Source organism: Schistosoma haematobium, chromosome 1 (genome assembly GCF_000699445.3).
Source record: "Schistosoma haematobium chromosome 1, whole genome shotgun sequence".
NCBI lineage: Eukaryota > Metazoa > Platyhelminthes > Trematoda > Strigeidida > Schistosomatidae > Schistosoma > Schistosoma haematobium.
The window spans coordinates 3536380-3597327 of NC_067196.1; the positions used below are offsets into that span (position 1 = coordinate 3536380).

The 60948-nt window shown below is 36.4% G+C and overlaps 2 protein-coding genes across 2 annotated transcripts; both read right to left on the reverse strand.

Moving 5' to 3' along the window:
- Nucleotides 1–14585: 14585 nt before the first annotated feature.
- MS3_00000483 (uncharacterized protein) lies at nt 14586–30235 on the reverse strand. The gene is made up of 11 exons (XM_051208229.1): nt 30146–30235; nt 29282–29338; nt 28028–28069; nt 26560–26613; nt 24807–24875; nt 23927–23983; nt 22771–22836; nt 21612–21674; nt 17647–17715; nt 16542–16598; nt 14586–16496 (listed from the first exon to the last, which is right to left on the reverse strand). Exons 2-11 carry the CDS (start codon nt 29331–29333, stop codon nt 16426–16428), a joined length of 600 nt encoding a protein of 199 aa, XP_051072932.1. The 5' UTR covers nt 29334–29338; nt 30146–30235; the 3' UTR covers nt 14586–16425.
- An 8309-nt stretch (nt 30236–38544) lies between these two features.
- On the reverse strand, nt 38545–60334 carry GLIPR2_7 (Golgi-associated plant pathoproteinsis- protein 1; the record flags this gene model as incomplete). Its single annotated transcript, XM_035730466.2, has 6 exons — nt 38545–38602; nt 41488–41575; nt 46172–46327; nt 48272–48346; nt 53974–54146; nt 60234–60334. The coding sequence occupies 6 exons, from the start codon at nt 60332–60334 to the stop codon at nt 38545–38547; spliced, it is 651 nt and encodes a 216-aa protein (XP_035589413.2).
- Nucleotides 60335–60948: the final 614 nt, after the last annotated feature.

Sequence of the window (60948 nt, forward strand, 5' to 3'; positions counted from 1 at the left end):
ACACTTTGATTGTGACTTCGCGCGAATTCGGTTACGTTCTGTAACCAAGCTTGTATACTGACAAGATCTCGGTATCCTTTCGATACCACGAGATCACCAGCAAATATATCTCGACTTGGTTCATTAACTGCCTTCTGATATTTGGCGTCCGCGGGATTTTATGGAGTCATTTGGCACGAGTTTTTGGTAGCGGTATTCATAGTCCATCTTGACTCCACACCACGCTACACGATCAATAAAATGTGTTAGGATAATCTGATTAGTGATGGGTTTGTTTCCTTGCCACCATAAGAAGTTATAAAATGATGCTATTTAAGGTAACATTTATACTGTTAAAATGTTTTTATTATTTTCAAAGCCTTAGAATAAAACCAGAGAGAGTCGGACCCTAATTTCACTGAAGTACAAGTGATCTATGAAACTAGTAGCATTAAATAAATCCATTAAATCAATAGCTCTATCAGTCTTCGATGTTTATAGATGACCTTATCAGTTATAAAAGACTCACCTAGCTGAAGGTACTTGGTCATGTATCCACACCAGATCAAGTGTGGGAACGTTGTGCTCAACTTCTTGCACAACCTCCAACCAGTTGAGATCAGTCACTTCTCGGTATATTAATAACCTATCAAATGTATCTTCTAATCTCCTAGCTTTTGATTTTTGATTTCACTGGTTGGGCACGATTTAATTATAGGTGTTACTCGTTAAAATGGTGTCAAACTAGATATGCCTCTTGCATTTTCAAACTTCTAATCAAAAGATGAATGTTTTATAATATCAGCATATCATTTTCCGAGGGAAAAAACCTACTTTGTTAGTTATTTATGATGACTTTCCTAATTATCACATGAACAAGTTACAGTCCAGACTTAAATCTTGTGAGCAGTTATCGCGCAATCCCGACATCGGGCGTCGCACAGCAAACATGATCACTGTCATAGATTTGCGAACTATTCAACATACCAATTTAATTAATTCTGAACAAAAATTAAAATTCGAAAAAGGGAGTGGATTAAATTCAGTGGTTAAATAATTTGCATATTCTTCAAGTTAAAATAAACACTGAAGTCCCTCCGGGGCTACTGCCGGTCCCAAGCCAGGATAAAGGAGGAGGATTGGGCATGGGGTTAGCGACCCCATCCCGTAGAAAACTAACTCGCTAAAAAATCGCTAACCAGAAAAAATTATTCAAACCTTTTAAACTCTGCCCCGGGAGTCAGAAGTTCTTCATTTAGAAGAACTATGACGCCTCATGATGAAAGTCGAATTCCTCCGGAAGTTACGAGGCCGATGCCCCTTCTGACAACCAGAGCGACCATTTGTTTAGGTACATAGAATGTTCGTACAATGTGGGACACCGGGAGAGCCCTCCAAATTGCTGCAGAAATGAGGAGATACAATCTAGAGGTGCTTGGGATCAGTGAAACACATGAGACGCAAGTTGGACTACAATGACTAACTTCAGGAGAGCTTCTGTTGTACTCCGGCCATGAAGAAGAAAATGCCCCACATACACAAGGAGTTGCATTGATGCTGTCCAAACGAGCATAAAATGCACTTATAAGATGGGAATCTCATGCACCAAGGATCATCAAAGCCTCCTTCAAAACAAAGAAAGAGGGCATTTCAATGAACATCATCCAATGCTATGCGCCTACCAACGATTACAATGAAGACGCTAAAGATCAATTCTACAATAGGCTGCAGTCAATCGCCGAGAAGTGCCCAACAAAGGACCTGACCATTCTGATGGGAGATTTCAATGCCAAGGTTGGAACGGACAACACTGGATATGAAAACATCATGGGACGACACGGACTGGGAGAAAGAAACGAAAATGGTGAGAGATTTGCAAACATATGTGCCTTCAATAAACTGATCTTAGACGAAACTGTATTCCCACATAAACGAATTCACAAGGCCACATGAACTTCACCGGATCACACTACGCAGAACCAAGTCGACCATATCTGCATCAACAAAATGTTCAGGAGGACGATGGAGGACGTGCAAACCAAGAGAGAAGCTGATATAGCCTCAGAGCAGCACTCGCTGGTCGCCAAGATGAAATTGAAAGTCAAGAAGCACTGGACAATGGGGCGGACAATATCACAAAAGTACAATACGGCCTTTCTTCAGAATACTGACAAACTCAACAAATTCAAGATAGTCCTCAGCAATAATTTTCAGGCCTTTCATGATCTACTCAATGGAGAAGGAACTACTATGGAGAGCAACTGGAAGGGGACCATAGAGGCAATCACTTCAACATGTCATGAGGTCCTGGGCCTCAAGAAGCACCACCACAAGGAATGGATCACTGTTGATACACTGGATAAGATTCAAGAAAGGAGGAACAAGAAGGCAGCAATCAATACCAGTCGAACAAGAGCAGAAAAAGCCAAGACACAAGCTGAATACACAGAAGTAAATAAACAAGTGAAGAAGAGCATCAGAACCGACAAACGTAAATATGTGGAAGATCTAGCAGAGACGGCAGAAAATGCTGGAAGAGAAGGAAACATGAGACAAGTGTATGACATAACAAAGAAACTCTTTGGAAATCGCCGCAAACCAGAACGACCAGAGAAAAGCAAGAGAGGCAAGGTAATCACCAACATTGAGGAACAAAAAAACAGATGGATAGAACACTTCAAAGAACTCTTGAATCGACCAGCCCCACCGAACCCACGCAATATCGAAGCAGCACCCACGGACTTAAAAATCAATGTTGGCTCACAAACGATTGAAGAAATCAGCATGGCCATCATCCAAATAAAGAATGGCAAAGAAGCAGGACAAGACAACATACCAGCAGAGACAGACAAAGCAGACATAGCGGCAACTGCAAGGATATTCCAAATTCAATTTAATAAGATTTGGGAAAAAGTACAAAAGACAGGAAAGAAGGACGTCACATCAAAATACCGAAGAAAGGCGATATCAGAAATCGTGTTAAATACAGGGGCAGCATTCATCTCTCAAAAATGATTGATCACTGGGTGGTAATCAATGTCATGTTTGTCTAGTCCTTATTAGTGCAGATCGAATGCTATGTTGCAATGAGGCCACCAGTCTAGGTGACTCGACACTGCGGGCACTATGTATTGAGATTTTAGATGGTGGTTGGAGGTAGTCAACAGGAAACCCTGGACCCGGGTTTCGTGCTACTTGGCACTCGTCAGCAAGGTGTACCTGTAATCTTGAAGGAACTGGTGCTCGCTGGCGGATTCGATCTCGTGTCACTCAGCTTCACAGTCAGAGACGTTACCACTGAGCTATCCGAGCCGTGACTGCTCTTGTTTAGATTCTTATGTACCTCTTAAAACGTACAGTTTTATTAAAACTTACGAATTTTATATGCCAGGTAAATGTCGTAATAAACTAAAACGCCTACGGAATTTTTATTTTAAGTCAAACGACTTCACAGCAGTTGCACAAATAACACTAATTTTTATTCAAATTAGGGAGGAGCATAGGTTAAACGCCATTAGTGAGGAGCTATTAGCATTTAATACTAACTCGAAAGTACAAAACTTAACTCTCCTTCTCAATAAACGCGCTAAAGCAACTCGAAATGTTGATATACCGTGCATCCAACATAATAGCATTTTTGTATACGACTCTAAAACCATGACCGAGCTTTACAGTAGTATTTTTGCGAATAATGTAGAAATCATAAATGGCTCAGCTTCAAGAGTTATGTGCGTGGCTAGCAACTCAGTAAAATCTATCTCCTTCACATGCATGAAAATTAATAAGGCTATAAATACCCTTAGGATTTCGAGAGGTTATGGAGTAGACGGGATTTCATCCTTTCTCTACAAATATGGTGGTCCAGATATTCCACTTCTTCTTCTAAAGCTGTTTACTCTCTCTATGGAAACCGGTTCTTACCTTTACTGTTGGAAAACCGCGAGCATCATACCACGTTACAAATCCGGAGATGAGACTGAAATGAATAATTACCGGACGACAAATATTACTTCAGTTATTTCTAGGATTATGGAAAAAATTAGAAGTGATGAACTGTCCAACTATATGCTCGCTGGAAAATTTATCAATGATACTCAACATGGATTTCTTAAAATTCGATCATACATGACATATGATTTTGACTTCTTTAATCTAATCTGTTCTCTACGTAGCCAAGGATATCTAGTCTTAGTGCTATATCTGGACATTTCTAAAGCCTTTGACATGGTTAGACACCAACGTCTTGTAGGTAAACTCGCATCCTATGGGGTTCAAAATCCTTTGCTTGCTTGGTTTGATTCCTTTATCTGAAATCGACATCAAATAGCTAAAATTAACTCTTCATTGTCTAACGCTGTTCCTGTTAGAAGTGGTGTAATACAAAGTAGTGTCTTAGGTCCTTTGCTCTTTTTAGTGTTTATCAATGATATTTGTGAAAGTTTTTGTGTCGGTGAGCCCCTTCTATATGCAGATGATCTTAAAGTAGTATATTCATTTTCTCCACATGAGCTGAAAAGTATGCAAAATTGCATCAGCATGGAGCTTAACAAGGTGGCACAGTGGTGCTTAAAATGGCAACTGGTGCTTAATACGGCTAAATGTGAATGGATATACTTCGGCGATACATCACTTAATCTAGAGCTTACCATAAATGAAGAAGTGTTATCTAAGTTACATACAGTAGTAGACTTAGGACTTAGATACTCCCAAGACTTATCGTTTACAGAACAGATATTAAAACAAACCTCTAAGTCTCAACGTCTGATAGGTTACATCACTTGAAACATTTACAACAATTAATCACGTATTCTGATGTACAGAGTTTGTGCTCGACTTCTTCTAAAATATTGCACGTTTATTCTTAGTAGTGCGCGCATAAAGGATAAATTAAAGCTGGAATCAGTACAGAGACGATTTACACTTCGTATTCTTGGAGCTGATTGTACCTTAACTTATAGTTCTAGATGTAATAAACTTGGGCTAGACCCTTTATGGAGGAGGAGAATGAAATTAAATTTTATCTTTTCTTCAAGCTACTTCATAAACTATCGTTTACATCCAATCACGCGATTCAATATGCAGAAACATCTCATGATGACATCCATAATTCCTTGGTACTAGTGAAACAAACTCATTCTAAATAATCTCTTTATATGAATTACTTCACCTGTTAATTTTGTAGACTCTGGAATAACCTACCACAATCTATCACTCCCATTATTTGTTCGCTGCATCGATGCATACTGCTCCTCTGAAAATGCATTGAATGGTCTAGCACCTGCAAGTGTATCTCATTCCACGGAATGCATACGCATACGCATATCCGTCTAGCACCCAGCACCAAATGGTTAAGTTGAGCGGTTTCACTGCCAAATTAAAAGTGCTCTACGAGCACATGAAAACGGCAACTGACACGAAACCTTACCGCTCGTTCTTTATGAGATGAGAACGAGCTTAAACGCAGATATCCAATGTTCCGCCGCTGAACTTGTATACGGCACGACATTGCGTCTGCTCGGAGAATTCTTCACACCACAGAGCAGACCTAATTTCGGTAAATCAGACTACGTCCATAGACTGTCTGCACTTATGCGAACGCTGTCTCCGGTGTCAACACCGTAGAACGGTTCTTCTAGAGGTATCCGAAAGAGAAATTGGGCTGACGTTTTGTGAGTAATTTTTGTGTTAGCACTGTACTTGTTGAAACCTTGCTGCCAGAGACAGAAATCCGTGCAATAAGGAAAGGTGTGCATTTTTAGGGTCGACATTTTCTAACCACACTCCTCCTTGTGTGAAGGCAGCATTGCTGTTATGCTGGTGGTCTGAAGGAAACACATTACTGCCATCATTTCCTGTATAATTAGCGGTAGTACTTCGCCTTCGGAAACTGGGTTCGCTGCTTTTAGTCATACCGTTCTTCAACCGACCTGTCTGGCAGTGTAGGACCTTGAGCAATGATTGTTCTAGCCAGGATAGCTGAACTGGTTCATCACGATAAGAAAACCCGATCACCATGTCAAGGAAACAGCAACGGTATAATTCATGCCTTTGAAAATCTGCGTCTAGACCATTGTAACGAATAAAAGTTCATTATACAAAGGTGGATATTAGATTAGTAAACATAGTGATAATAAGTTATTCGGTATTTCAGTAATCAGCTTTATGTAATTCCATGAATATTTCAGCAAATAATAATAATTTATTCTGAAAATAATAATTACAAATTTACGCCAGTTTACAGGCATGATCAATTTGATATAAGTAAAAACGTTAGATATGCAGAACAAACATGTAATAAAAGAAAGTTTTAAGTATACTAGTTCAGTAGTTGTTTAAGTAGTACATGTATTACAGTGATCCAATGCATCAGCCGGGAATTTTTAATATTTCATAAATGGACAGCCTGTTGATTTATTAACGGAGTAATTAAAGTCAATTCGTGTGCCAAATCGAATTAATGATAATTATCTACAACTAGAGAAATTAAAACGAAAACACAGAGCACGGAACAGCAAAGCAGTAATTAACAAAATATGTGAATCAGGTCTACCTCAATGCGTGTGTCATGTGACACAGTGATATACTGTTTATGTTATTCAAATTAGTTGAACTTGCTAGGGACGGTGTTAACATATTGACAGCAAATGGGTGGTTTTACTTAGGGGATTCACTAATAAAGATGGCTAAACATTTAAAGTTCCTAAAATATAACTTGTGGAATGAGATACACTTGCAGGTGCTAGACCATTCAATGCATTTTCAGAGGAGCAGTATGCATCGATGCAGCGAACAAATAATGGGAGTGATAGATTGTGGTAGGTTATTCCAGAGTCTACAAAATTAACAGGTGAAGTAATTCATATAAAGAGATTATTTAGAATGAGTTTGTTTCACTAGTACCAAGGAATTATGGATGTCATCATGAGATGTTTCTGCATATTGAATCGCGTGATTGGATGTAAACGATAGTTTATGAAGTAGCTTGAAGAAAAGATAAAATTTAATTTCATTCTCCTCCTCCATAAAGGGTCTAGCCCAAGTTTATTACATCTAGAACTATAAGTTAAGGTACAATCAGCTCCAAGAATACGAAGTGTAAATCGTCTCTGTACTGATTCCAGCTTTAATTTATCCTTTATGCGCGCACTACTAAGAATAAACGTGCAATATTTTAGAAGAAGTCGAGCACAAACTCTGTACATCAGAATACGTGATTAATTGTTGTAAATGTTTCAAGTGATGTAACCTATCAGACGTTGAGACTTAGAGGTTTGTTTTAATATCTGTTCTGTAAACGATAAGTCTTGGGAGTATCTAAGTCCTAAGTCTACTACTGTATGTAACTTAGATAACACTTCTTCATTTATGGTAAGCTCTAGATTAAGTGATGTATCGCCGAAGTATATCCATTCACATTTAGCCGTATTAAGCACCAGTTGCCATTTTAAGCACCACTGTGCCACCTTGTTAAGCTCCATGCTGATGCAATTTTGCATACTTTTCAGCTCATGTGGAGAAAATGAATATACTACTTTAAGATCATCTGCATATAGAAGGGGCTCACCGACACAAAAACTTTCACAAATATCATTGATAAACACTAAAAAGAGCAAAGGACCTAAGACACTACTTTGTATTACACCACTTCTAACAGGAACAGCGTTAGACAATGAAGAGTTAATTTTAGCTATTTGATGTCGATTTCAGATAAAGGAATCAAACCAAGCAAGCAAAGGATTTTGAACCCCATAGGATGCGAGTTTACCTACAAGACGTTGGTGTCTAACCATGTCAAAGGCTTTAGAAATGTCCAGATATAGCACTAAGACTAGATATCCTTGGCTACGTAGAGAACAGATTAGATTAAAGAAGTCAAAATCATATGTCATGTATGATCGAATTTTAAGAAATCCATGTTGAGTATCATTGATAAATTTTCCAGCGAGCATATAGTTGGACAGTTCATCACTTCTAATTTTTTCCATAATCCTAGAAATAACTGAAGTAATATTTGTCGTCCGGTAATTATTCATTTCAGTCTCATCTCCGGATTTGTAACGTGGTATGATGCTCGCGGTTTTCCAACAGTAAAGGTAAGAACCGGTTTCCATAGAGAGAGTAAACAGCTTTAGAAGAAGAAGTGGAATATCTGGACCACCATATTTGTAGAGAAAGGATGAAATCCCGTCTACTCCATAACCTCTCGAAATCCTAAGGGTATTTATAGCCTTATTAATTTTCATGCATGTGAAGGAGATAGATTTTACTGAGTTGCTAGCCACGCACATAACTCTTGAAGCTGAGCCATTTATGATTTCTACATTATTCGCAAAAATACTACTGTAAAGCTCGGTCATGGTTTTAGAGTCGTATACAAAAATGCTATTATGTTGGATGCACGGTATATCAACATTTCGAGTTGCTTTAGCGCGTTTATTGAGAAGGAGAGTTAAGTTTTGTACTTTCGAGTTAGTATTAAATGCTAATAGCTCCTCACTAATGGCGTTTAACCTATGCTCCTCCCTAATTTGAATAAAAATTAGTGTTATTTGTGCAACTGCTGTGAAGTCGTTTGACTTAAAATAAAAATTCCGTAGGCGTTTTAGTTTATTACGACATTTACCTGGCATATAAAATTCGTAAGTTTTAATAAAACTGTACGTTTTAAGAGGTACATAAGAATCTAAACAAGAGCAGTCACGGCTCGGATAGCTCAGTGGTAACGTCTCTGACTGTGAAGCTGAGTGACACGAGATCGAATCCGCCAGCGAGCACCAGTTCCTTCAAGATTACAGGTACACCTTGCTGACGAGTGCCAAGTAGCACGAAACCCGGGTCCAGGGTTTCCTGTTGACTACCTCCAACCACCATCTAAAATCTCAATACATAGTGCCCGCAGTGTCGAGTCACCTAGACTGGTGGCCTCATTGCAACATAGCATTCGATCTGCACTAATAAGGACTAGACAAACATGACATTGATTACCACCCAGTGATCAATCATTTTTGAGAGATGAATGCTGCCCCTGTATTTAACACGATTTCTGATATCGCCTTTCTTCGGTATTTTGATGTGACGTCCTTCTTTCCTGTCTTTTGTACTTTTTCCCAAATCTTATTAAATTGAATTTGGAATATCCTTGCAGTTGCCGCTATGTCTGCTTTGTCTGTCTCTGCTGGTATGTTGTCTTGTCCTGCTTCTTTGCCATTCTTTATTTGGATGATGGCCATGCTGATTTCTTCAATCGTTTGTGAGCCAACATTGATTTTTAAGTCCGTGGGTGCTGCTTCGATATTGCGTGGGTTCGGTGGGGCTGGTCGATTCAAGAGTTCTTTGAAGTGTTCTATCCATCTGTTTTTTTGTTCCTCAATGTTGGTGATTACCTTGCCTCTCTTGCTTTTCTCTGGTCGTTCTGGTTTGCGGCGATTTCCAAAGAGTTTCTTTGTTATGTCATACACTTGTCTCATGTTTCCTTCTCTTCCAGCATTTTCTGCCGTCTCTGCTAGATCTTCCACATATTTACGTTTGTCGGTTCTGATGCTCTTCTTCACTTGTTTATTTACTTCTGTGTATTCAGCTTGTGTCTTGGCTTTTTCTGCTCTTGTTCGACTGGTATTGATTGCTGCCTTCTTGTTCCTCCTTTCTTGAATCTTATCCAGTGTATCAACAGTGATCCATTCCTTGTGGTGGTGCTTCTTGAGGCCCAGGACCTCATGACATGTTGAAGTGATTGCCTCTATGGTCCCCTTCCAGTTGCTCTCCATAGTAGTTCCTTCTCCATTGAGTAGATCATGAAAGGCCTGAAAATTATTGCTGAGGACTATCTTGAATTTGTTGAGTTTGTCAGTATTCTGAAGAAAGGCCGTATTGTACTTTTGTGATATTGTCCGCCCCATTGTCCAGTGCTTCTTGACTTTCAATTTCATCTTGGCGACCAGCGAGTGCTGCTCTGAGGCTATATCAGCTTCTCTCTTGGTTTGCACGTCCTCCATCGTCCTCCTGAACATTTTGTTGATGCAGATATGGTCGACTTGGTTCTGCGTAGTGTGATCCGGTGAAGTTCATGTGGCCTTGTGAATTCGTTTATGTGGGAATACAGTTTCGTCTAAGATCAGTTTATTGAAGGCACATATGTTTGCAAATCTCTCACCATTTTCGTTTCTTTCTCCCAGTCCGTGTCGTCCCATGATGTTTTCATATCCAGTGTTGTCCGTTCCAACCTTGGCATTGAAATCTCCCATCAGAATGGTCAGGTCCTTTGTTGGGCACTTCTCGGCGATTGACTGCAGCCTATTGTAGAATTGATCTTTAGCGTCTTCATTGTAATCGTTGGTAGGCGCATAGCATTGGATGATGTTCATTGAAATGCCCTCTTTCTTTGTTTTGAAGGAGGCTTTGATGATCCTTGGTGCATGAGATTCCCATCTTATAAGTGCATTTTATGCTCGTTTGGACAGCATCAATGCAACTCCTTGTGTATGTGGGGCATTTTCTTCTTCATGGCCGGAGTACAACAGAAGCTCTCCTGAAGTTAGTCATTGTAGTCCAACTTGCGTCTCATGTGTTTCACTGATCCCAAGCACCTCTAGATTGTATCTCCTCATTTCTGCAGCAATTTGGAGGGCTCTCCCGGTGTCCCACATTGTACGAACATTCTATGTACCTAAACAAATGGTCGCTCTGGTTGTCAGAAGGGGCATCGGCCTCGTAACTTCCGGAGGAATTCGACTTTCATCATGAGGCGTCATAGTTCTTCTAAATGAAGAACTTCTGACTCCCGGGGCAGAGTTTAAAAGGTTTGAATAATTTTTTCTGGTTAGCGATTTTTAGCGAGTTAGTTTTCTACGGGATGGGGTCGCTAACCCCATGCCCAATCCTCCTCCTTTATCCTGGCTTGGGACCGGCAGTAGCCCCGGAGGGACTTCAGTGTTTATTTTAACTTGAAGAATATGCAAATTATTTAACCACTGAATTTAATCCACTCCCTTTTTTCGAATTTTAATTTTTTGTTCAGAATTAATTAAATTGGTATGTTGAATAGTTCGCAAATCTATGACAGTGATCATGTTTGCTGTGCGACGCCCGATGTCGGGATTGCGCGATAACTGCTCACAAGATTTAAGTCTGGACTGTAACTTGTTCATGTGATAATTAGGAAAGTCATCATAAATAACTAACAAAGTAGGTTTTTTCCCTCGGAAAATGATATGCTGATATTATAAAACATTCATCTTTTGATTAGAAGTTTGAAAATGCAAGAGGCATATCTAGTTTGACACCATTTTAACGAGTAACACCTATAATTAAATCGTGCCCAACCAGTGAAATCAAAAATCAAAAGCTAGGAGATTAGAAGATACATTTGATAGGTTATTAATATACCGAGAAGTGACTGATCTCAACTGGTTGGAGGTTGTGCAAGAAGTTGAGCACAACGTTCCCACACTTGATCTGGTGTGGATACATGACCAAGTACCTTCAGCTAGGTGAGTCTTTTATAACTGATAAGGTCATCTATAAACATCGAAGACTGATAGAGCTATTGATTTAATGGATTTATTTAATGCTACTAGTTTCATAGATCACTTGTACTTCAGTGAAATTAGGGTCCGACTCTCTCTGGTTTTATTCTAAGGCTTTGAAAATAATAAAAACATTTTAACAGTATAAATGTTACCTTAAATAGCATCATTTTATAACTTCTTATGGTGGCAAGGAAACAAACCCATCACTAATCAGATTATCCTAACACATTTTATTGATCGTGTAGCGTGGTGTGGAGTCAAGATGGACTATGAATACCGCTACCAAAAACTCGTGCCAAATGACTCCATAAAATCCCGCGGACGCCAAATATCAGAAGGCAGTTAATGAACCAAGTCGAGATATATTTGCTGGTGATCTCGTGGTATCGAAAGGATACCGAGATCTTGTCAGTATACAAGCTTGGTTACAGAACGTAACCGAATTCGCGCGAAGTCACAATCAAAGTGTGTGAATAATGGATGCTTTTAGCACAGTTAAACAAAAGCACATTAAAACAGTCACCGGTACAATTGGTTATAATAATAATTGTTTTCAATAAACCAATCGTGTTCTCGTGATAAAAGTGAGTCACTACAATCGATTGATTTCCTTATAGGGTTATGACTGTAATATAATCCGTATCTAATTAGTAGATGAGTCTTACGGTTTAAGTACTCAAAGGTCGACTATTCAATCAAGGTAAGACAAACCTTTGGCCACATTCAAATTAACCACTAAATTAGACTTCTGCAAAATGCTTATTATCCGAAAGGTGTTTTGTGGAGATATTAGTTATGTTGTAGTTGAATTCATGAATCAATTTTACCTAGGCCACTATGAAAAACCTAGAAGCATTGGATGGCTGTTTCGTCTAATTGTGAGTCTCTCCATTAGTGTGCATCCATATTTGAACCCGAGACCTACCAGCCTCGCCTAAAACGTGTAACCTCTAAGGAACGAAACAGACGTAGAGTAGTTCTAGGTTTACATGGGGATCTAGCTTCAAATGACTCATGAATTTAACTACAAAATGCTTATTTGTGATGAGTTTCAACAATATAAGACATACAAACTTCTCAGTACTTGATATTTATCCACTAGACATCAATGGGAGATAGGACAGTGGATTATCAATTTCCGAATGAATAATACCATAATACAGTTGGATTGAAATTATTATGTGTAAAATGATTAATCTTAGATCATTTGTTTGCTTGGATCATATATATATATATATATATATATATATATATATATATATATATATATATATATATATATATATATATAATTGTAAGGTACTACAGCTCAGTTTCATAGCTTAAACTACACACCGATCTTGATCTAAGGACCACTGTAAACTAGTGAGGTCTGCTCAGCTGTTTCTTCTTCGCAGTAAAGGACTCTTCGGCATACACAACTCCAGTAAAGAGGATACTACGTAGCAACTTCCACATCAAGCGTCAACGCCTAACCTACAGACAATTGATCCGGTATCCATCGATGTATGTGTCAAAATTCGGTCAACTTAAATTTTGCGTTCCTCAGTCACTAGTCCATACGTTTGTTCTGTAAGATTATTAAAGGTAAACACTTCATGAAGGGAGTATAAGCACATTCATTCAGGAGTTTTACTCATGTATGCTTGCATCAAAGCGTTACACAACCCATGGTGGTCACCAAGAATTTTCGATAGTAACATAACTTTATCGTATATTGAAATAAGACAGTGATAGCTGAAAATATATCCTGATTTTCCAATCATTACTCCAGTTAATGGTGTAATGGTAGACCACGAAAGTTCTCATAGTAAAGTACGTACTAAATTATTATCTAATAGTTGAATTCATGAGTCTATTAGATCTAGATAACCACGGAAAACCCTGAAGTACTGGGCAGCTGTCTCGTTCTAGCATGGGCCTCCTCAGCAGTGCGCATCCACGATCCCGCCTTGTGAGATTTGAACTCATGACCTTCGGTGTGGCGCGCGAGCGCTTAACCTACAAACCACTGAGCCGGTACACAACGGTGTTAATGTCTAACGTCGGTCAATTCACGTAATTGCGCCACCGTCCATCATTGTCTTCGGTGAGTTACCATCTCAAAACAGATCCGGCTAAATTAATTGTTTTGTTCGATAATTTATTATAATTAGGAAGTAATTTATTGATTATCGCTTTACACAACACAATTATAAGCGATTGTAATACTTCAGAATAAAACTGATGAATAGAAATCTATTGCACAAGCAAGTAGCCGTCAGAACTCAGCAGCTTAGTAGATAACGCGATGACGATTGAAGCGAACGATTCTGTGATCAAATCGCAGGGTAAAAATCAATCCTGAGATGCAGGTACATCAAACTGATGTGTCCCAAATAGTATGAAACGCTCTTTAAACAGGATTTCACAGCTAGCCATTGTCCATCTTTTCCAATAATTTGAACTGTCGCAAAATCTGTCAATGCAATGCACAACGTTATTTTAGCGAAAAGACACTGGAATAAAATGAACATTGATACTGTTTTTCGGTTTTTCAGTTAATGAAAAAGTTGACAGAATTTTTATTAAAACAGTTTGAGAACAATATTTTGTTTGGTTGAAGTTTCGTTCATTCTTCTGGTTTCCTATTAAAAAACAACAAACGTATCAACAACGCACATTACACTTGAATCCATGTGTAAACAGGTAACCTTTTATGTTATTCAGAACCATCTTCAACAAATAAATTCAAACAACGCAATCGACAATTATTTGTCTACAACAACGAGTATTATAGGCAAAGTAATTTAGTAGTTCATTCAAGGGAGAACAATTTAAGCTTCATTGAGAAACAGCTAATGATATAGATGTTTGTAAACACCTCTAACCAACTATAAATATATCAGTGACACCTACAATAAAAGTTAATCAGAAATCCAGTTTAGATCAAATGATTTTTGTGTGATCTACCGAGTTGATAGATACCAGAAACCTTATCGTGAGAGGTCCAGAGAGTGATAAAGAGTGACAGAGACTCCAGGTAATCTTGGAAGATGAATAAACTGTTACTAGCACTCGGACTGATGGACAAACTATCTGGAGGAGTGCAGAAAACTCGTCTCTATTAAACTTGGATATCTTTCACGGTAGTGATACAGTTTTAAAAGTAAGCTAATATAGCCACTGGTTGAAGTTTGATAGTCGGACGTCATCTTATCTGACTTGCTTTGATAGCTGACCGTAACACTTTACATGACGGATTTAACATCCTTTCATAATTAACACAGAAGAATCGGTTTAACCAGTATAGTAACGAAAATACAAGCCTCTGTGTCCGTATGATGACAAAATTTTGATGTTGATGAGGAATTCTTGGGAGCTTGGACGGGTTTTAGACTTGAATGTGAATGTATCAACTAAATGCACACTCTTCAGGTTTTTAAATACAAGCAAACTTAATGGCATACAACAAGAGTCCTATTTCTTGACTCCGAGAAATCATTCGTCCGTATTGATCAAAAGCTTTCGTGTTAATTTTTTTGTTAAAATGCAGACCATAGCAGCAAACAAATCTTGCGAGTAATCTTTTTATGGTGAATGTTTGCTTGTGTCGGAGATTGTAGTCAGGTTTACCAGAATTGTCATGTGATATCCATCAGAGATGGACAACATTCATCGTTTTTATTTATTTTATCTATAAATATTCCCTTATGAGTGACGATTCCATCACCTCACTTATCATGAGTTGATATTCGCACAAATGATGCACTGGTTGACCTAGTAAATGTCGACAAAGCCGAGTGAAGAAGCTGCACAGGAGACTGAGTAACGGAAGCTATAAGTTGTGATCGATTAGATTGTTTGGAACATGTGTCACCTGTGCCTATTCACCACTTGCTTCAACTGGCTGCTCCTAGTCCAACAGACAGCCTAATCAGGTGTTAGCATTAGTCTATGAAGTCACAGATTGTTGTTCCGAACTCATCAGTAGGTGCAGCACATATGATTTAAACCAATGCGTTAATAACAATCACTGTTTGGAGTTGTCAAGGTGTTGACATGGCTCAGAATCGTCCACTCTATCTTCCACTAGATATCGAACCTCAGTAATCCTCCATGCAAACGCTTTAAATCTACCATTTCAAACAATATTAAGGACGTGTAATTTTCATGACTATCATCGCTAACATTCTATCTCAATGTATTTTGTTACTTTCATCTCTATATGCTAATATGGTTTGACGATATGCACCAATACATACCGACAGCAGGGTCTAAGCTAGTGATAGTTGAATGATTGACGATTGCAACAGAACATTCATTGTCTCACATTTTAAGGAAGAATTGTTAAGGAGTCTTGACATTTTCGCTCTACAATCATTTGTAATTGTAAGATATGATTTGATAGTTTATTAAGTGAAAAGGTTGTCATCTGATTTAAGTTGGTGCATTCCCTAAGACATTTATTCAATCAATCAAGTAACTTAATGCATTTTAATCAATCCATTTACTACCTTGATTAGTTTATATGCGTGATAAATACTCATAGGTAATATTGCATACTATAACAAAGCCAATACAGCATCCAATAATATAAGCGAAGTTGCATAATGGCTAGCAGTGGAATGCAGTTTGAATCACGTTTCGTCCTATTTCAGAAATGTCAGCCGGATGTACCTGTATCTCAGAGTTGATGTTCACTCTGGGACTCGAACCCAGTACCACACTATAAGATCCAGATACATCCCACTGATGAATATTAAATAGGATGAAACGCGCGAGTGAAAATCGGAAAACATCTTCTAAGGTGATTACTCACATTTTTAGGCCTTTAAATTGAGTTTACTGAAGAAAAATCAGAATTATTCAAAATGGTTTGTAAATAAGACAATATTATCATACAATTACAAGTTTATTTCTACATTACGTAACAAAACCCCTAAAGAGAGTACTTACTTTCTTCCTGCATTATACTTTCGTAGATTTTTATTCTTTCTTCTAATGAAAGTACTTAATAAGTTAGTCGATTATTATCAAACAATAAAAGTCACTTACATTCAAGGACATCTATTCTTTGAACTTCCATATTTGTCAATGTTTTAAGATGATCATCTGTAAATCATGATGAAAATGAACTAAATTTTATCGAAATTAACAGTGTACAGTACTTGTTGAAGAGATCCAGGAAAAGCGAAACACTGCTCTGAAAACAGAGAGGAGCATCGTATCCAATAGGCATTCAACTGAAGGTTTACCAGAAACATTTAGAATGTGGTAAGTCACACGCCGAGTTTTTGATAAAATGAATACCTATACAGCAACTATATTTGAGTGACCTTCCATAATTTTCTGGAAGGCCATCTGAAATACCATAAAAGATCTCGATTTTCTATACATAAACTGGCCTTTGAAGTAAAGCGTCTTCTTCCATATTTCGCCCCTGTCCTCAACTGTCCACGTTGTTGTAAAGATCTAGCCTGGAGGTTACTAGATGAACGTAGGAACCGAATCAAGCGTTCAATTGCAAGACATTTCATTATTAGACAGATCGCAACTGTAAGTTAACTAACCCATAAGAGAAATAAAAAAGTTGGTGATCTGACGTTCAAAGGGATATTCTTGTGTAAACATTTCACTTTGCTTTTAAGAATAAATAAAATAGAGAAGCATATAATAATTTCCCAAGTTACTATAAGTATGAATGTTTGGTGGAGAATTTGTAAACGTGATTTTGTATACCAGATAGGATGAAACGCGCGTCAAACTGGATTCCACTTGTAGCCAATATCCATCTTTGCTTATAATCTGATAAAACTATTTTACTAAAACATCTTAGAATCACATACTGATTTCATTATCTCGTTGAAAATTAAAACGGCTACATACGGGAAATCAGGCCAAAAGGGGAGGGGAAGACCAAAGAAAATATTAAATTGATATACGGAGACCGATATGAGAAGAATGAACAACAATTGAGTAGAACTATAAGGGAAGGCCTAGGAAACAGAGTGTTTGAGCGTATTAGTCTGCGGCCTATTCTCCAATCGGAGTAACAGTCGTAAGTAAGTAAGCAAGTAGCTAATAGATAATTGGTCACTGTATAAACTATCGACTTCAAACGATTAATAATTTTCATTGGTATTATTTGCAGAAAACTTACTTAATTCACTGAGATATTTAATGAAGGCATGTTCGTATTTTGCTGTTTCAGCTTTCACTTCTGGATTTGCTATGAATTGTAATCAAAGTAAAACATGGCTAATTAAAGTGCTAGTTATATTACTCAGTAAAACTGTGATTTATAGACAACTTTTTCAAAGTGTTCATCTATCTACTAGAGCTAAACGAGGGTTATAAAGCAGTTTGAATTATAAGAATTACGATTCACAGTTTACGATTATGGCTAGGAATTAGATTTTGCGTTTCCATTAGGAACCGTCATCAGCTATAATGAGATGATGATTTGTAGCTTAAGTGGATGGTTATGATGAAGTTTTGTTCTATGAGCTGGATGGCATGGTTGTAGAGCATTCATCATTCTGTTGAAAGACATCAACACAAACTTTAGGTAGATTTCTATCATCGAAATCAGCTATAATGCCTAAACTTCATTTAGCCAAATGGATGATTAAACTTTGCGCTAAAATCCGACACCTGTTATCTTATACGTGATTGGTTCGTCCATAAATTATTGTCTCGCCAATGATAAAATTATTTACTTCACAATTCAGTTATTAATACCGAAAATTAGGTTAGTAGATGTTTCAAACAGTTTCTCCTCAGACTCCTTTATTCGCCCTAATATGATATTTTCAGATATTCAAAAAGTGTACAAAAATGAATTTGTTAGGGTTATAGAGATCATAGAGTTTCGATTGTTACCATTAAATGGATTAATGTTAGGCTACCGTCAGTTGTGAAGGTCCATGATCCCACACACAGGAATCCAATACTAAGACAAAACGGCTGTTCAATGCTACCAGTAATATATTGGTGTATCATCTATTGAAATTGCTATGCACCTTCAAATTTCTTGATTTTCCGCCTAAGATCTTGTTCAAAAATTCAGGTAGAATACAGCTCCAACCAGCTCAAAGTACAAAACTCCGTCAAAAATGTGATTATGCTCAGAGTGTGTGTGATATGTTGACAATAAACATTAAATTGCTATCAGAGTTCACTTAAGTGAAAAACAAATCTTACTAAAACATCGGATTTCATGTGTCTAGATAAAGGATTTGTTTTGGTTCAAATACTCGTATCTGGACGAAATTAGAAAGAAGCGATGGAAGTGGATTGGGCATACATTGAGGAAAGCACCCAACTACGTCACAAGGTCAACCCTCACATGGAATCCTCAAGGTCAAAGGACAAGCGGAAGACCAAGGAGCACATTACATCGAGAAACCGAGACAGACATGAGAAGAAGGAACAACCACTGAATAGAAGAGAAGAGGAAGGCTGCGGACAGTGTGGGTTGAAGAATGCTGGTCGACGGCCTGTGCTCCATTGGGAGTAACAGTCGTGAGTAAATACTAGTATCTGAAAATATCACTCATTTTAAATCATGGAATTGATTTATAAAGTGTGAACCTCCGCCAGTTGTTGAAATACGATCCAACCAAACAAGATTCTAGCAGACTAATCATCGATATATAATGGAGAACACATTTAGACTGGAGATAGAACAATACACTTAATATGAATAAAATGGATAAGTTACAAGAAAGTGAAAATGCTTGCAAAGCCGAGCCGTGATATTCGATGAGTTAAATTTCGAATCAATGTTACTACGTCCACCATTATTGAGGTACTTTTAGTGTTACATGTTGAAAGTCTGTTTTCCCAGTTATCTCACAATCAGCTTTGAGGATTGTGGTCAGAATTCAATAGCACTAAGAGTACTAGCAAAGATTTCTGCACACAAAGCACACAGCATATATTTTACATCATACTATAAAGTGATTTTCTTATCCCGGTAGGATAGTTCAGTGGTAACGTTTCTAACCGTGGAGATGAGAGACACGCCTGTTACTCCTCGTGGAGAGAAATAGAACGCACATCAGTACTTTCCATTTAACTTTGTCCTGAGCAATCCTTTCCAGTTTCTAACCAGCTGTTATTCAACCTTATCACATATGCTTCTATTTACCAACGAAATGAGTTCTTTGACCTTCCTCTATTCCGTTTCTTATCAAGATTCTAAGTTAAGACATGCTTTGTGATATTGATTGATGATTTTCTCAATGTATTTCCTAACCAACACCTCCATCGTATTTTCCTGGTTTATTCTCTCCCATAGTAGGCTGTTGCTGATGGTATCTGAGAAACGAACGTTCATTATCTTACAGTGAAAATTGTTTACAAACACTTATACTTTTTGATGATCGTTGTGATAGTTCTCCACGTTTCAGCTCCGTACATTAGAACTGTCTTTACGTTCGTAATGAAGATTCTCACTTTGATATTAGATCACAGTTGTTTTGAGTTGCATATGTTCTTCAAATGTGAGAATGCTATTAATGCTTTATCAATTCTTGCCTTGCTTCATTTTGACCCATAGACTATTATGATACGATTTTTCACCCTTGAGTTATGCTCACCCTATTAATTATAATCTCCCACATTCACAACCACCTTTGGTTAGATTTTGGTACAATTGTGCATTTTCTATTTTATGGCACTATATGGCCTGTTTGGTTTGAATATAAACACAGTATATTTGAACTAGAGGTCTCATATTGTGGAGGTTGAGATTTGTGTTCGGGACTTAAGAGGAATGCCTAGGCAAGAAGCAGGACCGGTAATGACTCTAGACTTCTTGTACGTGTTTATGTATCATTAGTCTAGTCGATAAATCAATGTTCTCTAATTGACGGTATCGTTACGTAATACATTCATAGGGCAGAGGGCCTTAAGATACAATAGTATTTTTTCATAATATATTGGGTTAGTTGGATTGATCTTTGCATTCGGTTTAATTATTTGCTTGATCGATGTCAAAGTAAACGTCTTTAGTAATCAAATCACTTGGAGAAAAATATTTAAATGATGATAACGGACGGTTTGATTTAATAAAAATAGTAATGTATATTTATATTCACCAAGTTTGATGTGTTAAACTTGTTTATTCTGGTTGGCGTCTTGTTTACTAAAATTCGTTGGAAGTGGATAGAACATACATTACAGATATCATTAAACTGAATCAAAAGGCATGCTGATTGTATACAATTCCAGGTTAGTCTGTTCCAATTTCGTTTGTTAATTCCAATACTAATGAGCACATTCTAGATACTACAGAGTTTTTATCCAATACAGTATCGGACAGACTCAGGATGAACTTCATAAAAAGACGTACAACCGATTATAGACACTTATACTCCTATTTAAGCTGTGGCGGATGTGGTGTTTAAATTAACTAATGACTCTTTTGTACTTGTTGAATGCTTGATTTCGAATTCCAAATACAATACATTCGTTTGTGCTTTTGTCTTACCTCTTAATTCAATTGCGTTATTTCTGGGACTCTTAGTTCGTACTATGATTCAAATTCTTTTCAAACATTATAGCTGCCTACGCTCCTCCACGAGGGGTAATGGACGTAAGACTTTGTCGTAAAAAAGTACACCACTGACTACGAAATATTATTTCATGTTAATTCGCGACATTGTTTTAACTATAATGATAATCTATTATCTATTCACGTCTTCTACATGTGAATAGTGCTCTATATAGATGAAATTCACAACACAAGGCGGGTTATGTTTGAGGGTTCTTTAACTAGCCAAACCTAGATCCTAGTGTCAATATTCACACGGTTCATAATCTTATTATCCGTCCTTTTCAACATAAAATTGACTAGTCAATGAGGTTCAAAATATACATGACGGGATAATACCAAACTTTACAGATACTTTTACTAGTTTAATGCCTAATTTATTAGCAAGAATATTATCACTCAACCCTCATCATAATTCTAACCCTAATTTATTTAAGAAACTCAGTCACACTGCATAATCACTGTAAAGTTAGGAATTAATTTATTCATGGAAAGATATATGTATATATATATATATATATATATATATATATATATATATATATATAACTGGCTATGGAACTCACCGTAGACTTTTGCAAGGGAATGTCCTGCTTCAACCATTTCCCTATACATTCTTTTAAGACGTACTTCAGTTGAAAAAATCAAGATAAAACAATTATATAGATCATCACACGGAACATGGTTTTAATTAAAGACCTTGTTCAATTTTCACCAATAATAATAATGATATAACTGTCTCTAGCGTGACATATCTCTCCCCATAAAAATTTTTTAGTTAACAATAGTTCTGTACTAATTGCCTAATTCTACCAGGTTTTCAATAAATTTACTTACTTCCTTACGATTGTTACTCCTCGTGGAGGAGAATATGCCGCCCATAATTATTCGCCATTTAAATTTGTCCTGAGCAATACTTTCCAGTTTCTTTACAGTTGTTATTTTATCTTTTTCATATCTGCTTCTTTCTTTCAACGTATTGTGTTCTTTGACCTTCCTCTTTTCCGTTTCCATTCAAGATTTTCAAGTTAGGACATGCCTTGTGATGCAGTTCTATGATTTCTGTAATATATTTCCAATCCATTTCCATCGTCTTTTCCTAATTTTTTCAGTTTAAAGCTGGCTTGTTCTTTCCCACAGTAGGCTGTTGCTTATGGTGTTCGGCCAATGGACGTTGAGTATCTTGCAAAGACATCTATTTATAAATAATTTTATGTTATTGATGATGGTTGTAGTAGTCCTCCAAGTTTCAGTTCCATACAGTAGGACCGTCCTGATATTGGTATTGAAGATTCTGTCTTTGATATTGTTTGATGGTTGTTTTGAGTTCTATATGTTCTTCAACTGTAGGAATGCTGTCATTGTTTTGCCAATCCTCGCATTCACGTCTGAATCAGATCTTCCTTGTTCATTGATGATACTACCCAAGTACGTGAAGGATTTCACTTCTTCCAAAGTTTCGCCATCAAATGTGATTGGGTTGGTGTTCTCTGTGTTGAATTTGAGAATGATCTAATAACAGTCTATGGAATACTCACATTATTAGGATAATGATCCAGTAACTCTTATAGCCACTTACATTATAGTACCAGTAACTATAGAGAATGAGATCACTTAATAAGCAATCGTATATCTCAGCTTACAGAATTCACTATACAAACAAGATTACAAATCAATAGTCTTTTATGTTACAGGTTTGCTTATTTGAAACTCTAATAAACATACATTTAGACTCTTTATATTGATTTTCAGTTTCTCCCAGAGTTGATTTTCTTTCATCAAGTGATTTCCCTTTAGTAGAATAAAAATGAAATCCAGTTATTAATGCAAATAATCTAATGTTTTCATCATGATGATTTACATTTCAATACATAAGTGATTTGTGTTTTGTTTTGCACACATCCACGATCTCACACCGTGGGATTTGAAACCAACACCTATCAGTCTCGCGCGAGAACACTTAAACTCTAGATTATTGAGCTGATATCCAACGGTGGTAATGTCTAACTTTAATTGATCCACAACATTGAGTCACAGCTTATGGTTTGCAATCATCTTTTACACTTACAAGATGTATTTTAGTTTATACAATTGCCAATTTCTTCGCACAAAATGACTATTCAACCGAGGGCTTCAACGGTTAGTCAGTAATGCAGTTTTCGATATTATGTGCTTAGTAGTAGTAGTAGTAGTAGTAGTAGTAGTAGTAGTAGTAGTAGTAGTAGTAGTAGTAGTAGTAGTAGTAGTAGTAGTAGTAGTAGTAGTAGTAGTAGTAGTAGTAGTAGTAGTAGTAGTAGTGGTAGTAGTAGTAGTAGTAGTAGTAGTAGTAGTAGTAGTAGTAGTAGTAGTAGTAGTAGTAGTAGTAGTGGTAGTAGTAGTAGTAGTAGTAGTAGTAGTAGTAGTAGTAGTAGTAGTAGTAGTAGTAGTAGTAGTAGTAGTAGTAGTAGTAGTAGTAGTAGTAGTAGTAGTAGTAGTAGTAGTTGTAGTAGTAGTAGTAGTAGTAGGCGTTTTCACAAATACTTCAAGATTTCTGATAAGGTTATTAAATAAATACAGGTACACTCAACAGATGAGTCTCAAATAGGACGAAACGCACGTCGAACCGTATTCCACTATTTGCCACTATCCATCGTTGCTTATGAAGGTTGTAAATTAAGGCTTTACGCACAGTATGCACATAAACAAATAAAAAACCAATCAACTGCAGTCCTGAATAACAATGGGAATATACAAGTAAACATCAACAAGTGAATTTACTAGATGATTTCACACAGTATTGAAGTAAGCTTCAACAGCTATTGGCTGGAATTGACTTTCACAAATTCTTACTTAAATATTGATTGATAAAACTTTATTCTCAATATGGATATGAAGTACTCACTGTTATTTTCTGTCAAAGACGAGCTTTTGGATGAAGGTTTCATGTTCAAGTATGTATCTGCATGAAACAAAAAACAATAGCAGTCAATGTGAATTTGAAAGTAGTATGTATAGACTTTAATTCCTCATGAATTTGAAATTTTAATAGTCAAACCCATTCAAAATGTTATTTGCACTGTGGTATTTTGTTGAGGCAGATTCACGAAACTCTTCGTAGAACGCCAAAAAGAAAGGCTCTGAAAACATTGAGAATCATCTTATCTAATGAGCGTCTACTGGAAGTTTTTTCAGAATTCTAGCAAATCATCAACAAATTGACAGGTCATATACGCATTTGTGATTGAATGATTACCTATGCTGCCGCTATGTTCATGAGCCCTCCAAAACTTTTCAGAAATCCAAGGACATCTGAAACTAGATAAAAGCCTCGAATCTTTCCTGTATCATCGGATCTTTGAAGTATAAAGTTTCCTGTATTTCAATTTTCCTGTGTCGGTTCTGGTTGTTAGTGTATCAAAAATGACAGTTTTTATTTGACTCCTGTTCTATTGTGAACTTGATGTCATGGAAGACATTGTAGATCATCTTGTAGGTGGAAGCATCGACGATTTTCAATTATCAGTGCATGAAATTCTATTGAAGAATATGTAATCATATGTCGTGTTTGAGAAGTCCACTGCATGAAGATTATCAAGTGAGGCTAATACAAACTATTTTCTTGTAGATCAGCACTAATATTCAGTGGAATATATATAATTATATTACATATGTAGTAAGTATACTCATTCATAGATATAATGGATTGATATAGTTTCTTTATTGGTCGAGTGTATTTCATTACTGATTATGTGATGTTAAAAAGTTTTATATCTAAAACCTACTGGTTGCCAGATCAAAGTTTAATCTCGCATTCCACTTCTTCTCTATTGCAGATTCTATTAAACTTTGGGCTATAATAGATGATTAAGAAAAGAAAAAAAATTACCGAATGTAGTACTCTTATTAATTTGTATTATATATAAGCCAACTCCAATTCATTTCATTGAGAACTGGTCAGTACGTCAGCTACAACGTGGGATCAGGCACTTATCTGCATCGATCTAAGTTGTCACACCTTACTCATTAGCAAAACAAGATGAACATCAAATTCATCATAGTAGTTTCTTCAATAGTAGTAATATATAAAAGACTGTGTATAAGGATATAGCACAGAAACAAAGATATAGTTGATAGAAAGAAAGATATAAAGTGATCTTCATCACATAGATTATGGGAGGAAAAAGAATGTATACACGTCACGCGGACCCCAACCAAGTAGTCTGCATCTACCAACATGGCTCATAGTAGAACTTAGTGACCTAAAGCACTGATGTCACATATTGTCGTGGTCGCCCCGAACTTTCTTCCAAACACCTCCAACACTAGTCAGTCAGTATTGCTGGTCGTGGTAATCGCTGTCCAGGCATACGTAACACGTGACTCAACTATCTCAGTCGAAGAAAATTCACAACCTCATTAACCGAGTTTATCATCATTCCCTAATACCCTCCGTCTAACCTGACTATTACTTACCTGATGATCCCAGCAGATGAGAGCAATATTTCTAAGTCATCTGTGGTCAAATATTAGTAGCCTACGAGTACCTTCCACTCTTGACAGCCATGTTTCGCTGCCGTAAATTAAAACAAATCGGACTGTCGCGCAGTATACTCGTCCTTTTATCGATAGGCGGATGTCTCGCCTTCGCCATAGGTGACGTAAGTTGGCAAAAGCCAAGCGAGCTTCCAGTATCCGTGAAGAGATTTCGTCAGACACCATCTCACCAAGGCTGGCCGGACTCCCCATCCTTAGTTCAGTTATTGATGCAATGCAGCCCGGAAACAACAACACCTTTCAATGACAGACACTTCCTCTAAGTCAAGAAACACTATCATTTTCGGACGCCGATAAGCATGTGTGTTCTAGAACCTGACAAATGGTGAATATGTGGTGAATACAGCTACCACAAGGTTCGAAGTCACAGCTATTCCTTTATCTCTCCAAGCAACATATGGGTTAGCCCCGTTTCCAGAAAATATCAAGTGTGACCTCAGTTGTTCCTGGGATCTACTTTCGGCTTTCTCGTCACTGAGTTTCAATGTATTGTGTGAGGCGCAAGCAAATGCATGCTTGTATTAGAGCATGATCGGAGTCCAAACAGGTATTCCAGAACGAGCGAGTCTTCCATCGAGCGTCTCTAATGATGACTGATGCCGAAATTATCTATTTGAGTCCATCGTTTGTTTAGTTCAGGGGGCCACCATGTTAGACGATGTCTCTCCTTATACTTAAAATTAGTGCCTGCTAAAAATGAACACGTTTTAATGCCGTAAACTAGAACAGATCGAACTGACGCGCAGTATACTGATATATAATATAGGCAAAAAAATATATAAATATGGCTAGTTGTTTATGTCCAATACAACCTCATTATAAAAGCTACTAAACAGCTCACATGGATACCAATTTACTTTTGTGATATGCTTAGTTCTTAGAACAGTGACAAGTTACTGTGACAGGTTTCATATAGAACTTATGCACATCATGTATAGTAACCGTCAAATGATAACATAAGTAGATGTGTTTTCAACTTACAATATTCATCAAGATCTGGATTGCTCTTTATATCAGATAGTCGTTCATAATTTTCTAATGAAAAAATGGTAACACAGACTTTTATGTTAATGAAATGTTCATCATTTTTTTACTTTTTCAATGAAGTATAATAAACATCGGAATATTCCATAAATGCAACAAAATGCGATGTGTAATGTGATCCGGTGAAACCTATGCAGTTTTGTGTATGGGTTTATGTGGATTATCGAAACTTCCCCTGATTTTGATTCTTTTCCCAGTTCATGTTCTCTCATGATATCTTCATAAACGTTGTTTCCATTACGTCTGTTGATGTTGAGGTCCGCCATCGAGTCATGCAGTTTTGTGTATGGATTTATGTAGGAATATTGTGCCACCTTTAGTCAATTTGTTGAGTGCACGTGGATTGTCGAAACTCTCCCTGTTTTATTTCTTTTTCCCAGTCCATGTTTACCCATGATTTCTTCATAAACGTTGTTTCCATTCCGTCTTGTGATGTTTAGGTCCGTCATCAAGTCATTTCGTGGGCACTTTACTATGATCGATTGCAGCCTATCATAGAACTGATCCTAATCATCGTCATTGCTATCATTGATGGGTGCATAACATTGGATAACATTCATTAGAATACCCTCATTCTTTGTTTTTGAAAACGTTTTTTATGATCATTGATCAATGAGATCCCTTTTGTTTACGCGATTTTTGTGCTTCTTTGAACAGCATGAGAGGAAATGCTTGCCTACGCGGGGCATTTCCTTCTTTGTGAATACAGTTCAGAAACATCTCCCCCGAATCTAGTATTTCCTGTCCAGCATGAGTCAAACGAATTCCACATCTTAATTCCTTGGCTGTTTCACTGGTTCTCCCAGTATGACACATTGTCCGGACGTTCAGTGTTTCAATAATAATTGTTGATCTGATTATTGGAGGAAGAATCGCCTGTGTGGCTTCCGAAGAATCTCGCCTTTCATCATGAAGCATCATATTCCTTCCTACACTCGGAGGGTGGATTTTAAACGGTCTAATCTTTTTTAACCTAGTTAATCTTTTTCGAGCAAGATAATTTTCAACGAGATGGAGTTGCTGACCTCATAACCAACCCTCACCCTTTTACACACTCTTTGGACCAGCAGAGACCATAGAATAGCTACAAACGGAGTTAATCCAAGTGTATTCATAAAATAGTATTGAATGTGGAGTCGTGTGAAAGCAACACCAATCGACGATATTCCACAGTATATTTTGATATGATAAAGTTTTATAAACTGGGCACACATATACCACAGTGAATACAACATCGTTAAAATTTGTTTCGTTATACCTATCTCGAAATTATTTATTGGGTAACATCGTTAGTAAATCCCAACTGAGTTCATATGAGTGACAGAACTTTTCAAAATGAAATCCAATTTGTCACAGTTATTCATTAGTTATAAATGTGAAATACATACAAAATGAATTGACTTACCTGAGTAGGTCTGCAGTGAATTAGCATCATTGGGATTGATATCTGTATTTAGTAAAAATGTGGTTGTATTTTGTTACTGTGGCAAAACCAGAGCGTTTCTAAATTGCTTACGTAAAACGATAACCTCACTTGAAGCATAGGCCACTGACCAGTGATGTTTAAACAACACCGTCTTGGTACCTTCTTTACTGTTAACGCTTATTACTATTCATCGTCTTTACATATATTTCCATGCTTGCTTGTTCACAGACACAGTCGACCATTGGTTAAACTATCCCGTCAAAAGAATAAGAGCATATGTATTAAAAACTTTATAGATAACACTATCTAACTGATATTGGTTGCCATAATTTGCAAGTTTCACTGACTTCGTTTCAAAATATACAGTGAAAACTTCGACTTCAATAAGAAGTGACAGTTATTTTGAGCTTCAGATATCCAACAGTCGTTGGAGTGTTGCCCTTCCATTGCTAATTTTTGCTTTCACATCTACATCAGAACCTCCTTGCTGCGTGTGTACCTACAGACTATAATCTCATCCAGGGCGTTGTCATCATTTCTAATTCGCATGATATTTACCGCCTTTCACCTCGAAATGTGAAGGGGGTTCCCCTCTGTAATTCCATCTATTCAGTTCTCTTGTGACATTGTAGATTCAGTTCCACATCAACCTGCTGAACGATTTATTCATGCGAATGTCATAGATCTAGTTCAATGTGTTTCTTTGGTAATATGGATACATCTGTAGCCAATTCTTGCAAAACACATACATCTGCAAATTGCACACCAGTTTTGTGCAATTCTCGCAAAACATATTGCCTCATGACATATCATCATGCCTGATGTTTTCCATTTTGAACACTTCAGACTGTAGTTTGTCTTCTCCTGTCCACACTGTGTCCAATCAGATTCACTCATACCAGACAATGCCTGATTGTATGTTCTCATCTACACTGTTAACCAAATATCATTCAGATTCTCATACCTTGACTGAATATTCCATTCGCGTTTAGTAACCGCTTCTGTGGTTGTTAGAACGAATATCACTATCATGACATCATAAGATATCCGTGTTTCATCATGATCTATCATAGTCATTCAATAGAGAGTCTCTTCCACACTCATGACACAATTTCAACGGATTCATTGATTGTCTCTGATAAGAGTTATTTCACCGACGTTGTTAGACAATTATCATCAGGTATATTTTACAATATATTTGCAACAAATAAATAAACATACACATCAACCTACTTTTGAACAGATCTAAAATCCATTTAGCTCCATACAATTTTTCTAGCCTCATTACTTCTATGAAACGCAAAAACAGTACAAGAATATCAGCGAAATGTGAAGACAGGAGCTGTTCTGTAAACACCTAATTCGTCTGATCAGTGAATAGCTTTACTGACAAATGTCTAGAAGATTTAGAATCACAGTTAACATGTGTGGGTAACGGTAATGATATCTGTCGCCAACAGATATAAATTGAAGTTAGTTTTCTGGCATATGAATCCCCAGTTGTATTTAATCGTTATCATGTTGAATGAAAGTGTGAAAGCTGAAAAGAAACCTTTGTTCATCGCTCAAATATATGATCATGTCTAAATATTAAACACAGAATTAAGTGATATAGAGCAATAGTATACTGTTCATATTATCAAGCAACAGAATGTTATTAGTATGGGGTTTCAGATATTATTATGTTTTTGATTGAAATCATTAATCGATTGATGTTAAACCGCGATTGTAAACCTGGAAGCACTGGAAGCCCTTTTCCTATTATTGTGAGACTCCTCTTTATTGCCCATCCATGATTCTGCTTGCATGACTTGAACGTAAAGCCGTATGTCTCGCACGTGGACGCCTAATCTCTAGAACACTGAGTAGGCATCCCACGGTGTTAATGTGTAACCTCAATCAATCGGATGAAACGGCTGTTCAGTGCTTCCAGGTTTTCAATGGTGGTCTAAAATCAATCGGTTCATGATCTTGATCAATAACAGAACTTCTGTTGTTTCTGAAAAGATTATTAAAAATGATGAAATAAACTATATTGAACACCGGTTACGTACTAATCTGCAAAATGTTTATTCAGTAATAGGATATTTAACTCACCGTCTCGCAATGGATTGTCATCATATCGATACACGTATGCAAGTAATTCCTCTACGTAAACTTAATAACAAAAAATATCAGAAGGGGCTTTTTGTGGATATTAAAGTAATTTTAATAATTGAGATCATGGGTCAATTGAAACTAGACTGCACTGTGCTGAGGAGACTTACAATAGAAAGAAATGGCGGTCCAGTGCCTCCGAGTTTTCCATGATGATCTGGCTTTAATTGACTCACGATCTCAACTAATATAATGGAACTACGTTGATTTTATGTTATTAGCTTATGTATGCATACTGATATATTAACTTAAATCATCCCCTCTCAATACGACATATCTACTCGTTTTGAATTACTTACCTTTTTCCATTCCAAGATCTTTGATACTTTCAGTGTACACTTTTAGTTTGAAGTATACATCTATGGAGTATGAAGAACATGTTATGAAATAGATATTGTTCAATTCAAAGGTTTACCTTCACACGTATGTGTACATTTAATCACTGTAACAAGCAACTAAGAGGATTAAATAAATGTCTTTTGCTTTTGTCACTTAGGTGAAAGTAAAGAGTGATTATTTGATACTCTAGAAAGACTAGTAGGTAGTGTGATAGTTAACCAAAGTATGAAGTATGTATATATATTCTCTGCTTGACTACGAAGAAGAAATTGACAGCATGGACACGACAATATTATGGGGGCTTCTTCGGGATATACGGCGTGCCTGAGAAGACAGTCAGCGCCCTACAGGATGCTTATGATGAACTGAACTGCAAAATTGTGCATGAAGGACTTCTCACAGACTCGTTTGCAGTAAAAACCAGTGTCATTCAAGATTGTTTACTCTTCTTTTTTTTCTTTCTACCGGTGATCGACTGAATTATGAAGATATCGACATCTGAGAGGAAAGCACGGGATACAGTGGACAGCTGGGATGCAGCTGTACGATATAGTCTTGACGGATTATTTGGTTATTCTATCGTACGCGTAACAATAAATGCAGGAGAGAACGACCAGTGTAGCAGCAGCAGTATGTCTCAACAGTTGCTAACACAAAGAATTCGGAACCGTCGGTCACACTAACCAGATCCAAAACAAGGAAGAAATCAGGAAGAAGGTGTGGATGCTGTTCGGACACAAACTGAAGAAGGCACCCAACTGCGTCACATGGCCAACCCTAAATTGGAATCCTCAGATCCAAGGAAGGGGAGGAAGAGTAAAGAGCCCACTACGTTGAGAAACCGAGAGAGAAATGAGAAGAATGAACTACAGTTTGATAGAAGCGTAAAGGAAGGCGGAGTACGGAGTGGGTTGGATATCGCTGGTCGGTGGTCGATGCTCCATTGGGAGTAACTAGCGTATGTAGGTGAGTAAGTAAGCAATATTCACTGCTCCTTGAGCTTTCCTGGTGAATGTTTAATGCTTTTACTTGTCAGCCTATTCTTATCCTTAATGTTTTCTATGTCAAAACGTCGATGAATAATTGCGAGGTTGCTCTCTACGAATAAACGATGAAAAGAATTTAAGGAATTTGCACTGACATTATGGATCGGTTGGTTTATGTTGGCTTAATAGTAGTTTGAAAGTTCTTAGGTAGTTGATGTTTTTTCTAAAACTCGTCTTATTCTATCCTTCTTTTTGTCTTGTCATTCAACTAACAAATACATTTCAACTTTCCATTGTTGTAAAACTGCTACTCGAGTATGTTCAAATATCATTGAATAACCAATAAATCATACGTTATGAGTATGCAGTTACAAGAAAAATCCCAGATTACTCATTATCTCACCTTCGAGTTCTCCACTTGCATTATCTGCTGTCACCAGATATTGTACAGCTTGAAAGTAAGAAATAAATCGATATTTATTTTACAACATAACATTATTGATATAAATAGAAAGAAGAACAAGTAAAGTTAGTGCGGAGCAAAGAAAATTCTGATATCTATGGTTTTCCGGTTAAGTTGTAGACAATCTTTAGATATTTGACCAACGCCATTGCCACTTACTCGTCGTGGTCGTTATTTCAATAAGTAGTTACAATAAGTAGTCATGTTGCTTTATTATGATTCATGTTTGTAGATAGTCTGACGAGGGTCAGATGAGTTACATATTCTCCTAGCCTTATTATTACTGACTGATACTTCCTGTTGGATTGTGTCAAATTGCTGTCGGATTTTGTTGTAGAAATATAGTTACATCCTAGTCAGGTTAATCATGTGTTCTTGATCAGAGTTGTGTTGAAGTCCTGTTGAATAATAGACACTGAGAAACAATTTAGTGTAGAGATTTGTCTAAGGCAAATTAACGTTCCATTTGTGTATACAAAGTGAATTAAGCATTATAACAGATTCATTTTTAGTGAGTTATAAAGAATGATTGGGTAGGCTTCCATTCAACTTTCATCTGAGAGTGGAGGCCTCCATCAGTTCAACATTGTAATTACTGAAAATAATACATGTTTATTACATTTTTGTAGTGAGTATGGTTCTAAACTTAAATCAAACCTAATATTCAAGAATACTACTGGTTTATAGAATCGGAAGTCCAGCTTTTGAATAAATTTCACATGAACATCGTTGGATGACGGCTCAGTGGTCTAGAGGTTAAGCGTTTGTTCGCGAGACTGAAGGCCCTGAATTTGAATCATGCAACCGGGATCGTAAACGAACACTGCTGTGGAGTCCCACAACAGGAAGAAACGTTCGTTTAGTGAATCCAGGTTTTCAATGATGGTTTAACATGAATCGATTCATGATCTCAATCAAAAACTTAATAACCTCCACAACCCTATACTGATAAATTCATTCATTTTGATTTCACCACACATGTTCGTATGGACGCGAAAGTAGTTGGGTAATATTCACAGGAACTCAGGGTGTTCTATGAGAATATGTGTCTCATAAACTATTTTGAACTAATTATCAATGTTGGAAATGTCAATATTGTGAAATGAAATAGATGTATTCAACAAAAAACAAAGTTGAAATTCACATCATGTCAATATACATAGATTTTAATCAAAACATTGCCTATTATAAGCAAACATGAATAGTGGTTAGCAATAGAATCTAGTTTGACGCACGTTTTGTTCTATTTTGATACTGGTCAAATAGAGTTGATGTTTTCTGTGGAATTTGTACCCAGCACCGTTCATTTCAAACGTTGTCGCGTTATCGTCTTAGTTATGGGCTATATATTATATAAACATATCATCATTATTGATTATAGTGTAAATAAGTTATTATAGATTTCAATGTTTAAGAACATGAGTCAGTTGAAGCTAGACTATCATGGAAGGACTGAAAGCACTGGATAGCCGTTTCGTTCAATTGTGAGACTCCTCAGCAATGCGCATTCACGACCTCGCCCCCCCCCCTGTGAGATTCGAACTCAGTACGTACTGGTTTCGCACTTAACCACTATACCACTGAGCCGGCATCCAACGGTGTTAATGTACAGTGCTTCCAAGTTTTCCATGATGATCTAGCTTCAAATGACTCATGATCTCAACCATTGAAATAACTATGTGATCCAAAATACCCATCTGATATTATAAATTTTTTCAAAGGAAGAAATATTGTCCATATTATACAATCGAATTCATAATAAAAGTAAATGTCGTTTACTTACCAAGATAATATATAAAAATCACTATAGCTTGCATGAAACAGTCTTTCATTTGTTTCACAGAATAATCTTTTCACAATGATGAATGCTTTGTCAGTAATATATCCATATTTATATATGAAGCAAACATGTATCATGAAAAGATGAGAAACGAAATCTGTGTGAACTGTGGAATGGATACTATTCTTATGTTTCTGAAGTAGTTTAGCAGTAAATATTATTTGTGAGAAGAAAAAAAATAAAAACTAGTTACTAAGCAGTAACATATTCAGGTGTATGTTTAAAATAAACCAAGTGAATGGAGGGAGGAGTAGGTTTTGTTAAGGACACTAAGTATATTACTTGTTAAACAATGTAATATGTAATTTGTTAAATATACATAGTACATACTTATTATCAAGAAGGTGTACTTTTGAAGAGAAAACAGGAGGGCATCACATCCTCAGGAAACTTGTGATACAGATGAGAAAACATTTTCTGAAGATACTACATTATTAAGTTTATTGTTCCTCACTTGTTCAGGTCAACCAATATATTATTTTATGAAGAGTTATTTGGTGAGTTGTGAAGACTATACTTTGCAAGTCTTTCATCAATTGTTCATTGTATCCTTCATGACTAGTTCACTACTCTACTTCTTTCGGTTTTGTCTTTCATTTTTCCTTGGTTCAATCTTCTCAACTTTCCTTTGACAAACCTTCCACTTCTGATCGTTGTTACATGATACAAATATCTGTGAATATAAGTAGCACGTATCACACTCGTTCCTCATTTTATTAAGCTGTTCTCACAGTCGTTCCGATCACTGAATCGCTGTAGTCGTTGTCGTTGTTCACATCATGGTGCGATTGAAACGATAACTTTAGTTAAACAGTATTTAGGCATTTATGCTTCTCTCTTTACCAGATCATGTAAACTGCTGTCAATTGAATTTTTGAGTCTTGTGTGGAGATGTGGAGATCTTAATAACTCACTCAACCAACGGTCAATCAATCATTCGGTATACGGAAGAACAAATAAAAACTGCAAAACTATATGTCAGAAAACTGTGATTTATATCTTTTGGCGATACATGGCATTGATGTAAAGAATACATATTCTCTGTGACTGAAAATCTTCTTGTGAGTATATCTAATCACTGATCAGACGAATTGGATGTTTACAGAACAGCTTCTGTCTTCACATTTCGCTGATATTCTTGTACTGTTTTTGCGTTTCATAGAAGTAATGAAGCTAGAAAAATTGTATGGAGCTAAATGGATTTTAGATCTGTTCAAAAGTAGGTTGATGTGTATGTTTATTTATTTATTGCAAATATATTGTAAAATATACCTGATGATAATTGTCTAACAACGTCGGTGAAATAACTCTTATCAGAGAATATCAATGAAACCATTGAAATTGTGTCATGAGTGTGGAGGAGACTCCATATTGAATGGCTATGACAGTTCATGATGAAACACCGAACTCTTACGATTCCACGACAGAGATATTCGTTCTAACAACCACAGAAGCGGTTACTAAACGTGAATGGAATTTCAGGTGAATGTATGAGACTGCGAATGATATTTGCTTAACAGTGTAGATGAGAACATACAATCAGGCATTGTCTGGTATGAGTGAAGTTGATTAGACACAGTTTGGACAAGAGAAGACAAACTACAATCTGAAGTGTTCAAAATGGATAACATCAGGCATGATGATATGTCATGAGCCAATATGTTTTGCGACAATTGCACAAAACTGGTGTGCAATTTGCAGATGTATGTGTTTTGCAAGAATTGGCTACAGATGTATCCATATTACCACACAAACACATACACAAAGCCACCTGGGATATGCCACAATACATTGCATTGAACTAGATCTATGACATTCGCATGAATAAATCGTTCAGCAGGTTGTTTGAATGGAGGTGCTTGTTTCTTTGTGGATCAACAACTGGTTGTTCTCAATATGGAACTGAATCTACAATGTCACAGGAGGACTGGATAGATGGAATTACAGAGGTGAATCCCCTTTAGATTTTGAGGTGAAAGGCGGTAAATATCATGCGAATTAGAAATGATGACAACGCTCTGGATGAGACTATAGCCTTTACGTACATACACAGCAAGCAGAATCTAATGTAGATGTAGTGGAAATAAACAGGAACAGAAGAGCATTATTTCAAATATTGTGTTGAATTGTTTGTTCTGTGTAGTGTTTGGTGTTTTTCCGAATAGCACAGTATGTTTTTATGACAGTGGAATGAAATGTTGAAATTGATGAATTATTGTTGTGCAGTTTCAATCATTTTTCGTATGGTCAAGTATTCTAAGGCGTTGAATTTTGGCATCAGTCTGAAACGGGCGTCGCACCGAGTCCCACCCACAACATACGTATTGTCAATCATACTCATGACACTAGCACGTCACAGATAATCACGAACATCTCATACACACCATCCCTATCACACAATAACAGACAATCATCATCATCATCAACAGCAACAACATTGACAACAACACCACAACCACCACGTCACACTCCCCACATTCTCACTCCGTTCCGCGTCACTTCAACACTTCGTCAAACTCATAACATCGACCAGTGAGACACAGTGCTTTTCTATGTCCCACTCATAAACAACATCGTCTCACTGTATCAAAATACTGCCACGCATGGTGATGATTGACGAGTGGTGAGTGAATGATTGAATAAGTGAGACAGTGTATGAGTGAGAATGAGATGTTTTCCATCAGGTGTTTTGACCGACTGGTCTGATTTTATGTTGATAGTGAATGTGCATGTGCATGTGAGTGTGAGTGTGTGGATTGTGCATTGGTGTGAGTCTAGTATTGTCCTGAATGACACAGTATGAAATGGAATGTTGATAATAATGAATTAATGTTGTGCTGTGTCGATACGATTTTGTGTAGTCGAGCAGCATAAGACGTTGGAGTGAGGAATCATTGTGAAATATCATCGAAAAAATTTACGGTAAACACAGATGGTGACAAATGCATAAATCACACAAGCATGAAAAACACAATCAAAAAATAAGAATGAAACAGCAAAAAACAACAAATGATATTCAATGGTTAAGATCATGAGTCAGTTGAAGCTAGACCACCATGGAAAACCTGGAAGCACTGGACGGCCGTTTCGTCCTATTGTGGGACTCCTCAGCAGTGCGCATCCACGACCTCGCCCTCTGCGAGATCCGAACCCAGGACCTACTGGTTTCGCGCCCGAGCACTTAACCACTAGACCACTGAACCGGTGGTGGTGGTCTGGCTTCAACTGACTCATGATCTTAACCATTGAAATTACTACAATCTCCACAAAAACCCATCTGATATTAATCAAAAATATGCTCACTAGTGACTGGCTTCACGAGGTATATCCTGGAGTTCTAGTGAGAAGTAGTGACCAGTGGAGTTCAACCAGGTCTGTTGTGAGGTAGTAACTCACTGAAGACAATGGTGAATGTGTCGCTCAATTTCGTGGATTAGTTGAAGTTAGACATTAACACCGTTGGATGCCAGTAGGTCCTGGGTTCGAATCTCGCAGGGGGCGAGGTCGTGGATGCGCACTGCTGAGGAGTCCCACAATAGGACGAAACGGCCGTCCAGTGCTTCCAGGTTTTCCATGGTGGTCTAGCTTCAACTGACTCATGATCTTAACCATTGAAATTACTACAATCTCCACAAAAACCCAAATGATATTCAAACAGAAAAACCACCAAATATTACCAAAAATAGCTAGAAAGCACAGTCAAGGAAAAATAATCGTCTGAAGAAATAGGTCATAAATAAAGCTTGAAAACCATTACCTGCTGTCGAAATAAGTTCACAAAACCACAAATATCATATTCACCGAAATTGCGAGAAACATGCTCAACTATTCTCATTACAAACTGTGAATGAAAATGATATTCATGGTGTTGTGATGGTATTCCGACTGCAGACAATGGATTTTGAGCGTTCCCCAAGCCCTAACGCTTCAGGCTGTGCTGTTTCGTTTACTACCCTACATGTGTGTGCTATACTGTATAAGCTAAATTGCTATGTGGAGCTGAAGGTCTCATATGAGACTGGAGGTTCACCATTGATACTGAGAATAGTTGAGCATGATTACTTTGGCAAAGTTGCTCACTGCTCATACGTAAAGTCGGTTTGCTGGTTAACCGATTTCATTGATACATCTTGCATTTGACTGATACATCTCACAATGTGTTGTAAGTTGTCAAACAGATATTTGCAAGAGAAATCCCACAGAAAAAGAATGAGCGAAATCGGTTGAGCTGTTCAAACGTTAGAGTCAAAACTGTTTTGCAGAAATTGTATGTCTCCTTCTCATCTTTTCCCATGCATGAATTTTAAAACTTTTTAACCGTGCGGCAGTGTTTTTACCGGTTTAAAATTAAATGCATTTGATTGGAGAATAGTTAAATCATTTCGTTGCGTAATCTACATACCATAAGGTAAACCAACGGTGATTTAATCGCTCGAACACAATTAATCTTTGTTCAGGAATTGGTTTCCCATAATCTAAGAGAGGTCTGCTGAAAATGGTTGATACAACTATGGCCCATGTGTAAACCAGTCACTAAAACCGAAAACTTTACAAGGACCCAGGTGATTCGATTCCAGTTTCGGTTGTTAATTCCAATACAAATGAGTACATTCTAGATCACACAGTGTCTACATCTACTATACAGTCGGTCAGACACATGATGAACCTGAGGGAAAGAAATATAATCGATTCCAGAAATTTGGATTTCCATTCAACCTATGATAGTTGTGGTCTTTTTACGAACTAATGATTCTTTTGTACTTGATGGCCTGTTGATTACGAATCTAAAATATAACTTGTTCATTTGTGCTTATTTAGTTCTACCTGCCTTAAATTGCACTGGGAGTTTGTAGTGTCAGTTATTATATTAAGCCCATATACCTTATTCTAGCTTTCGGGCATCCCATTCTATTCATTCTACTTGAGCCTTGAGTGTTTTTATATGAGCGTATATGTGTGTACCCTTCTTATCCCATTAATCACATGTCTGTACCTTCATTTTGTCTGACTATAAATATTGAGTCTCGCTGCATCAAAACAGGAGTTGGCTTCCCAGTCATCTTCCTTGCGTGTCATTTTGCTTTGCTCTGTTTTATACGCTTCATATACAAAATATATGTATTCACAAGTCAATTCTCGTTATTCGACTTATTTAATTCCGTTATTGACTAACTCTATTTAAGTCGACGATTATAAACGAGAATAGGCGATAATAATCATTCGTACGATCTTAAAGTCAGATCCATGGGCCACTTAATTGGTGAGGCCTTCAACGAACATCGTCCGATCTAAATGAGGACAAAATTAAATTACGGCCCACTAAAAGTTCTTGGAATGATATTTATTATCATCTTTTCCTAACTAATATAAATATTGATTCTCATGACTATCCAATTCGTGCTCACATAATTATGAAACGATCAGTGGTCAAATCAGATATGAATCCGTAAGTTCACTAGATGGTATTGTATTTTGTCGTCTGAGTTGTGATTGGAAGTATGTACAACATCATTATCAGTATATACAAAGGTCACAGAGGCTCTGACTATCAGGCAGGGTAGTTCAGGGAGAAAAGTGATGTGGCCGTGATATAGATAATATATTTAAAACAGTAACATCATGACCAGTCATTTATAGTATAGTAGGTCTATCAACCTAAAAGCATTGATTACTTACAATGGAAATCAATGTCGTAGATTCAAGAAATGTAAATCTTTGAAATTCTGCTTCACTCAACTTTGTAGAGTTTAAGGAAATCTTAACCTGGTATTGTCGTTAACCCTTCATTGCGATTTTAGTGCTGTTGATACCCGGACTCAAATACAGGTCTCTCCAGCTTGATCAGTATGTTTGAACTAAAAACGCAGTCTTATGTGGTAAGATCACCTTTTAGTTTACCTTAAAATCCCTCTGTTATTCGAAGAACGTCAAACTCCATCTTCAGCTTACTCGACTATGTTTCAAAAGACTATTTCACATTAATCAATGACCTCCCTGCAAATAAAAATGACTGCGGTGTGCTGGATCGTGGGTGAGCACTGCTGAGGAGTCCCATACTGGGACGAAACGACCGTCCAGTGCTTTCAGGTTTTCCATGATGGTCCAGCTTCAATTGAATCATGATTTCAATCTGTGAAATTTCTAAAACTCTTCACAAACCTCTTCTGAAAATTATTAGAACTCGGATTTCAGATAGTCTTTTCTTCATGGTAATACGGCACTAAATATTCTTCCAGGACAATTTGCTTAAAGTTTCTCTAGTAGTTCAGGTAACGTTTTCCATGTTGCCTGTTTGTTTATTACCTGATATGTTATACTTAACTGATCCGTCCCTAAAATTGTTTTTGCTTACGAAATAACAATTAATCTCACAAAGTATTTTAACATCTCCAAACTGCATTTATCCCTTCTATACCAAACAAGATTTAGTAAAATAGCTAACTTTACACAATCAAAATGGTCATGGACCACAACTGAATTTGCAGGAAGAGTTTGCCATTCTAGTATAAACATGACAGTAAGAATTCTTTCAATCATTCTTCTACAATACATTCACAAAACAAAACTTTGACGAAGGATCTACAAGAAGACAAACGCAAAGTAATAAAACGCTCTCAAACAACATAAAATGTCATAAGGAATGATCCAAGTAATGACATTTGAAACGTAATCTTCTGCATAGGACTAGTTTCTTAAATCTTTCATAAAATATGTCAAACCTTGTGTTGACAATTGTAGGACCACAAATGGATTTTATGTCTAATTTCGGTCATGACGTAAGAATCTCCGAAGTAGTTCAAATGCGATGATCTTGAATGCGAAAAAATATCTACCTTTTATCCTTTCACTAAATTTGGAGATTTGTTTCCAGTGGTTTATACTCTCCTAATTTTGAGGTATTCTAGAGGGTATTAGTAATTTATAGCATCAGTTCATTAGATAATACAGCGACTACTCTTTTCTGATACATGATAAATATGTCATTACATCATCAATTTGCAGTAAATGAATGAGTAAACCAACCAAATTCCAAGTGAGTAACAAAACCATATCGTAGCCTCTTCAAGATCATCTATCTCTAAGTTTTATTTTGTTCAGTGCAGCAATGAACTATGATGAAGATTCCTTTGGATCGGTTAGAAGATTTATCTAGGATTTATATCATATTTTCACAGATTGAAATCATGAGTCAGTTGAAGCTAGATCACCATTGAAAACCTGGAAGCACTGGACGGCCGTTTCGTCCTTGTATGGGACTCCTCAGCAGTGCGCATCCACGATCCCGCACCACGCGAGGCTCGAACCCAGGACCTACTGGCTTTGCGCGCTGAGGAGTCCCATACAAGGACGAAACGGCCGTCCAGTGCTTCCAGGTTTTCAATGGTGGTCTAGCTTCAACTGATTCATGATTTCAATCTGTGAAAATTTCTAAAAATCTCCACAAACCCCTTCTGATAAATATCATATTGTAGGCACCTTTTAAACAGACCTCAATTATTTATTGTTATAAACTTGAAAAAAACATTGTCAACCATACATGAATTGTGAACGAGAATAGAATGGTGCATCTCTAAAAATATTTTGAATATTCATTCAGCCTTATGTTGAAAGTTCTAGACGTAAATATTTTTACATGTATTAAATTATAACACACCGTCCTTTTGAACAAGAATGTCGATGTTGCTTGAGATTTTCGTTGGGATCATTTGAACAATCATCATCGGTCTTCATATCATGAGCTCCTGAAATGAAACATTTAATTCATGTTATAGGTAAAAATTATGAAAGTTAAGACCTTAAAATGTATGTGACTAGTTAACATCAGTCAAGAAAACGTACTTATTATTTTACATGACAAACAGGCCCCCAAATGCCCTGATATAGCTGAGAGTGGGGTGGGGAGAGTCCACTCTCCCCCTCGAAACGCTCCCACACGGCCACCCGTTTACAACCTCTGCCAGGGAAGTCGTACTCACTGCCTTCTCGTGGTGGGGGTGTTGTTTACGAAAATGAGAGGATGAAAAGCGAATGTCCGACACTTTAACCGGATCCAAAACCAATGGTGCACATGGGCTCCAGGATACTGAAGGAACAAATAGCGTATGAACCAATCATTGGTCACTAGCTACCATGGGACCGCATCTCCTCATGATGCTCCACTGCCTTGTCGATCAGACCTTTAGGTCAAAGGCTCGGGGTGTGGCCCCCTAAGAAACTTACCTGCTTCCGTCTGGGAACCCCGGGAAGTATCACGGCCCACACACACAAATATGGTGTGGCGCATATATATTTGTTGCCCTCTTGTACCAATATTTGTGTATTCAAATAGATAATAATAATAATGACAAACAGGATGGAACTGGATTATTCTTAATTTTGACGACTTATTATGTTTTCCAGGTTACAAGTAGTTTGACAGAATCTAGTAAGTAAATAAGTCCGAAGAATTATATGAATGTCATCAATTTGTAGTTGAAATGACTTCAACATATAGAACCGTTTTACACTGTTTTGCTCCTACACTCCGCCTGTAGCTCTCCTAGAGTTATTGCCGGTCCCAAGCGCGGTTAAAGGAGGAGGAGGATCAGGCATGAGTTTGGCAACCCCATCCCGTAGAAAACTAACTCGCTGAAAAACGCTAATCAGTAAGTAAGCTCCTACAAGAATGAACTTAACACAATGGAAGGTTTAACCTTTACTCACAAAACAATCAAAATGCACACAAATTAAATGAAATGTAAATACTATTTTATTGATCGTTTATAAAGTTTATCAATATAACTAGTTATCACCGAGTATGGATCAAACTTTATATTAATGGAATTAAACGGTATTTAATAACGTGTATACAACATTGAGAGTTCGGAGCTCTATTGCTTTCATGCTTAAAGAGGTTTTAGAAACCGAATAGACAGTCATAGTATGACGATGCAAAGTGATGGAATTAATATATTAATAATTCTGAAAATAGTGCAATATAAGGCAAGTAGAACTAGATGAACACAAATAAACGACTGATATTTGGAATTCGTAATTAGAAATGCATCAGTTAGTTCGTACAAAGACCACAGCCGTCATGGATGTAATAGGGATCCAAATTTCTGAAATCGATTGTCAGTCAGTTAGTCAGTAACAACGTAGAACTTCGTACCTACGTATATCAGTTCGAGTTGTTATTACCACAATAGCACAGAGATGCAGTTGTCGATTCAAATCCCTTAGTGGTAGAGGTAATAAGAGTATAAGTAGTAATCGGAAAGATTAGGGTTTGAAAATGTTATGTACTTTATTTCCTAAGGTTCATCATGTGTCTGATCGACTGTGAATTAGATGTGATCACTGTATGATCTAAAATGTATTCATTAGTATTAGAATTAACAACTGAAACTGGAACAGATCCATCTGGATCCTGAAATTGTATTTATTTTCATGTCGGTAGTGTGTACTTAGATGTTAGATCTTCATTTCCTCAAGCTACAAATAATATGGCTTTATTTAAAGTATATTTTTCACATGGACTAGAGGATCCATTGAAAGTAACTTCATGGTGAGAATAAACAATATTTGATATGAAATCATGTGAACTGTAATTTGGTTAAAATTCACTTAGAATTTGTACTTCACATAGACCAAATTTTCCATCAGAAACAGATACGTTATGAGGATAAATAACATTTAATATGAAATCTTAATAGTTAAGATCATGAGTCAATTGAAGCTAGACCACCATGGAAAACGTGGAAGCACTGAACGGCTGTTTTGTCCTATTGTGGGACTCCTCAGCAGTGCACATCCAAGACCCCGCCTCGCAGGATTCGAACCCAGGATCTAGCTTCAAGTGACTCATGATCTCAACTGTTGAAACTACTACAATCTCCACAAAACTCCTTCTGATACTAATCTGAAATCATTAGGATTTAATTCTTCTGAAATATTTATTATTACAACATTAGAGAATAATGGATCATTGAACAAATCGGTATCTATTAAAATTGCATCGGATTTCCGATCATTATTTGATCCATTCAATATATTTTTCTCATTTTTATAGGAAATTTCACCAGAAATATGTAAATCATCAGGGCAAACGATATCTGGTTAAATGACATGAGAAATCCAACAAGCCGTTGATCTCGATAGATTAATGAGAAAACGGAGTTGATCTGATCTCATTGTTCCATCGAAATGTATAAAAGGGACTAATTGCTTTAAAGACGTTGATTGACTAGAAGCTTTTATCTCACAATTATTCTGACTTCCATTTGATGCACTTGTATTCATTGTGTTAGTCCAACTATATTCTGAATAGGATTCCCTTCACCTTTCTTGGCAAACATTCTATGAAACACAAGCTTGTTTTGGTTCGAATTTAGTTTCAAAGTTATGCAAGGCTAACAAGGCTTCATTTAATTCTGGACTAAGATATGACTCTATATTGTCTATGTCAACAGTAAAGTCATTGAATGAACCAAAGGAGGCATATAACTACTTCTGAATATAGACATTAGCTTACAAAATCGTCGATGAAGATAAATGATCAATAGAAATACCCAGCTTAATAAAATGGAAACTACGTAATTTGTCATCACTAGTGGCAAAACTAACAGGAGATCCACAGACCAATTCGTTGTGTTCATTTTACTACACTTAAAGTATATGGCATGTTAAATTACGCGAATGAAATTTACCACAGGATGAGCAATTACCAAACATGTGCTCACTTTTGTAATCTGAATTACAACTCTTCAATGAATTATTATCTGCATGATCTTGAGCATGCATTGGATTAGGATAGCTAAGTAATGTAGTAAAATTCTGAAAGTCTCGGCGAATCACATTATGAACATTTTCGCCTTCATAGCATTTGAAATTAGTACACTTTACATGATTTAGTAGTAGTTATTTGAGAGTTACATAAGGAAGTGGAATAGACTTATCTGGGAATGCCAAAGTTTCTGATAAACTGTAAGCATCCTTTCCGATAAATGTGAGGAAATTAACTAGAAGTTTGTAATCCCTAATATGATTCCTGGTCATATTCTAGATTTTTAAACCTTTTACGTGTAATCTTCGAAAGCTTCAGAATTTGAATGTGGATCAAGCTTTCCAATCACCGGCTCCATTTCGATGTCAATATGATAATTAGATGTATTTCAATTATTGTACTAACTAAGAATTCCCGAAGTAGTGCAATTTAAGGCAGGTAGAACTAGATGAGTACAAATGAACGTATTGTATTCGGAATTTGTAATCAGCGGGCAATCAGTTACAGAGGAATTACTAGTTCGTACAGGTAACACAAGTATTTGGAATTCTAAACTTGACCTTGATTGCATGTCCGTATAGGGTTAATTTATTAACAAATAAACATTGTTTAATGTATTTGTATAAGTGAGTTATCTGACGTTTACATTATTAGTTGTCAATGTATATAAGTGACTACAATGAGTTAGTTAACTCTATTTTACGAGCAGATAATGATTAGTCTCATCATAAAATTTTGTTATACTAATCAACTGTAATTTATAACGTGAGTATTTCAATATGGTAGTATGTCTACAAAACAAGTCATGCAAATTACTCTTCAATCATTGTCTTTAGCACTATAAGTAAACTCTCGATGATATTCAGTGAATCGTGGATTAGTTAAAAATAGACATTAACACCGTTAGACACCGGATCAGTGTTTTAAAGGTTAAGCGTTCGCGCTCGAGACTGATAGGTCATGGGTTCGAATCTCGTGAGGCATAGATCGTGGATGTGCGCTTCTGAAACGTCCCATACTATGATTAAAAGGTCGTTCAATGCTTCCAGGTTTTTCAAGGTAGTGTCTAGTTTCAATTGACCCATGAATTCAACTTTAAGATTGCTAAAATCTCCACGAAACCCCTCTTGATAATAATCATCGTACGCTCACTAATGATTGGCTTCAATAGGAATTTCCTTGAGTCCTGGTGAGTAGCAGTGACTAATGTAGTTCAACCAGGTCTGCTGTGAAATAGTAACTGACTGATGTTAGACATTAACACCGTTTGGTGCCGGCCGGCTCAGTGATCTAAGGGTTACGCGTCCGCGCTCGAGACTGATAGGTCCTGGGTTTAAATCTCACGAGGCATAGATGGTGGATGTGCACTTCTGAGAAGTCCTATAATAGGATGGAAATGTCGTTCATTGCTTCCAGTTTTTACATAATGGTGTCTAGCTTCAATTGACTCATAAATTCAATTATTGAATCAAACATTATCTAAAAATTCCTCAAACTCTCTATGAGCTTTAAACAATACAACATCATATCAATAAGCTAGAAAATATATTATATCATATTTCTATTAATTTACCTTCTCTTCTTGGTAGAACATTGTCTTGAAATTCTGTAGTTTTGTTACCAGCCGGTAAATAATGTCCAACAACGAAAATTATATTACCTATTTCTGATTTAGTAAAACCGAATCCAACTTTTTTCGTTTTTTTCCAAATCATTTGAGTAAAATAACCTGAAATAAAATATTGATTCAATTTATTAATTCGACTATATACTGGGCATCAATCAATCTATCTACTATCTTGTTATCGAAGTCATAACAATTTACTTTTCTACTTTTCTACTCAACTATTCTGGTACGGCTGAGGGTGGAGAGAGTCAAATCTCTTTCTCCAAATGATTTCACATGGCCACATGCCTGAAACCACTAACAGGGAAGTTCTAATCACTGCCTACTCATGACGAGGGTGTTATCTACGAAATTGAGAGGACGAAAATCGAATGTCCGGTGCTTTAACCGGGTTGGTGGATACGGAGGATCCACATAGAGGAGTTGGAAAACCCTGATTTCAGGGCAATGGTACACATGGACTTCAGGCTCCTGAGGAAACAAATGGCGTATGAACCAATCGTCGGCCACCGGCTACCATGGTACTGCATCTCCTCACGATGTTCCACTGCCTTTTGGATCAAACCTTTGGACCGAAATCTCTGGGTGTGGCCCCCTAAGAAAACCATCTGCTTCGGTTTCGGCATGCGGGCAGTATCCAAGCCCTTACACATATTGAGTAGCTTGTGTGGCGCGTATTTATTCGGTGCCAGTTAGTATCAATATTTATGTGTTCAAATAAATAAATAGTAAGTAAAATTGTTCCCAAAGATGATTTGCTTGTTCTGGTCTCTACCTTAACAAAATGCATTTTTTTAAAGGAACACTCAAAGTCATAGTAGGTAATTCTATATACAGTAACTATTGACTTGATGCAATTATTTTTGATCAAATCAGGGTTTGTGCGTTAGACCTACTCCTGCTAAGAACAGAATACTCATGTCTCAATTCGCCGTAAGTGAAACCACGAGTAATTTAAAGTATTATCAGATTGAATCTGAATACTTATTGAACATTCTATTTACAACTATCTATATATTTGATACGTTAATAATTTTTGTGTAATCGATCACCAGTTGTGTAGAAAAGACGTTTTGAAGTGAATTTAAAACAAGTTAATGATGCGAAACTGCAATACCATTATGGTGTGTGGTACTGATCTCGACAGATATATAAGTAGTATATATCATCAATCGGAAGCGATATGTCTGGTGGTAGAAGGTTATGAAGAACGAAGAGAAGAGAACGAGAACAGAGAGTGATTGGTGTGGAAACGAAGTTACAGCCAAGTCTGAGACAATTGATTAACATTTTGCAAATGAAGTATTTATTGTATGATTCTCAGACTTTACTAAGTTGTTCTGTCATTTTGTGCGTTCAGATACATTCGACTGTAATCAGATAGTAGTTTTGTGGAAACTATAGTAATTTTAATAGCTGAGATCATGAGTCAATTGATGCTAGACCACCTTCGAAAACCTGGAATGACAGGACGGCCGTTTCATTCTACTGTGGGACTCCCCAACAGACAAAAAGGTATGCCAATATAGCTCCGATTAAACCAAATAATGATAAAACGAACAGAAGTTTCATTTTTATGTTTCTATGAAATCACTCGAAATTCAACCATTTTAGAAACTACAGTATAGAATTAAATAGATGAAATATTTTCACATACTTATAAGTAGTAAAAGAAAACAGAATTATAAATTTATAAACAAAGATAAATGGTGGCTAACAGTGGAATACAGGAAACGCGTTTCGTCCTATTCGAGACTTAAGGTAATATCGAGACATTTCGTACAGGATGTATATATGCCAACAACAGACTGATCGATTACAGCCTTAAACTACAATGGGAAGATACAACACCAATATCAGAACTCAGTAACTAAGTAGATAACACAATGGAGATTGAAGTGAACGTTATTGAGTTCGAGTGCCAGAGTGAACACCAACTCTGAAATGAAGAGATATCCAGCTGATGAGTCCTAAATAAGGTGAAACATGTGTTAAACTGGATTCCATTGCTAACCATCACCATGTCAATTAAGAACAATAACTTGCCTTTATGCTCTTGATAATCTTCATTATAGTCATAATTTTCTGACTGTTTATACCATGCTTGTATCGCATTAAGTCCTGAAAATTTTTTATATTATAAAACATAAATTAGTACATACATTAGTAATTATCTAGTAGACATTTCTTATATGTTTCCGTAAAGAAATTCAGATCTATGTAGTGTATGCTAATTATATCGGCATAAGTAGTATGTAACACTAATCGGAAGTGGAATGTCAGCAACATTATAATTTATGGATGAACCAATGAGATATAAAATAACAGGTCTTGAATTTTGGCGCGAAATTCATTCACCCACTTAGCTAAATATAGTTTTGGTAGGTCGTGATGAAAATCCTAAATCTAATTCTTAACCTTAACCATCAACTGTAAATCATAATTCTAATTTCACAAACAGGTTTATAGCTCTCATTAGGTCCTGGCTATTAAGTGAACACTCTCAAGGTCAGTCTAGCGTTGTTCAAAAGTCATCCATAAATTATAGTCACACTAGAATGATTAACAGCAAGAAATTGGAAAGATCGAATCGAGGAGAACGATAATAGCGAGCTATTGTTATAGCAATGAAGGAATAATGAAGTTTGAGATAATTGATGAAGGATTTGCAAATGAAAGAACTTTGTAATTTAAGTTTAAAATACATTCGGTTTCCTTCACCTATGTTCTCGTTCATTTCAATAAAAGCATCTAAAACACATTATTAAACAAAATGTAGTACAATTAGCTTGCAAAGATTAGGTGAAATGTTGATTAGTCTCTATTACCTAATGTATATCATTAGAGAATTACATCAAAATCTCTATTTCTTCATAACAGTTTCAAAGCTTAGTTGGTGTGGTGTTTGTATGAACTCACGATTCCTTTGTACTTGTTGAATGCTTGATTTCGAATTCGTTCATGCTTATCTAATACTTCTTGATTCAATTGAGTTATTTCTGGGATTCCTAGTTTATATTATAATTCAAATACCCATAAGCATAATATTGGCGTCGCGATGAAGCCTGTGATGGAATGGTTGGACCTACATTCAGATTTTGATGCTTTTGAGGATTACTTGGAAAGGCTCGAAATCTGGGCTATGATCAAGGAAGATGTTGAAGATTTTAATATTGTAGCACATTTCCTCACATTAATCGAAAAAGAAGAGTACAGCTTATTGAATCCCTGGCTTTACCGGGAAAGTCCAGTTCGCTTTCTTATATAACTCTCAAGGATCTACTGCTAGACTATGTTAAGTATACACTTCGGATGATTTCATATCAACTGCTGTTTATCCTTATCATGAAGTCACTTCTAATGAATAGTCAGTGTGAGAAATATATTTTAAATACAGCCAAATCATTCATAACTTGAGGATAAGAAGATCCAACATTGTTTCGTGAAGAAGGATAGTGCTGAAAAATCTATGGTTCAAATTTTAGATATTAATGGTTTCAGTAGGTGAATTAGTTCCAATTGCAGTTGTTAATCCTAATACTAATAAGTACATTGTAGATCATACAGAGACTACATCCAAAGCACAGTCGAACTGGCGCAGAATTAACATAAGGAAAAGACATAAATCGATTACAGAAACTTAGACTTCAATTTAAGCTGTGGCAGATATGATGTTTGTATGAAATAACGATTCGTTCGTACTTGTTGAATGCTCAGTTTCGAATTCCAAATACAATACATTCGTTCGTGTTCATCTAATACTTCTTGATTCAATTGAGTTATTTCTGAGATTCTTAGTTTGTATAACAATTCAAATATTCATAATTATCATAGTTCTATAGTAGAAAATAGTTGAATTCAAAAGGCATATTTCATTCAACTTGACCCACATCAACTGAATGTAAAAGATCTTTGAATCTCATTGCCTCAATTTTGAATTAAAACTTCAGATGTTATCTTTGAAGATGAATAAACCAAAGACAACTACTTACTATTAGTAAAATATTCTCAGTATACATCATCAAAGTAAAATCTTCTGTTCTTAAACTAAGATCTATAACAACATTTCAATTCTATAGTTTTCAATACGGTAATTCCAGTAGATCAACACTTTGACATAACACATTATTCATAAATCTGAGAATAGTTGAATCGAATTGAATAAAATTATGAATAACAAACTTCTAACTGAATTTTATACTGATGATATCATTCAGTAGAACGATGAAAGCTCCATGAATAAACTGTTCAGCTCAGCGAACAAAACTCCATCAAAACAATAATAATGTAGTAACAGTAGAGGTTTGGCCGGACACTATTAGCAACAACGTACTGTGGCAGAGAACAAACCAGATCCCAGAGGAGAAAGAAATATGGAAGAAGCGCTGGAAGTGGATAGGAAACACATTGAGGAAAGCACCCAACTGCGTCACAAGACAAGCCCTCACATGGAATCCTCAAGGCCAAAGGAAAAGAGGAAGACCAAAGAACACATTACGCCAAGAAATGGAAATAGACATGAGAAAAATGAACAAGAATTGGATGGAACTAGAAAAGAAGGCCCAGGACAGAGTGGGTTGGAGAATGCTGGCCTGCGGCCTATGCTCCATTAGGAGTAACAGGTGTAAGTAAGTAAGTAAGTAAGTAAGTAAGTAAGTAAGCAAGTAAGCAAGTAAGCAAGAGCAAGTAGTAGCAAGTAAGCAGAAGGCAAGGGCAAGCAAGGAAGTAGCAAGTGAGTGAGTGCAAGTGGTGGCAAGTGGGCAAGTGGTGAGTGAGAGTGAGTGAGTGGTGAGTGTGGGTGAGTGAGGTGGTGAGGCAAGTGAGTGAGCAGTGAGTGGTGCAAGGTGAGTGAGAGTGCAGTGAGTGAGTGAGTGAGGTGAGTGAGTGAGTGAGCAAGTGAGTGAGCAAGTGAGTGAGTGAGTGAGTGAGTGAGGCAAGTGAGTGAGCAGTGGTGAGTGGCAAGTGGCAAGTGAAGGCAGCAAGGAGTGGAGTGGGGTAGTAGGGTGAGTGGGAGAGAGTGAGCAAGTAAGTAGCAGTAGCAAGTGGTAGTGGCAAGGTGCAAGGCAAGTAAGCAAGTGAGTGAGCAGTGAGGTGCAAGTGAGGCAAGTGAGTAGCAGGTGGGAGTAGTGTGAGCAAGTGTAGTAGTAGTAGCAAGTGAGCAAGTGAGCAAGTAAGTAAGAGCAAGTAGCAAGTAAGCAAGTAGTAGTAAGTAAGTAAGCAAGTAAGTAAGTAAGTAAGTAAGTAATTAAGTAAGTAAGTAAGTAACAGTAGAAGTAGAAGCATTTGAAGTAATATAAAACTAATAATGTTTAATGACTAAATCTATACTTCAAAGTACATATCAGTGCTAAACGTTTTTTTATTTTTCAAGGTCATTTTTTTTACTACTATAGTACTCACAAATGATAAGTTGCATATAGATGCATCGAAAATTTCTTATTTCAATCATATTTACAGTCATGATGATACAACGAAGAAGATCATAATTGATTAAAACGAGTAATTTAAAGCTGCTTAGCAGATGATTTTTACTAAAACATAAACAGTTTAGATTAATTATCAGAAAAGAGGGGGTTTCGTGGAGACTTTAGTAATTTAATAGTTGAATTTATGTGTTGATTAAAGCTAGACCATCATGGAAAACCTGGAAGCAATGGATAACCATTTCGTCCTAGTACGGGTCTCTCCAGCAATGCATATCTATGACCTCACTCATGTGGTGGATTCGAATCTCGAGAACGGGGTCGTGAGTGTTCATTGCTAAAGAGTCCAATACTAGGAAGAGATGTCCATTCAGTGCATTTAGGTTTTCCATGATGGTCTAGCTTTAATTGACTGATGAATTCAGCTACTAAATTTAGAATAGGACAATTCATTGTAACAAAAAAAAGTGAAGTGTTTAACGCGCTTTATGTTGACTAACTTTTTTTCACGTATTTCAATTTCAGTACTACATTGCTTTACACAAATTATATTACAATTCTATTTGATTGTCAGTTAGGTTTAAGGCTACTACTAAACTTTCAAAGATATATCGTTCAAAAATTAACTTACTTACACAGAAATAAAGTTGTGTTATGTAATATTATAGATAGAGATAAGTTAGAAATGTTAGCCATCAGGTGCCAATTCATTGGCTAAAGGTTAAGTGTATGTTATGGGACCTGAAGGTTCTCGGTTCAATCCCCGTATAGGCTATTGATTCCGAATTTCGAAAAGTCCCACATTAGAATTAAACAACTATTCAATATTTTTCAATAATTGGACCTTCTGTTACGTATACCTGAACACCGTCTACTACGACTTGCAATGCTGACTAGTGTTGGAGACGGTTGGAAGAAAGTTAGGGGCGGTCATACCAAAACATGGCATCGGTGCTTGAAGTCACTAACTTCCAGTCTGAGACATGTTGATAGATACATACTACTTGGTTGTGGTTCGTGTGACTATCATAGCCAATGGTTGAGGACTCTGGATGACATGGCTTAGAATCGATCACAATAGCGTAGGTGTACACACCCTCTGTCTTCCCTTAAACCAAGAGATTAAAATTATTTTATACCTTTCTTTTTCTAATATATTACTATCATTGAAGTAACTATTATATAATACACCCTTGTGGGCCAGGGTAATTTTACATTGGTTTTCAGGAGAACTAGACACCACCCGGACTTTCACATAACAACCCAAGCAGTATAGCTCAATCCCGTTTAATAGGAGAGCCAAACACCACTCAGGCTTAAAAATCATAACCCGGTGAGTAAAGCTCAATCCTGCTCCACAGCAGAACCAGACACCGTATACACTTTAACCCTACAATCTGAATAGAACAATTCAGTCCTTTGGCGCAAACTCACAGGTACCGAGCACCCTAGCCGACCGTTCACAATATTCATATATACATTCACATCACATGTATAATTATTCTGATCAATAATCGCGTAAATTAATCATGCACACTATGAACATGCCAAAGTTGAACTATTCCGCCTACACAATAGTCAAACTCATTAATGTTAGCAATAGTGACATGCCTTACAATGAATGTCCCGATGACAATGACCCTTGAAAATACTGAAAAGCAACCATCAGTATGAATGAAATCGGTTAACCAGCAAACTATTTTTGTGCATGAACAATTAATAAAACTTGTCAACGTTATGCTGAACCATCCACAATATTAATATCGAATCTCCAGTCTCATATGAGATCTTCAACTCTAAATCAGCAATATAGTTTATAGCTATTGAAATAACTACATCTATAAATTTGATGTTTATCTTGTTATACTAATAAGGTATGACAACTTGAACCAATACATATAGGTATCTAGTCCTATATTGTAGCTAACTGACTAACTGAATGATTATCTATAATGGTAATCATCAGAAGGAGTTTTGTGGAGATTTTTAGAAATTTCACTGAGTGAAATTATGAGTCAATTGAAGCTAGACCACCATAGAAAACCTGGAAGCACTGGACGGCCGTTTCGTCCAAGTATGGGACTCCTCAACAGTGCGCACCAACGATCCTATACCCCCGCGAAATTCGAACCCAGGAACTATCGGTCTTGCGAGACCGAGACTGAAGTGTCCCATACTAGAACGAAACGGCCGTCCAGTACTTCCAGGTTTTCCATGGTGGTGGTCTAGCTTTAATTGACCCATGATTTCAATCAGTCTTACGGTAATTATCAAAATTCAACAATCTCCAATAATCTACCGTAAAAAAAAACAAGACAAACTTACCTGCAATTTGATAATTTTGTTGACCAATTATTAAAGCCATATTTTGACCACATATTAAATGATCAATTTTTTGTAATTGATGTAATTTTTGTAAATATTCCGAATGAATTTGTGCAGATTTTATTAAACGATAATTTAATTTCAATTTAGGACAATTATGTAATTGTCTTAATCTAATATATAAATAAACAAAGAAAAGAAAGAAAGAAAACAAAAACAAACTCTTGTAATTTGAATTCTGCGCTGTCATGAAGTTTCAGGGCCGCTGTTTTTGTCTTATTTAGAACTTGTCGATTGAAGTAGCTTAGGATTTGTTAGAGCTATTGAAGCGTCCAAGTCACCTAGTTGAGATACGCACAAAACCGAAGTTTCCATTACAACGATTTGTCTACAATAGCGGTTCTTTATTGTACACAGTACACAAAATTTAGTTACAAACGTCAGCTCCTGAGGTGTCCTTCAAGTATGAAATAAAAAGGCTTCCTGTAACAGCAACATGAAGAATAATTATAACATACGATAGTAAAAAGGACAGCTGATAGCTATGTCTAAATGCACAAAAACAGTGGATAACCACTATAGTGATTGAGGTACAGTGATTATAATGATAAATATAATGATAAGTACAATAAACATTATAAGTGAACATTTCAGAATATTACAGTACAACTTGAGTTACAACGTAAGTTTGAAAATTAAATAAGAAAGAAAGATTAGTTCAGCGAAGAGTTCTCTTTTCGGCGAATTCATTTTCAAAGCTGTACAATCGCAAATATATATACTTATTTTTACAGGGTGATAATAATACTGATAATAAACTTGTTGGGAATACAACTGCTTACTGAATATAAATAAGTAGTATAAAATAATATACAAAATAGTGGAAAGGGAGAGACCAAGAACAATTTAAGACAAACTTAACACGGTTGTTGTCAATTTTAAGTCAAGTTAAAGAAAGAGGAAACTTGAGGAAAAAGCTTAAAAGAAAATAAACTAACTGATCTAGTTAAAATCTCTTTAGGATTGTTGAACAATCTTCGGTATAATAAAGTTATGGTGCCACGTTATGAAAGCAAAAAGAATCTTCGAGTGTTACATGGTCAAAACTCATTCTGAGAACAAAAAAGGAAGATTGGAAAACTTCAGTGAAATATCCGTACGACGTGAAAGACAGAGAAGGTCACAGAAATTAAGACGGAAATAAGAAGATGCTAGGAATATATTTATCCTATCTTGCACAATCCAAACAGAGAAAGACTATCTTCAGGATTTTTGTCATGCCCTAGTTGTCAAGGAGAAAATTTCCCACCTATACATTGTAACAGTGATGGTCTTCAAATAAACACGAAATGTGCTTGTAAGACGGATAACCTACGGATCAAAGATCATCAAACATCTTTCAAAATACAGCGAAAACGGATTGAAATCAACATCATAGATTGTTAAACACTCACCAATGATGATAAAGATCAATTTTATGAGAAACTATAATCTATCACAGAGAAAAGTCCAGAACTAACCAACCTCATCTAGGATCTAAACACCAATATTTTGAAAGACAATGCTGGGTATGGAGACATCATGGAATGACATGGACTTGGAGAAAGAAGCGAAAATGCTGAGAAAATAATAAATTCACTTACTTCGTAAACATGATCATAAATAGTTACATTTTTCACAACAAACGTATACATAAAACAAAATGGATTTCACCGGACCACTGTAGAGAGAATTACATCGATCACATCCACATCAACAAAAAACCCAAAAGGTTCATAAAAGACGTAATGACAGGGGGGAGCCGATATGACATCGGACCACTGCCTCGTGGTACCCACGCTACAACTAAAGCTAGAGATGTGTTAGTAAGTTAATTGAACATCACCATAGAAGTTCTATACCAAGAAGTTCTGCAATTTTGACATGGCTATCATCAACAAGTTTTAAGCTTTATGAGATCTACCAAGAGTGAAATAAAAACGTAAGTAAAACAACTGTAAAGAAATCAAAGGAAGAAACACAAGAGGTACTGGGGCGCAAGGAGCGCCAGGGTAGGGAGTACATCCTTGTTGATACTGTGTTCAAGACTTAGGAATGGCAGAAAAAGAAGACACCAAACAATAACAGACAAACGGGAGCAGAGAAAATCCAGGCACAAGCCGAATACACAACAAACAAGCGGATGAAGAGGAGCATTAGAGTGAACTCGCGGAAATATGTGGAAGGCCTAACAACGGAATCAGAAAAAGTTACAAGAAAAAGAAGTGCAAGAAAACTGTATGTTACGATGAAGAATCTAGCAGGGAAATATAGTAAACCAGAGCGATTAGTCAGGGACAGAGAGGGCAAACCAATCATCTAGATTCATGAACAGAGAAACAGGTGGGTAGAACCCCTTGAATGTACTTCAACAGACCAGCTCCTCCGAACCCACCTGACACTGAAGCGTAGCACACAGACCTCTCTGCCAATTTTACCCTAATAACAATGGAAAAAATCGTCGGGGCTACCAGACAAATCAAGAATGGTAAAACAGCAGGAACAGAAAACATACCAGCTGAAGCAATGAAATCAGACGTAGAAGCAACTAAATGATTTTTCACACCCTCTTCATAAGCATTTAGGGGAGATAATGAGTACCGAAAAACTGGAGCATTGCTGAACCTAATGAAACATTAAGTCAACATCGAACGTCTCCTTCAACACTATGGAATACTGAAGAAGCTTAACATCGAAATACGGAACTCCTATGATGAACTAAATTGCATAGCCATGCATGTAGGACAGCTCACAAATCCATTCCAACTGAAGACTGGTCTTAGACAAGGCTGTCTACTCTCAACTTTTGCGATTCTGGTTTTTGACTGGATTATGAAGATCACTGCATCTCAGGAGCAGCACGGGATACAACGAAAGCATTCAACACAACTAGATGATTGAGACTTTGCAGATGACTCGGCCTTACCATCACATACACAATAATTCAGTCGAAGATAGCTAGTAAAGTGGCAGCTTACACAGAAATGGACCTGGACATCAAAAGAAAAAAACTCAAAAGTATGACAACGAGCAATAGCCAAGTCTCGTTCAATGGGGAACCTTTACAAACCTGGTCAACGATTTATGCCTCAAGAAGAGCAACAGGTATACGTAAGTGAATAACATGGATATTCCAGCTAATCACAAATCAAATGTTCTAAAACATGTAACAAAGGTCCACATCAAGAAAGAGCCGATGCCAATTAAGGCTGGACAAGAATACTGACAAAGGAATAATAGAAACCCTTACAAATTAATACCTAATCTAGACAAGAAAACATCGTTTGAGGAAAATCCACGACCAACTAACATTGTTACATATTACTCACAATTGATGATTGATTATACATCAAGCGCCATTGTTCAACCTCTTAAAATTCAATACAAACTGATATCACATCAGTTGACTGATCAACAGCCATAAAAGAACGCAAAATAACAGTCATCTGATGTATGTGATTATCGTAACTACCGTCTTAAAATGAAAAATTTATTCCATTCCCTCTATACTGTTTAAAAACTATCATTTAGGTACTAAACATTTGCGGTAAAATCTGATATTTATTAAGTTTTACTGATACCTTACTTGTCGTTTATCCACTTTTAAAATACCCACTTCAGCCTGAACTCTCACAGAAACCCATCATTCACTTTCACAATCACGGAAACGTTACCATTGAGCCACTAGAGCAGCTACTAACCTGTCATAGGATTAAATTATGTTCATTAACTGATCAGTTAGTAATAACGAGTATCATGTTTTTCTAACTCTTTTTCTCAAATAAACCATATTGAATCATTTTCAATGTGATCTAAGTGATTGTCATCATGGTAGTTTAAGGTAATCAACGAGAGACATCAAAGATAAATTTTTATCCTTGCATACATGATTCTAATTTACTTCAAAGAAATACTTACAGTCAAATATATCATTGAGTTAGGGATTTACTAATAGTCTATGCCTTACAAAATACTTTTACTCATGAAACCTACTTAACATTATACATCTATATCAACCTAGGACCTCCTGTCTCGCCAGTGAATGCTTAACTTCCGGACCACTGAGCTGGCATCCAACGGTTTTAATGTTTAACTCCAACCAATTCACGAAATCACAGGATCATCTTCCATTGTTTGAGTAGATACCTGCTTCTACCTGACACGGATTAGCTCCACTGGCCAAGGCTTCTCACTAGAGCAAAACGGCTGTTCAGTGCTTCTAGGTTTTCAATGGTGGTCCAACATTCGTCGATTCAGAATCTCAATCCAAAACTCAACAATCTTCAACACCCTAAACTGTTAATTGTTATTGTTAAATACACTTGATTATGTTCTGATTAAGTAGAAACGACTCACTGAAGATTAAGAGTTTAAATCTAATGAAATGAGATTTACTTCAAATGAAACACAAGAGAGTGTTTCTCAATCATCACTCAAAATTGGTCAGGCACTAAACATACAAATAAAAATAGATTATGGTATTTTGAGTATTCCTCGATAAGTTCTTCAGAAGCCAGAAAGAAATTGATATTACTTCGTCTAATCACTACAAGAAGCACAAATGTCTCGAAAATTTTTGAATTATATGCTAGACTCTGATTAAATGATTACTTACCTTGTTACTAAGTGTACCATACTTCAACAAGTTTCTGCAGGTCAAACGTTACCAACGAACTTACAAGTACCCTTGTTTTCTATACATAAATGAACGTCGATGAGAAGCTTCTTCTCTTACATCGTCACTTTCCCCTACCATTCAGGGTTCAAGGAAGCTCTCAAGAATTCATTATCAAGCATTTCATTTGAAGACTTATTAAGTTATGTAAATAAAAAGATAACCTATAATTGTACGAAACAGTCCAAAGTAGTTTACATGGATTGTCTACGATTGACAAATAATCAAATTAGATAAATGTAATCAAAGCAAACCATACAATTAAACTGAAAGCTAACTTCAGCAGTAATACAACTAATCATTATGTGAACCCTTTGTTAAGATTAAAATGATCAAGTATAAATAAACGACTCTAATGATTGAAGGTTCTATAATAAACACAGACACAAAGAATAATTTACTCTAAAGCATCAAATGAACTTTTAAGTTTATGTAAACGAAAGCCTCTAGTTACCGAGTACAGAATATTCAACAGGTATATAAAAAGTCTTTATGTCAATGGGATGTTGATATGCCGTCTTCTTATTTCACCTCAGTAACAATGTTTTGTATTTTTTTATTTAAATCATGATAATGTTTTGCATCCAGTAAATGGTTAGTGTAAATTCACTTGGTATTGTTTCACTTGGATCTTCCCATTGATGTTTAGGATTGCAATTGGTCAGTCTGTTATTGGCATATGTGCATACTATGCGTAGTATCTCGATGGGAAGATTCAAGTTAACAATACCAAGTGAATTTAAACTTCACTGCATCGAACAAGCAAGAGACTATCATGACTCAGTAGCTAATTGGATTAAACGTTGACGTTTGAAGCGAATGATACTGGGTTCGAGTTTAAGAGTGAACATCAATCCCAAGATGTGGGTACATCCAGCTGACGAGTCCCAAATAGGACGAAACGTGCGTCAAACTGGATTCCACTGCTGACCACTATCCATCTTTGCTTATAATGATTAGTGTAAATGTTTACACTTACTTAAACTGCTATGATAAGTGGAAATGATCAACAAAGGTAGAAGAAACTCGAATTTATTATCTTCCCATGAAGAACTGATGATTATCAATAAAGCTAGATTAAAATACAGTAGATCCAAATATATTCTGAAACAGGTTAATGGTTATAAACAGTTGTTTACGCAAGATACTCAATATGCGTTGGCCAGATACCATCAATATCAACCTACTGTGAAAGAGAACAAACCAACTTCCAACTGAAGAAAAAATTAAGAAACGACGTTGAAAGTGAATAGGACATACATTACAGAAATCATTAAACTGCATTATGAGGCTGAAGAGAAACACATAAAAAGAAAGATGAATAACATACTAAGTCACAGATTGGAAGCAGACAACAAAAAGATAAATAACAACTAGAAACAACTGGAACGGATTGTCTAGGAAAGAGTTAGATGAAAAATGCTGTTGGGTGGCCTATACTTCTCCACGAGGAGTAACTGGCATAAGTAAGTAAGTAATGTAATTTAATAGTCAACTAATTAACATAATATAATCCAAATCAATCAATCAATCAATAATTACTTACCGATTATTTTCTTTTAAGCATATTTCATTAAAATGATCTAATTCAATTTTATTAGATTTAATGATTTTTTGATTATCATATCGATGATCATCACTAATCATATTGAATAATGAAATGAAAATAAAATTTTATAAAAGATATTCCATTTGGAAATCAATGTAAACTGTTTTTTTCTTCTTCTTTTTTCTTTTTTCTCTTTTTTCTTTTATTAATTTAATCAGAGAAAAAAATAGTAAGGAAGAAAAAAAGCAAAGAATTCGATGAAAGAATAATTTTCTTTCTTTTTCTGTTTATTTTATTATAGTTTTATTCTACGTACTCACTTCTTCCTTCTTTATTTCGTTTTTTTTTTAGTTTTTTTTGTTTTTTTTTTGTTGTTGTTGTCTGTCTGTTTGTTTGTCATTTTCATAGTATCTTATATAATATGACTCCCTTTCATATTGTAAACCAATCAATTAGAGAATAATTTTTATATGACATAGCAACAGAAACTGACATCAACTGCTTTGTTTTTTTTAAAAAAAAACTTTCATTAAAGTACAATGAGTTAGTACCTTTTATTGATGATAATCTATGGTCGTCAATGAATAAATATACTTTCATTCTTGTTTATATAATACTAATATAGATAGATAGATAGATAGATATGTGTGTATATACTTAATTTTCTGAAAAGAAAACAACAGTGATCAGTTGATGGAGTTAGATAAGAACA

What these genes read in the sequence shown, in the direction of transcription:
- MS3_00000483 (XM_051208229.1), bottom strand. Translation starts at nt 29,333, where the DNA reads ATGAGGCTAGAAAAATTGTATGGAGCTAAATGGATTTTAGATCTGTTC. An exon ending in TCCAGATCTTGATGAATATT is followed by an intron (nt 24,876 to 26,559) that starts GTAAGTTGAAAA and finishes CATCTATTATAG; the next exon opens with CCCAAAGTTTAATAGAATCT. An exon ending in AAACTTTGATCTGGCAACCA is followed by an intron (nt 23,984 to 24,806) that starts GTAGGTTTTAGA and finishes TGTTTCATGCAG; the next exon opens with ATACATACTTGAACATGAAA.